The sequence below is a fragment of the Salmo trutta genome, chromosome 32 (genome assembly GCF_901001165.1).
Source record: "Salmo trutta chromosome 32, fSalTru1.1, whole genome shotgun sequence".
NCBI lineage: Eukaryota > Metazoa > Chordata > Actinopteri > Salmoniformes > Salmonidae > Salmo > Salmo trutta.
Window position 1 is genome coordinate 3,017,442 of NC_042988.1, and position 70,756 is coordinate 3,088,197.

The 70,756-nt window shown below is 43.1% G+C and overlaps 7 protein-coding genes across 7 annotated transcripts; all 7 read right to left on the bottom strand.

Moving 5' to 3' along the window:
• Window positions 1–7,001: 7,001 nt before the first annotated feature.
• On the bottom strand, window positions 7,002–10,886 carry LOC115170647 (uncharacterized). Its single transcript, XM_029726894.1, has 2 exons — window positions 10,290–10,886; window positions 7,002–7,358 (listed from the first exon to the last, which is right to left on the bottom strand). Exons 1-2 carry the CDS (start codon window positions 10,884–10,886, stop codon window positions 7,179–7,181), a joined length of 777 nt encoding a protein of 258 aa, XP_029582754.1. The 3' UTR covers window positions 7,002–7,178.
• Window positions 10,887–19,846: 8,960 nt separating this feature from the next.
• On the bottom strand, window positions 19,847–23,991 carry LOC115170587 (uncharacterized). Its single transcript, XM_029726851.1, has 2 exons — window positions 22,839–23,991; window positions 19,847–20,052 (listed from the first exon to the last, which is right to left on the bottom strand). Exons 1-2 carry the CDS (start codon window positions 23,919–23,921, stop codon window positions 19,873–19,875), a joined length of 1,263 nt encoding a protein of 420 aa, XP_029582711.1. The 5' UTR covers window positions 23,922–23,991; the 3' UTR covers window positions 19,847–19,872.
• A 7,781-nt stretch (window positions 23,992–31,772) lies between these two features.
• LOC115170648 (uncharacterized) lies at window positions 31,773–35,893 on the bottom strand. The gene is made up of 2 exons (XM_029726895.1): window positions 34,717–35,893; window positions 31,773–31,952 (listed from the first exon to the last, which is right to left on the bottom strand). The coding sequence occupies exons 1-2, from the start codon at window positions 35,797–35,799 to the stop codon at window positions 31,773–31,775; spliced, it is 1,263 nt and encodes a 420-aa protein (XP_029582755.1). The 5' UTR covers window positions 35,800–35,893.
• Window positions 35,894–38,075: 2,182 nt separating this feature from the next.
• LOC115170588 (uncharacterized) lies at window positions 38,076–42,499 on the bottom strand. The gene is made up of 2 exons (XM_029726852.1): window positions 41,323–42,499; window positions 38,076–38,490 (listed from the first exon to the last, which is right to left on the bottom strand). Exons 1-2 carry the CDS (start codon window positions 42,403–42,405, stop codon window positions 38,311–38,313), a joined length of 1,263 nt encoding a protein of 420 aa, XP_029582712.1. The 5' UTR covers window positions 42,406–42,499; the 3' UTR covers window positions 38,076–38,310.
• A 3,639-nt stretch (window positions 42,500–46,138) lies between these two features.
• Window positions 46,139–50,610, bottom strand: LOC115170589 (uncharacterized). The gene is made up of 2 exons (XM_029726853.1): window positions 49,434–50,610; window positions 46,139–46,553 (listed from the first exon to the last, which is right to left on the bottom strand). Exons 1-2 carry the CDS (start codon window positions 50,514–50,516, stop codon window positions 46,374–46,376), a joined length of 1,263 nt encoding a protein of 420 aa, XP_029582713.1. The 5' UTR covers window positions 50,517–50,610; the 3' UTR covers window positions 46,139–46,373.
• Window positions 50,611–52,790: 2,180 nt separating this feature from the next.
• Window positions 52,791–57,097, bottom strand: LOC115170590 (uncharacterized). The gene is made up of 2 exons (XM_029726854.1): window positions 56,058–57,097; window positions 52,791–53,205 (listed from the first exon to the last, which is right to left on the bottom strand). Exons 1-2 carry the CDS (start codon window positions 56,652–56,654, stop codon window positions 53,026–53,028), a joined length of 777 nt encoding a protein of 258 aa, XP_029582714.1. The 5' UTR covers window positions 56,655–57,097; the 3' UTR covers window positions 52,791–53,025.
• Window positions 57,098–66,639: 9,542 nt separating this feature from the next.
• LOC115170649 (uncharacterized) lies at window positions 66,640–70,513 on the bottom strand. The gene is made up of 2 exons (XM_029726896.1): window positions 69,180–70,513; window positions 66,640–66,819 (listed from the first exon to the last, which is right to left on the bottom strand). The coding sequence occupies exons 1-2, from the start codon at window positions 70,260–70,262 to the stop codon at window positions 66,640–66,642; spliced, it is 1,263 nt and encodes a 420-aa protein (XP_029582756.1). The 5' UTR covers window positions 70,263–70,513.
• Between the last annotated feature and the right edge of the window lie 243 nt (window positions 70,514–70,756).

The following is a 70,756-nucleotide window of genomic DNA, read 5'->3' on the forward strand; positions in this document are numbered from 1 at the left end:
AAATACAAAAGAGCGACAGACTCAGGTCCCTTGGTGCATCAGACCACGGATCGCTTCACGTAGCCAGCCAGTTCAGTGCCTTTGAGCCGGTGCTTGGTGGAGTCATAGACCCCCCGTCTAGAGCTCTTGGAGGAGAGCGTGGCACAGATCTCGCTGTGCTTCTCCAGGCGACTAGGATCAAAGCACCGGCCGCAGTGCTCACACTGCTTCAGCTTGGAGTTGGCTGCACTCATCCCAAATCGACGTTTCAACACCACCTGAATGAATGGATGTTATCAGATGGGCCAAATAATGGGCAGCTGGGCAACAAAGACAAGATATACAATATGTACAAACCAGACGAGGCTGATGGAAGGAGCTCATTGTAATGGGCTCATTGTAATAGCTGGAATAGAATAAAAGGAACGGTATCACACACATCAATCACATGGAAACCACGTTTGATTCCGATCAATTCATTTCATTCCAGCCATTACAACGATCCTATCCTCCTATAACTCCTCCCATCAGCCTCCTCTGATACAAACGCACGTGATCACCAACACTACACTAGATCAGCAGTTAGCATGGCTTTGGAATGTCAAGCTACTTTACCTGTCTGTCCTCCTTTTTCTCTTCCATGTTCAAACCCTTCTTGACTTCCTTTGGTTTGCTCACAGTGTATCTCGTGGCTGTCTGCTTTGGCTTACTTGCCACACTGCTTTGTTCTCCATTTCTCCTCACCTCTTTATTCCTTTCTTCCTCTTCTTCGTTATCTCTTATCATCTCCCATAGGTCAGAATCCACCTTCATTAGGCAAATCTCCTGGATGAACTTCTCCACCTTTTTTCTCAACCGTTCTTTTGCGTTTTTCTCCTCCAGAGTCTGAGCATCCATCTTGGCCCCACTCTTAATCAGTTTCAATTCTTGGGTGACACTGATCAGCTTGGCCTTCATATATGCCATCACCTGCTCAGCCTCTGAGTTAAAAACGTCCCATACCATCTCATCGGGGCATGGCGGTAGATCCTGTACAGTTAGGGTCTGAGTCTTGAACTGAACGTGTTTCTTCACAACCTGCCTTCTGTACTTTGAAGCAGCAGGACTAGGGCTGCCCTCTGGTCTGACTGGCTGGAAAGGCTTCTTCTTGGCATCATTGTTTGGCACAGTGACTCTGGCTATAATGGGAGGAAGTGGCATCTTGGCGACCATATTGGCTCCATGGACTGCCTTCAATGGCTTGGCACTATGGAGGTAGATGTCTTTCACCACGCAGGTTTGATCCCTCTTAGTATGGATGGGTTGCAGTGGCTTCCGGATGGGAGGAACAGTAGCCTTCCCTGACTGCTGAGATGTTGGAGCTACATGCAGTCTTTGACTCTTCCCATTGCAGATGGACCTCTTTTTCTGCAGTACTGGGATTCTGGAGGGAGGATGTGGTTTCTTTTCCACAGCCTTCAAACTGGCAAGTCGCTGCAGAGCACCCTTTCTTTCTTCAGTCAACTCCAGTACTGGGATACTGGAGGTGTTTAAACTGTTTTGTTTGAAAGTTGGAAGCTTCTCAGTGGCCTTGGGTTGAGATGTCAGGGCAGGCTGAACGCAGTTGCTTCTGGCAGCTCCAAGGTTCCCTGTTAAAGCATTATCTTCCTGTAGCGGCCGCAAAAATCTCCTCATCATCAAGGAGATTGACAGTGGCATTCTTCTAACCTCGTTCTGCAACTAAGTTTTCGTCAAGTAGCACTTTTGATATTTTATGGTGATCTACTGTGTTAACTATATCTCAGGAGGAATTTGCTAGATTGCTGAAAATAGAACACTAGTATCCAAGACAATCAGACACCGGAATGTTCAAACAGAACATTTGGAATTTATTGATCAGTTGTGACATCATAATTAAAACAATCCCTTATTTTAAGTGTTTCTAAAATTCCCTATGGGGAGAAATGAATGGTGGAAATACGGTTAGAACCATTTCCTTGTTTGACCGCTATGTTTTATGGGTATTATGACTCATACTGTGGTACTCTATTGTACTTACACAAATAACTGGAGTTGGTCAGCTTTTGACAGCTTAATCCTTTGTCTGTGCATGATCATTTGCCTCCAACTAGTCACTAGCATGAGAAATCTGCAGATTATTTTGTTTTAGTTTACTGGCCTTAGATTTTAAAAAATGTGGGTGTTAGCAGTTGTAGATGTTGCCAGTTTCTTTCATACCCCTCAATAAATAAACACTTGGGGGTTTGAGTTTTAGCACAACTTTTTCTGTTATGGTTCAGGATGGATGTCGAGAAGGGTAAGATTGAGGCATCGGCGGCTCCTACTCCATCAAGACCCAGTTCAACTCAGAGGAGCAGTGGACCAAGGCACTCAAGTTCATGTTGACCAACCTCAAGTGTGGCCTGGCGTGGGTGTCGTCTCAGTTTTACAACCGATAGAGGAGGAAGATGACGACTCACCCTGGGTGTGCCCCTTGACCCTTCTAAAACAACCATTTTGTCACAATGTGTGACTCTCAAAAGTTCTTCTTTTACAATGCTCTCCTTGCTTCCCTATGATGTTTTGAGAGGGTGGGGAGAAGACTGGAGGAAGGACTTTTGAGATTCACCACTGGTGTGAATTCCAATCCAATAAGTCTTGTTTCCTTGTTTGATTTCCATATTGACCATTTGAAAGAACAAGAAAAAACCTGTTAAATTGTACACATTCATGTCCGCCTAGACTAGTAGATGTTATGAAGGGAGCTATCTGAGACTTTTGACTTTATTCGTTCGTTTTTTTACCCACCTACCATTAGGTGCACTTCTTTGCGAGGCATGGAAAAACCTCCCTTGTCCCTTCATGCTTGCGCATAACAAAGGGATGAAAACTTGTTGACACAATATTTTACATTTATTAATTTGTAAAAACCTCTAGAAACATAATTCCACTTTCACATTATGGGGGATTGTGTGTAGGCCAGTGAAACTCAATTTTATCCATACAACAAAATGTGGAAAAAGTCAAGTGGCGTGAATACTTCCTGAAGGCACTTTGAGATTGGCTCTTCAGGCAGTCATTGGGTTGCTAGCCTTGTACGTAGCATGTAGTTAGCTCTGTATGGCTGTGTATATTTGAGTATTACCAGTTAGGCTATTCTGCTTTTCTCTGGTAAACAACACACCTATGCTCAAGCGTGAAATCAGGTTTCACAATATACTAAAATAACTTTGCTATTATTTAAGTAATGTTGGAATGTAGATTGTTATACTGCACAATTTCCAATGAATGAGATTTATCTTTGACGTAACTCCTTGCTAACAAACCACAAAGTCATACCCAAAGTTGGTGTAATGGTTTATATGCATTTCTATTAAGTCTCTCCCTCTCCATTTTGTGGGAAAGCCTCATGAAAAAATATGGACAACCATCCAAATAACAAAGCAAACTCCCAGTCCAATATCCAAGAAAATATTTAAATCTGATCAAATCAGTCAAAGTGATGATCCTAGTGAAAATGACTTCTTTCTTTCACTTAACAGTTAGACGTGTGTAAAACACAGGGGCGGAAATCCCGGGGGGGACACGACCCCCCCATCCTGGGAAAAATATGATTTGTCCCCCCCAATATATCACTGAAAAATAACTATGTAATTTAAATAATATTAATCATACACAATGAAAGCAATTGTGCTGATTATAGACACTCAATAGCGCGTTTTTAAGTTTCAAAAGATTGCGACCCCCCCACCCTTTGCCTCACAATGGTTTGATCCACTGCCAGTTCCTTAGCTTGCTAGGTAACAGAGAGGTCGTATCTACTGTCTGAAAGGCACTCAATGCACGTAACTGACGTGAGGTTAATCCAGTCAATCGAGCACACACACTAGCTGAATATGCAGAGCTAGCGCGCAAATATTAACTATTAAGCTAGCTAGTACCTATTCCATTTATGTGGCGTCGTCAAAGATGGAATCTTTGCTATCGTCAATTTATTCCAAGATCAGCATGCAGATGATGTAAGTTAGTGCTTCAAAGTCCCTGTGATAAGGTTAGCGATAAACTGAAATCCAAACTGAACAGAACTACACTCTCTTCTACCATTGTCTTAAATACACTGCTCAAAAAAATAAAGGGAACACTTAAACAACACATCCTAGTTCTGAATGAAAGAAATAATCTTATTAAAAACTTTTTTCTTTACATAGTTGAATGTGCTGACAACAAAATCACACAAAAATAATCAATGGAAATCCAATTTATCAACCCATGGAGGTCTGGATTTGGAGTCACACTCAAAATTAAAGTGGAAAACCACACTACAGGCTGATCCAACTTTGATGTAATGTCCTTAAAACAAGTCAAAATGTCCACCAACTCCTGGACAGTCTGTGGTGCAACGTGGCGTTGGTGGATGGAGCGAGACATGATGTCCCAGATGTGCTCAATTGGATTCAGGTCTGGGGAACGGGCGGGCCAGTCCATAGCATCAATGCCTTCCTCTTGCAGGAACTGCTGACAAACTCCAGCCACATGAGGTCTAGCATTGTCTTGCATTAGGAGGAACCTAGGGCCAACCGCACCAGCAAATGGTCTCACAAGGGGTCTGAGGATCTCATCTCGTTACCTAATGGCAGTCAGTCTACCTCTGGCGAGCACATGGAGGGCTGTGCGGCCCCCCAAAGAAATGCCACCCCACACCATGACTGACCCACCGCCAAACCGGTCATGCTGGAGGATGTTGCAGGCAGCAGAACGTTCTCCACGGCGTCTCCAGACTCTGTCACGTCTGTCACATGTGCTCAGTGTGAACCTGCTTCATCTGTGAAGAGCACATGGCGCCAGTGGCGAATTTGCCAATCTTGGTGTTCTCTGGCAAATGCCAAACGTCCTGCACGGTGTTGGGCTGTAAGCACAACCCCCACCTGTGGACGTCGGGCCCTCATACCACCCTCATGTAGTCTGTTTCTGACCGTTTGAGCAGACACATGCACATTTGTGACCTGCTGGAGGTCATTTTGCAGGGCTCTGGCAGTGCTCCTCCTGCTCCTCCTTGCACAAAGGCGGAGGTAGTGGTCCTGCTGCTGGGTTGTTGCCCTCCTACGGCCTCCTCCACGTCTCCTGATGTACTGGCCTGTCTCCTGGTAGCGCCTCCATGCTCTGGACGCTACGCTGACAGACACAGCAAACCTTCTTGCCACAGCTCGCATTGATATGCCATCCTGGATGAGCTGCACTACCTGAGCCACTTGTGTGGGTTGTAGACTCCGTCTCATGCTACCACTAGAGTGAAAGCACCGCCAGCATTCAAAAGTGACCAAAACATCAGCCAGGAAGCATAAGAACTGAGAAGTGGTCTGTGGTCACCACCTGCCGAACCACTCCTTTATTGGGGGTGTCTTGCTATTTGCCTATAATTTCCAACTGTTGTCTATTCCATTTGCACAACAGCGTGTGAAATTTATTGTCAATCAGTGTTGCTTCCTAAGTGGACAGTTTGATTTCACAGAAGTGTGATTGACTTGGAGTTACATTGTGTTGTTTAAGTGTTCCCTTTATTTTTTTGAGCAGTATATATTTAATGGTCTCGTTGCAAAAGCTAAATTGTCTCAAGGGAACTTTTATTTATTTATTTTATTTCACCTTTATTTAACCCGGGTAGCAAAGATTATAGCAAACACCACTGAAACTGAATTGGTGCTCGCTAGCTTTGCAAATTCAGCTATTGTTGGAAGCCAGCCAATATGAAACAAACTATTAAAATTACAAAAGGTTGCAGCATATGTTGTGTAAATGGTGAACTCATACAGCTGTCAACTCTTGTCATTTTAATCCATTTCACATTTGCTAGCTACCTTTTAGATAATTGATAGAAGCCCATATCCTACTGTAAATAACCTACACTGTGTGTGTAGCCAGCCAGCCAGCCAGCCAGCCAGGTAGAAAAATGGTTGAAAAATAAAAGACGGACATCAGAGTATTTTTCAATACACCAAAACGCATAGTAAGAACCCCAGTAGCCTAATATCTCAAAGACTAGTTGATAAAATGTTCATAAGAAAGAAATTAAATTCTAATGGAAATGTTTCACAATGATGTCATTAGGCAGAGCAGGCAACAGATGGCACACAGACAGCAGAGTTGGGGACAGATATGCAGGGACAGACTGGCAGAGACAGGGACTCTCAGGTAAGTTTGTTGAGTCTTTGTTTGGCAACATTATGAAAGGTTCTCCATTTTTTTTACTTGTAAAATAGGAACATAATTGGAAAATGCCATGGATAACCCCACTCTCAACTTAAACTGGTGACTGAACTAAGATTTGTTAAAGGCAATGGTATTGCTGTTGTGATTAGTTGTGTAGTTTTGGGTACCGGTAGTTAGGTGTACGGCAAACACCTTATTTCTTTGGTTCCTCAATATACATTTACCATATTACAATGTAGGCTATGTGTTACAGCACTCCTTTTGGTGTCCCCCTCAGGAATTGCTCTTGAGAAAATTTCATGTAATTGTCCCCTCCAAAGTTGATATCTGATTTTCGCCCCTGGTAAAACATAACAGTGTTGTATCAGCCAGGCATGGCTTCAACTTTGGTCATCTAAAATAGAAACTCCCCTTCATTTGAGCCAATCCAAAAGGGGAGGAGGGCAATTGATTCTATTATTGGGAAATATATAGAGTTCAACATATGATACAACTCAAGCAACAATTTGTAAAAAAGTATTTCTCTCAAAACATGAAATGGAATGGATATGTAGGAAAATGGTGCCGACAGATAGGGCTGCCATGCTTCTAGCTTACAAGCATTTCGCTACACCCACAATAACATCTGCTAAACACATATATGTGACAAATACAATTTGATAAGAGCTGTTTGGTTTTCCCGAAAACAGGTATGCACACACACACCCAACACACTGTGACTACAGTCTGTTTTCCTATGACCCTGTGATGCAGCCCACTGGACAGGCCAAGCAAGTTCTTTCTCTTCTTTGTGGCAGGGGTGTGTGTGTGTACATGTACGTGGGCAGCCATTGGGTCCTACAGACAAGCCATAGACTGGCACTGCCCTTTCAAGTCTTAGGAGGGGTGGGGATAGGGAGGGCACTTCAGATATTACTCCTCCATCCTTTAGTCTGTTTTTACCCCCTCCATCCTCCTTCCCCCATCCCCCTATGCAGAAGGGAGGGCGTTTGAGTAATGTGGCGTTGGGCACCTCAGTTCGAGGCACTGCTGTTGTATGCGCTGGAGGTGGAGGGCGTGGAGCCCGACGCCAACGGCCCAGGTCCGGTGGCCAGGGCCTTGCGGAAGGGGGGCATGAGGAAGGGGTCTTGGGCCAGCTGCAGCACGTCGATGCGCTCCTCCTTGCGGTAGGCCAGGTAGCGGCGGATGAAGGCCTGACGGAGAGAGAGAAAAAGGCACCGAAATGAGATGTTTATTTGTTTTTTAGGGGGTAGGTCAGCTTTAATATTACATAGAGATTGTGGCTTCCATCAGTGTAATTGTCTGCATCATTTCCAATCCCCCAATAGATAGATAGATAGATAGGTAGATACACACACACACACACACACACACACACACACACAGTACCAGTTAAGAATTTGGACACACTACTCATTCAAGGGCTTTTCTTTATTTTTACTATTTCATTGTAGAATAAAAGTTGAAGACATCAAAACTATGAAATAACACATTTGGAATCATGTAGTAACCCAAAAAGTGTTAAACAAATCAACATATATTTTAGATTTGACAAAACAGCCAACCTTTTGCCTTGATGAAACCTTTGCACACTCTTGACATTCATTTAACCGGCACATTACACATATGAACATGCCAATAATGGACCCACACAGAATGCCTTATGTAAAAGTTCTAACAATTCTAACATTTGTATAAATAAAGTTCTTCAAAAGGTATAGATAGATGGATTGATTAATTTATTGATTACGTAAGTATTCAACCTCCTGAGTCAATACATCTCAAAATCCAGTTCATATGTGCCTTGTTAAAAGTTCATTTGTGGAATGTCTTTCGTTCTTAATGTGTTTGAGCTAATCAGTTGTGCTGTGACAAGGTAGTGGTGGTATACAGAAGATAGCCCTATTTGACAAAAGACCAAGTGGGGTGGCAGGTAGCCTAGTGGTTAGAGTGTTGGGTTAGTATTGAAAGGTTGCTGGATCAAATCCCTGAGTTGACAAGATAAAACTCTCTTGTTCTGCTGCTGAATAAGGCAGTTAACTCCCTTTTTTGCTGTCATTGTAAATAACAATTTGTCCTTCACTGACTTGCCTTGTTAAATAAAGGTTAAAAATAAACAATTATGGCAAGAACAGTTCAAATAAGGAAGGAGAAATGACAGTCCATCATTACTTTTAGACATGAAAGTCAGTCATTACGGAACATTCAAAGTTTCTTCAAGTGCAGTCGCAAAATCCATCAAGCGCTATGATGAAACTGGCTCTCATGAGGATCCCCACAGGAAAGGAAGAGTTACTTCTGCTGCACAGGATAAGTTCATTAGAGTTAACTGCACCTCAGATTGCAGTCCAAATAAATGCTTCACAGAGTTCAAGTAACAGACGCGTCTTAACATCAACTGTTCAGAGGAGACTGCGTGAATCAGGACTTCATGGTCGAACTGCTGCAAAGAAACCACTACTAAAGGACACCAATAAGAAGAAGAGACTTGCTTGGGCGAAGAAACACGAGCAATGGACATTAGACCGGTGGAAATCTGTCCTTGGGTCTGATGAGTCCAAATTTGAGATTTGGTTCCAACCGCCGTGTCTTTGTGAGACGGGGAGTAGGTGAACGGATGATCTCCGTATGTGTGGTTCCCACCGTGATGCATGGATGAGGAGGTGTGATGGCTGTTACCGACAAGTAAGGTCTCGAACTAAAACGTACATGAACACACTAACCGCTGGCTACTATATGGAGACAAACAACAAACATTTTTTAATGAGCTGTGAAAAAAAGAGTGAACTATTTTCCAATGCTCATTAGACTGGCCCAAGCCAACCCCAGTAAATAAGCCATGTTGTATTTGGTACATTCCACTCTCTCTTTCTTCTTGTATGTGTAGGCTACCACTGTACTGTACAGGGGGCCTGCGCTTTTTCTGGGACAACAAGTTTGACCATGCCATGGTGGCCTTCCTGGACTGTATGCAGCAGTTCAAGGAGGAGGTGGAGAAGGGAGACATGGGATTCTGCCTGCCCTACAGGTCAGTCAACTAGTCTAGCAGACATCATCGAATTATAATTGTAATCAGCTACGGATTATGTCGAGAGACCAAGGATTAAGCTGTCAAAAGCTGACCAACTTCAGTTATGTGTAAATTTGGTAAGTTAAACCACTAAATTAATTAGTTTATCTTTCTTCATTTTTCCAATTCATACAAAAAATCACTCCTTTTCATATTCAGATTTGACAAATACGTTCCCTTGTTTCTTAATATTTCATTTATTCTACTTTCCTGCACTAGTAACACATCTGACAGAATGATTTAGCTGAGTATTTGGATTTTATTTTATTGAGGTGTTTTATACAGGTGTTTCTGTAGATTTGAGGAACTGCTGAACACTGTTGGTTTAGACGTTTCTCTATACAATACTGCCTCCTAGTAGTACTGCCTCTTATTGGAACCCTCACAGATTCCAAGGTAGAAGTCCTAATTTGGGCAGCAGGTGGTTTAGCAGTCACTGTATGTCTGTCTGTTCATTCCAAAATACAAAAGAGCGACAGACTCAGGTCCCTTGGTGCATCAGACCACGGATCGCTTCACGTAGCCAGCCAGTTCAGTGCCTTTGAGCCGGTGCTTGGTGGAGTCATAGACCCCCCGTCTAGAGCTCTTGGAGGAGAGCGTGGCACAGATCTCGCTGTGCTTCTCCAGGCGACTAGGATCAAAGCACCGGCCGCAGTGCTCACACTGCTTCAGCTTGGAGTTGGCTGCACTCATCCCAAATCGACGTTTCAACACCACCTGAATGAATGGATGTTATCAGATGGGCCAAATAATGGGCAGCTGGGCAACAAAGACAAGATATACAATATGTACAAACCAGACGAGGCTGATGGAAGGAGCTCATTGTAATGGGCTCATTGTAATAGCTGGAATAGAATAAAAGGAACGGTATCACACACATCAATCACATGGAAACCACGTTTGATTCCGATCAATTCATTTCATTCCAGCCATTACAACGATCCTATCCTCCTATAACTCCCCCCATCAGCCTCCTCTGATACAAACGCACGTGATCACCAACACTACACTAGATCAGCAGTTAGCATGGCTTTGGAATGTCAAGCTACTTTACCTGTCTGTCCTCCTTTTTCTCTTCCATGTTCAAACCCTTCTTGACTTCCTTTGGTTTGATCACAGTGTATCTCGTGGCTGTCTGCTTTGGCTTACTTGCCACACTGCTTTGTTCTCCATTTCTCCTCACCTCTTTATTCCTTTCTTCCTCTTCTTCGTTATCTCTTATCATCTCCCATAGGTCAGAATCCACCTTCATTAGGCAAATCTCCTGGATGAACTTCTCCACCTTTTTTCTCAACCGTTCTTTTGCGTTTTTCTCCTCCAGAGCCTGAGCATCCATCTTGGCCCCACTCTTAATCAGTTTCAATTCTTGGGTGACACTGATCAGCTTGGCCTTCATATATGCCATCACCTGCTCAGCCTCTGAGTTAAAGACGTCCCATACCATCTCATCGGGGCATGGTGGTAGATCCTGTACAGTTAGGGTCTGAGTCTTGAACTGAACGTGTTTCTTCACAACCTGCCTTCTGTACTTTGAAGCAGCAGGACGAGGGCTGCCCTCTGGTCTGACTGGCTGGAAAGGCTTCTTCTTGGCATCATTGTTTGGCACAGTGACTCTGGCTCTAATGGGAAGAAGTGGCATCTTGGCGACCATATTGGCTCCATGGACTGCCTTCAATGGCTTGGCACTATGGAGGTAGATGTCTTTCACCACGCAGGTTTGATCCCTCTTAGTATGGATGGGTTGCAGTGGCTTCCGGATGGGGGGAACAGTAGCCTTCCCTGACTGCTGAGATGTTGGAGCTACATGCAGTCTTTGACTCTTCCCATTGCAGATGGACCTCTTTTTCTGCAGTACTGGGATTCTGGAGGGAGGATGTGGTTTCCTTTCCACAGCCTTCAAACTGGCAAGTCGCTGCAGAGCACCCTTTCTTTCTTCAGTCAACTCCAGTACTGGGATTCTGGAGGTGTTTAAACTGTTTTGTTTGAAAGTTGGAAGCTTCTCAGTGGCCTTGGGTTGAGATGTCAGGACAGGCTGAACGCAGTTGCTTCTGGCAGCTCCAAGGTTCCCTGTTAAAGCAATATCTTCCTGTAGCGGCCGCAAGAATCTCCTCATCATCAAGGAGATTGACAGTGGCATTCTTCTAACGTCGTTCTGCAACTAAGTTTTCGTCAAGTAGCACTTTCGATATTTTATGGTGATCTACTGTGTTAACTATATCTCAGGAGGATGTTGCTAGATTGCTGAAAATAGAACACTAGTATCCAAGACAATCAGACACCGGAATGTTCAAACAGAACATTTGGAATTTATTGATCAGTTGTGACATCATAATTAAAACAATCCCTTATTTTAAGTGTTTCTAAAATTCCCTATGGGGAGAAATGAATGGTGGAAATACGGTTAGAACCATTTCCTTGTTTGACCGCTATGTTTTATGGGTATTATGACTCATACTGTGGTACTCTATTGTACTTACACAAATAACTGGAGTTGGTCAGCTTTTGACAGCTTAATCCTTTGTCTGTGCATGATCATTTGCCTCCAACTAGTCACTAGCATGAGAAATCTGCAGATTATTTCGTTTTAGTTTACTGGCCTTAGATTTTAAAAAATGTGGGTGTTAGCAGTTGTAGATGTTGCCAGTTTCTTTCATACCCCTCAAGAAATAAACACTTTGGGGTTTGAGTTTTAGCGCACCTTTTTCTGTTATGGTTCAGGATGGATGTCGAGAAGGGTAAGATTGAGGCATCGGCGGCTCCTACTCCATCAAGACCCAGTTCAACTCAGAGGAGCAGTGGACCAAGGCACTCAAGTTCATGTTGACCAACCTCAAGTGTGGCCTGGCGTGGGTGTCGTCTCAGTTTTACAACCGATAGAGGAGGAAGATGACGACTCACCCTGGGTGTGCCCCTTGACCCTTCTAAAACCACCATTTTGTCACAATGTGTGACTCTCAAAAGTTCTTCTTCTACAATGCTCTCCTTGCTTCCCTATGATGTTTTGAGAGGGTGGGGAGAAGACTGGAGGAAGGACTTTTGAGATTCACCACTGGTGTGAGTTCCAATCCAATAAGTCTTGTTTCCTTGTTTGATTTCCATATTGACCATTTGAAAGGACAAGATAAAACCTGGTAAATTGTATACATTCAAGTGCGCCTAGACTCGTAGGTGTTATGAAGGGAGCTATCTGAGACTTTTGGAGCACATTCCAGGATTGAGTCCTAATGGTAGCTAAGTGGCTTCTGGTTGTGTCTTTTCCTTCATATGCACATATCTTATGACACTGGATAGGTGAAAGCTGTTGTTTGCAATTGACTTGTTCAGTTCTTAACCTGTTGAGGATCTTATCCCGATCTTATCCCGGTATTGGGATTCATTGTCATGTGACCATGGCGGGGAATTCAAAACTGCAAGAGTAATCATTTCAAAAAATCAAATAATCAACTATTTTCCTCCATTTGAAAGATATATCTCCTAAATCTAACCACGCTGTCCGATTTTCAGAGGCATTACGGAGAATGCATAAAGTTAGGTTATGTGAGGAGAGTACATTGACAATAGCTGCGTGTAATGTTTAGCCAATTCAAAGAAGGGCATCAACAGACAGAAAACTAGCTAGAATTATGCACTTACCTTTGACAATCTGCATCAGATGACACTCATAGGACATTATGTTATACAATACATGCATTTTTAGTTCCATCAAGTTCATATTTATATCCAAAAACAGCATTTACAGTCGCGGTGAAATTCAGAATTTTTTTCGGCTCGAATGCACCCAGTGAATCCAGCATTACAAATCACGGAATTACTATTCGAAAACATTGGTAAATTATAATATTGTCATTCAAAGAATAATATATTATCATCTCGTAATTGCTACCGAAGGGCCAGATCTCAAAATAACTTTACTGGGAAATCACATTTTGTATAAACTGGGTACTATGCTAACAACAATAAGCTATATGCTAAGCTAAGCTAAGCTATACCGTTAGCATTAGCATCATCTAATATCGATAATAACATTCTAAATATCCCCTTACCTTTGATTATCTCCATCAGAAGGCGCTGCCAGAGATCCCAGGTCCAGAACAAATGTGGTTTCTTTTGACAAAGTTCATAATTTATGTCCAAATAGTTAGCGTTCAGTAGGCTCCCACAAAATGAGGTGGGCAGTGTAAAGTCACGTCGAAAAACTAAAGAAAACCTAGTAAATAATCTATTTACGTTTGTTTAAACATGTCAAACGTTGTTTAGCACTAATCTTTTGTTCCATTTTTAACGTGAAACATCAGTAAACATCAGTAATATTTTCACACAACCTATCAAGTGTCTAGAATAAACGATAATGACAAAGGCACTCTTCTCAGATTCATGCGCAGGCGCAAAAAATGAAGTGATGACGTGTCAACTTGTAAGCTTTCTAATTCGGTGTGTATTTATCACAGATGCTTCAAACAACTTTCTAAAGATCGTTGACATCTAGTGGAAGCAGTAGGAGTTGCGAACTGAATCCTTTCTCACTGTGGTATCTTTAAAACAATGACACTAAATAGTACAGTCACAAAATTCTCTTTTTTTTTTATCTATTTTTCACAGGTTTTTGCCTGCAATATGAGTTTTGTTATACTTACAGACACCATTCAAACTGTTTTAGAAAATTCAGAGTGTTTTCTATCCGAATGTGTTAATAATATGCATATCCTAGCTTCTGAGTTGGTGTAGGAGGCAGTTAAAAATGGGCACATATTTCTTTCAAAATTCTCAATACTGCCCCCGTGGCCCGTAGAGGTTAAAGATCAGTACACATGAAGGGAAGGAGAGAAGGACACGTGGAACTACTGAGATGCAGCACTGGAATGGGTTCTTATGTATCACATGCTTCTTACTTTGCTCCAGAAGCAAAACTGGAGAGTCACAAATCTGCCTATTTTTCTTCAAGTGGTTTGTGTCTTTGTGGTTAAACTCCACTCTAGCCACAGATGTAAGTATAAATGTATAAATTTATGTAGAAATGTACATTTATTATGTTTTAATAGTTTTTCTTTTACTGTGCTGACAAGATAAAGATGGTTTAATTTCACCATGCATTGGAACAGCATTAGAATGTTTGCCTTGTCTGTTCTGTCTCCCCACTCGCAGGGCGCACCAAGTGTCTACCGAAAGCTTTGGCATCGGGATTATGCTGTGCTTTTGTTCATTGGCAAATTCAACATGGCAATCCTTTTACTACAAGTGACTTCTTGGTGTAGATTTAAATGTAGACAAGGAGGCTTGTGGCAGTATTTAATGTCCATATCACTGTATGATTTGGTTTTTCAAGTCCATTACACATATGAACATGCCAATAATGGACCCACACAGAACGCCTTATGTAAAAGGATATTTCCAATTCTAACATTTGTATAAAAAAAGTTATTCAAAATGTATAGATAGATGGATTGATTGATTTATTGATTACGTAAGTATTCAACCTCCTGAGTCAATACATGTTAAAATCACCTTTGGCAGCGATTACAGCTGAGAGTCTTTCTGGGTAAGTCTCTAAATGCTTTTCACACCAGGATTGCATGTTAGTCTTCAAGCTCTGTCAAGTTGGTTGTTGATCGTTGCTACAAAGCCATTTAAGTCTTGCCATAGAATTTCAAGCCGATTTAAGTCAAAACTAACTAGGGCGCTATGTAACATTCAATGTCGTCTTGGTAAGCAACTCCAGTGTATATTTGCCCTTGTATTTTAGGTTATTGTCCTGCTAAAAGTTGAATATCTCCCAGTGTCTGTAAAGCAGACTGAACCAGGTTTTCCTCTAGGATTTTGCCTGTGCTTAGCGCTATTCAGTTTATTTTCATCATAAACATCCTTGACGATGACAGGCATGTAGCCATCACCATGCTTGAAAATTTGAAGAGTGGTACTCAGTTATTTGCTGTTGGATTTGCTCCAAATATAACGCTTTGTATTCAGGACATGAAGTCAATGTCATTGCCACATATTTTGCAGTATTACTTGTACCTTATTGCAAACAGGATGCATGTTTTAGAATATTTTTATTCTTTACAAACTTCCTTTTCACTATGTCATTTAGGTTAGTATTGTGGAGTAACTATGATGTACAGTAGTTGATCCATCTTCAGTTTTCTATCATTTCCGTTAAACTGTTTTAAAGTCACCATTGGCCTCGATGAAATCCCTGAGCGGTTTCCTTCCACTCCGGCAACTGAGTTAGGAAGGACGCCTATATCTTTGCACTGACTGGGTATATTGATAGACCATCCAAAGTGTAATTATCAACTTCACCATGCTCAAAGGGATATTCAATGTGTGTTAGTTTTTTTTACCTACCTACCAATAGGTGCACTTCTTTGCAAGGCATGGAAAAACCTCCCTGGTCCTTCCTGCTTGCGCATAACAAAGGGATTGAAAACTTACTGACACAATACTTTTAATTTATTAGTTTGTAAAAACCTCTAGAAACATAATTCCACTTTCACATTATGGGGGACTGTTTGTCGGCCAGTGAAACTCAATTTAATCCATTCAACAAAATGTGGAAAAAGTCAAGTGGCGTGAATACTTCCTGAAGGCACTTTGAGATTGGCTCTTCAGGCAGTCATTGGGTTGATTGCCTTGTACTTAGCACGTAGTTAGCTCTGTATGGCTGTGTATATTTTAGTTTTACCCGTTAGGCTATTCTGCTTTTCTCTGGTAAACAACACACCTATGCTCAAGCGTGAAATCAGGTTTCACAATATACTAAAATAACTTTGCTATTATTTAAGTAATGTTGGAATGTAGATTGTTCAAATAACAAAGCAAACTCCCAGTCCAATATCCAAGAAAATATTTAAATCTGATCAAATCAGTCAAAAGTGATGATCCTAGTGAAAATGACTTCTTTCTTTCACTTAACAGTTAGACGTGTGTAAAACACAGAGACGGAAATCCCGGGAGGGACACGACCCCCCCCATCCTGGGAAAAATATGATTTGTCCCCCCCAATATATCACTGAAACATAACTATGTAATTTAAATAATATTAATCATACACAATGAAAGCAATTGTGCTGATTATAGACACTCAATAGCGCGTTTTTAAGTTTCAAAAGATTGCGACCCCCCCACCCTTTGCCTCACAATGGTTTGATCCACTGCCAGTTCCTTAGCTTGCTAGGTAACAGAGAGGTCGTATCTACTGTCTGAAAGGCACTCAATGCACGTAACTGACGTGAGGTTAATCCAGTCAATCGAACACACACACTAGCTGAATATGCAGAGCTAGCGCAAATATTAACTATTAAGCTAGCTAGTACCTATTCCATTTATGTGGCGTCGTCAAAGATGGAATCTTTGCTATCGTCAATTTATTCCAAGATCAGCATGCAGATGATGTAAGTTAGTGCTTCAAAGTCCCTGTGATAAGGTTAGCGATAAACTGAAATCCAAACTGAACAGAACTACACTCTCTTCTACCATTGTCTTAAATACACTGCTCAAAAAAATAAAGGGAACACTTAAACAACACATCCTAGATCTGAATGAAAGAAATAATCATATTAAAAACTTTTTTCTTTATATAGTTGAATTTGTTGACAACAAAATCACACAAAAATAATCAATGGAAATCCAATTTATCAACCCATGGAGGTCTGGATTTGGAGTCACACTCAAAATTAAAGTGGAAAACCACACTACAGGCTGATCCAACTTTGATGTAATGTCCTTAAAACAAGTCAAAATGAGGCTCAGTAGTGTGTGTGGCCTCCACGTGCCTGAATGACCTCCCTACAACGCCTGGGCATGCTCCTGATGAGGTGGCGGATGGTCTCCTGAGGGATCTCCTCCCAGACATGGACTAAAGCATCCACCAACTCCTGGGCAGTCTGTGGTGCAACGTGGCGTTGGTGGATGGAGCGAGACATGATGTCCCAGATGTGCTCAATTGGATTCAGGTCTGGGGAACGGGCGGGCCAGTCCATAGCATCAATGCCTTCCTCTTGCAGGAACTGCTGACACACTCCAGCCACATGAGGTCTAGCATTGTCTTGCATTAGGAGGAACCTAGGGCCAACCGCACCAGCAAATGGTCTCACAAGGGGTCTGAGGATCTCATCTCGTTACCTAATGGCAGTCAGGCTACCTCTGGCGAGCACATGGAGGGCTGTGCGGCCCCCCAAAGAAATGCCACCCCACACCATGACTGACCCACCGCCAAACCGGTCATGCTGGAGGATGTTGCAGGCAGCAGAACGTTCTCCACGGCGTCTCCAGACTCTGTCACGTCTGTCACATGTGCTCAGTGTGAACCTGCTTCATCTGTGAAGAGCACATGGCGCCAGTGGCGAATTTGCCAATCTTGGTGTTCTCTGGCAAATGCCAAACGTCCTGCACGGTTTTGAGCAGACACATGCACATTTGTGACCTGCTGGAGGTCATTTTGCAGGGCTCTGGCAGTGCTCCTCCTGCTCCTCCTTGCACAAAGGCGGAGGTAGTGGTCCTGCTGCTGGGTTGTTGCCCTCCTACGGCCTCCTCCACGTCTCCTGATGTACTGGCCTGTCTCCTGGTAGCGCCTCCATGCTCTGGACGCTACGCTGACAGACACAGCAAACCTTCTTGCCACAGCTCGCATTGATATGCCATCCTGGATGAGCTGCACTACCTGAGCCACTTGTGTGGGTTGTAGACTCCATCTCATGCTACCACTAGAGTGAAAGCACCGCCAGCATTCAAAAGTGACCGAAGCATCAGCCAGGAAGCATAAGAACTGAGAAGTGGTCTGTGGTCACCACCTGCCGAACCACTCCTTTATTGGGGGTGTCTTGCTAATTGCCTATAATTTCCAACTGTTGTCTATTCCATTTGCACAACAGCATGTGAAATTTATTGTCAATCAGTGTTGCTTCCTAAGTGGACAGTTTGATTTCACAGAAGTGTGATTGACTTGGAGTTACATTGTGTTGTTTAAGTGTTCCCTTTATTTTTTTGAGCAGTATATATTTAATGGTCTCGTTGCAAAAGCTAAATTGTCACAAGGGAACTTTTATTTATTTATTTTATTTCACCTTTATTTAACCCGGGTAGCAAAGATTATAGCAAACACCACTGAAACTGAATTGGTGCTCGCTAGCTTTGCAAATTCAGCTATTGTTGGAAGCCAGCCAATATGAAACAAACTATTAAAATTACAAAAGGTTGCAGCATATGTTGTGTAAATGGTGAACTCATACAGCTGTCAACTCTTGTCATTTTAATCCATTTCACATTTGCTAGCTACCTTTTAGATAATTGATAGAAGCCCATATCCTACTGTAAATAACCTACACTGTGTGTGTAGCCAGCCAGCCAGCCAGCCAGCCAGGTAGAAAAATGGTTGAAAAATAAAAGACGGACATCAGAGTATTTTTCAATACACCAAAACGCATAGTAAGAACCCCAGTAGCCTAATATCTCAAAGACTAGTTGATAAAATGTTCATAAGAAAGAAATGAAATTCTAATGGAAATGTTTCACAATGATGTCATTAGGCAGAGCAGGCAACAGATGGCACACAGACAGCAGAGTTGGGGACAGATATGCAGGGACAGACTGGCAGAGACAGGGGCTCTCAGGTAAGTTTGTTGAGTCTTTGTTTGGCAACATTATGAAAGGTTCTCCATTTTTTTTACTTGTAAAATAGGAACATAATTGGCAAATGCCATGGATAACCCCACTCTCAACTTAAACTGGTGACTGAACTAAGATTTGTTAAAGGCAATGGTATTGCTGTTGTGATTAGTTGTGTAGTTTTGGGTACCGGTAGTTAGGTGTACGGCAAACACCTTATTTCTTTGGTTCCTCAATATACATTTACCATATTACAATGTAGGCTATGTGTTACAGCACTCCTTTTGGTGTCCCCCTCAGGAATTGCTCTTGAGAAAATTTCATGTAATTGTCCCCTCCAAAGTTGATATCAGATTTTCGCCCCTGGTAAAACATAACAGTGTTGTATCAGCCAGGCATGGCTTCAACTTTGGTCATCTAAAATAGAAACTCCCCTTCATTTGAGCCAATCCAAAAGGGGAGGAGGGCAATTGATTCTATTATTGGGAAATATATAGAGTTCAACATATGATACAACTCAAGCAACAATTTGTAAAAAAGTATTTCTCTCAAAACATGAAATGGAATGGATATGTAGGAAAATGGTGCCGACAGATAGGGCTGCCATGCTTCTAGCTTACAAGCATTTTCGCTACACCCACAATAACATCTGCTAAACACATATATGTGACAAATACAATTTGATAAGAGCTGTTTGGTTTTCCCGAAAACAGGTATGCACACACACACCCAACACACTGTGACTACAGTCTGTTTTCCTATGACCCTGTGATGCAGCCCACTGGACAGGCCAAGCAAGTTATTTCTCTTCTTTGTGGCAGGGGTGTGTGTGTGTACATGTACGTGGGCAGCCATTGGGTCCTACAGACAAGCCATAGACTGGCACTGCCCTTTCAAGTCTTAGGAGGGGTGGGGATAGGGAGGGCACTTCAGATATTACTCCTCCATCCTTTAGTCTGTTTTTACCCCCTCCATCCTCCTTCCCCCATCCCCCTATCCAGAAGGGAGGGCATTTGACTAATGTGGCGTTGGGCACCTCAGTTCGAGGCACTGCTGTTGTATGCGCTGGAGGTGGAGGGCGTGGAGCCCGACGCCAACGGCCCAGGTCCGGTGGCCAGGGCCTTGCGGAAGGGGGGCATGAGGAAGGGGTCTTGGGCCAGCTGCAGCACGTCGATGCGCTCCTCCTTGCGGTAGGCCAGGTAGCGGCGGATGAAGGCCTGACGGAGAGAGAGAAAAAGGCACCGAAATGAGATCTTTATTTGTTTTTAAGGGGGTAGGTCAGCTTTAATATTAAATAGAGATTGTGGCTTCCATCAGTGTAATTGTCTGCATCATTTCCAATCCCCCAATACATAGATAGATAGGTAGATACACACACACACACACACACACACACACACACACACACAGTACCAGTTAAGAATTTGGACACACTACTCATTCAAGGGCTTTTCTTTATTTTTACTATTTCATTGTAGAATAATAGTGAAGACATCAAAACTATGAAATAACACATTTGGAATCATGTAGTAACCCAAAAAGTGTTAAACAAATCAACATATATTTTAGATTTGACAAAACAGCCAACCTTTTGCCTTGATGAAACCTTTGCACACTCTTGACATTCATTTAACCGGCTTCATGAGGTATTCAACGGGAATGCATTTAATTAACAGGTGTGCCTTGTTAAAAGTTCATCTGTGGAATGTCTTTCCTTCTTAATGTGTTTGAGCCAATCAGTTGTGCTGTGACAAGGTAGTGGTGGTATACAGAAGACAGCCCTATTTGACAGAAGACCAAGTGGGGTGGCAGATAGCCTAGTGGTTAGAGCATTGGGCTAGTATTGAAAGGTTGCTGGATCAAATACCTGAGCTGACAAGATAAAACCCTCTTGTTCTGCCGCTGAATAAGGCAGTTAACTCCCTTTTTTGCGGTCATTGTAAATAACAATTTGTCCTTCACTGACTTGCCTTGTTAAATAAAGGTTAAAAATAAACAATTATGGCAAGAACAGTTCAAATAAGGTATGAGAAATGACAGTCCATCATTACTTTTTGACATGAAAGTCAGTCATTACGGAACATTCAAAGTTTCTTCAAGTGCAGTCGCAAAATCCATCAAGCGCTATGATGAAACTGGCTCTCATGAGGATCCCCACAGGAAAGGAAGAGTTACTTCTGCTGCACAGGATAAGTTCATTAGAGTTAACTGCACCTCAGATTGCAGCCCAAATAAATGCTTCACAAAGTTCAAGTAACAGACGCGTCTTAACATCAACTGTTCAGAGGAGACTGCGTGAATCAGGACTTCATTGTCAAATTGCTGCAAAGAAACCACTACCAAAGGACACCAATAAGAAGAAGAGACTTGCTTGGGCCAAGAAACACGAGCAATGGACATTAGATCGGTGGAAATCTGTCCTTGGGTCTGATGAGTCCAAATTTGAGATTTATTTCCAACCGCCGTGTCTTTGTGAGACGGGGAGTAGGTGAACGGATGATCTCCGCATGTGTGGTTCCCACCGTGAAGCATGGATGAGGAGGTGTGATGGCTGTTACCGACAAGTGAGGTCTCGAACTAAAACGTACATGAACACACTTACCGCTGGCTACTATATGGAGACAAACAACAAACATTTTTTAATGAGCTGTGAAAAAAAGAGTGAACTATTTTCCAATGCTCATTAGACTGGCCCAAGCCAACCCCAGTAAATAAGCCATGTTGTATATGGTACATTCCACTCTCTCTTTCTTCTTGTATGTGTAGGCTACCACTGTACTGTACAGGGGGCCTGCGCTTTTTCTGGGACAACATGTTTGACCATGCCATGGTGGCCTTCCTGGACTGTGTGCAGCAGTTCAAGGAGGAGGTGGAGAAGGGAGACACGGGATTCTGCCTGCCCTACAGGTCAGTCAACTAGTCTAGCAGACATCATCTAATTATAATTGTAATCAGCTATGGATTATGTCGAGAGACCAAGGATTAAGCTGTCAAAAGCTGACCAACTTCAGTTATGTGTAAATTTGGTAAGTTAAACAACTAAATTAATTAGTTTATCTTTCTTCATTTTTCCAATTCATTAAAAAAATCACTACTTTTCATATTCAGATTTGACAAATACGTTCCCCTGTTTCTAAATATTTCATTTATTCTACTTTCCTGCACTAGTAACACATCTGACAGAATGATTTAGATGAGTATTTGGATTTTATTTTATTGAGGTGTTTTATACAGGTGTTTCTGTAGATTTGAGGAACTGCTGAACACTGTTGGTTTAGACATTTCTGTATACAATACTGCCTCCTAGTAGTACTGCCTCTTATTGGAACCCTCACAGATTCCAAGGTAGAAGTCCTAATTTGGGCAGCAGGTGGTTTAGCAGTCACTGTATGTCTGTTTGTTCAATCCAAAATACAAAAGAGCGACAGACTCAGGTCCTTTGGTGCATCAGACCACGGATCGCTTCACGTAGCCAGCCAGTTCAGTGCCTTTGAGCCGGTGCTTGGTGGAGTCATAGACCCCCCGTCTAGAGCTCTTGGAGGAGAGCTTGGCACAGATCTCGCTGTGCTTCTCCAGGCGACTAGGATCAAAGCACCGGCCGCAGTGCTCACACTGCTTCAGCTTGGAGTTGGCTGCACTCATCCCAAATCGACGTTTCAACACCACCTGAATGAATGGATGTTATCAGATGGGCCAAATAATGGGCAGCTGGGCAAAAATGACAAGATATACAATATGTACAAACCAGATGAGGCCGATGGAAGGAGCTCATTGTAATGGGCTCATTGTAATAGCTGGAATAGAATAAAAGGAACGGTATCACACACATCAATCACATGGAAACCACGTTTGATTCCGATCAATTCATTTCATTCCAGCCATTACAACGATCCTATCCTCCTATAACTCCTCCCATCAGCCTCCTCTGATACAAACGCACGTGATCACCAACACTACACTAGATCAGCAGTTAGCATGGCTTTGGAATGTCAAGCTTCTTTACCTGTCTGTCCTCCTTTTTCTCTTCCATGTTCAAACCCTTCTTGACTTCCTTTGGTTTGATCACAGTGTATCTCGTGGCTGTCTGCTTTGGCTTACTTGCCACACTGCTTTGTTCTCCATTTCTCCTCACCTCTTTATTCCTTTCTTCCTCTTCTTCGTTATCTCTTATCATCTCCCATAGGTCAGAATCCACCTTCATTAGGCAAATCTCCTGGATGAACTTCTCCACCTTTTTTCTCAACCGTTCTTTTGCGTTTTTCTCCTCCAGAGCCTGAACATCCATCTTGGCCCCACTCTTAATCAGTTTCAATTCTTGGGTGACACTGATCAGCTTGGCCTTCATATATGCCATCACCTGCTCAGCCTCTGAGTTAAAGACGTCCCATACCATCTCGTCGGGGCATGGCGGTAGATCCTGTACAGTTAGGGTCTGAGTCTTGAACTGAACGTGTTTCTTCACAACCTGCCTTCTGTACTTTGAAGCAGCAGGACGAGGGCTGCCCTCTGGTCTGACTGGCTGGAAAGGCTTCTTCTTGGCATCATTGTTTGGCACAGTGACTCTGGCTCTAATGGGAGGAAGTGGCATCTTGGCGACCATATTGGCTCCATGGACTGCCTTCAATGGCTTGGCACTATGGAGGTAGATGTCTTTCACCACGCAGGTTTGATCCCTCTTAGTATGGATGGGTTGCAGTGGCTTCCGGATGGGAGGAACAGTAGCCTTCCCTGACTGCTGAGATGTTGGAGCTACATGCAGTCTTTGACTCTTCCCATTGCAGATGGACCTCTTTTTCTGCAGTACTGGGATTCTGGAGGGAGGATGTGGTTTCTTTTCCACAGCCTTCAAACTGGCAAGTCGCTGCAGAGCACCCTTTCTTTCTTCAGTCAACTCCAGTACTGGGATACTGGAGGTGTTTAAACTGTTTTGTTTGAAAGTTGGAAGCTTCTCAGTGGCCTTGGGTTGAGATGTCAGGGCAGGCTGAACGCAGTTGCTTCTGGCAGCTCCAAGGTTCCCTGTTAAAGCATTATCTTCCTGTAGCGGCCGCAAGAATCTCCTCATCATCAAGGAGATTGACAGTGGCATTCTTCTAACCTCGTTCTGCAACTAAGTTTTCGTCAAGTAGCACTTTTGATATTTTATGGTGATCTACTGTGTTAACTATATCTCAGGAGGAATTTGCTAGATTGCTGAAAATAGAACACTAGTATCCAAGACAATCAGACACCGGAATGTTCAAACAGAACATTTGGAATTTATTGATCAGTTGTGACATCATAATTAAAACAATCCCTTATTTTAAGTGTTTCTAAAATTCCCTATGGGGAGAAATGAATGGTGGAAAGACGGTTAGAACCATTTCCTTGTTTGACCTCTATGTTTTATGGATATTATGACTCATACTGTGGTACTCTATTGTACTTACACAAATAACTGGAGTTGGTCAGCTTTTGACAGCTTAATCCTTTGTCTGTGCATGATCATTTGCCTCCAACTAGTCACTAGCATGAGAAATCTGCAGATTATTTCGTTTTAGTTTACTGGCCTTAGATTTTAAAAAATGTGGGTGTTAGCAGTTGTAGATGTTGCCAGTTTCTTTCATACCCCTCAAGAAATAAACACTTGGGGGTTTAAGTTTTAGCACAACTTTTTCTGTTATGGTTCAGGATGGATGTCGAGAAGGGCAAGATTGAGGCATCGGTGGCTCCTACTCCATCAAGACCCAGTTCAACTCAGAGGAGCAGTGGACCAAGGCACTCAAGTTCATGTTGACCAACCTCAAGTGTGGCCTGGCGTGGGTGTCGTCTCAGTTTTACAACCGATAGAAGAGGAAGATGACGACTCACCCTGGGTGTGCCCCTTGACCCTTCTAAAACAACCGTTTTGTCACAATGTGTGACTCTCAAAAGTTCTTCTTTTACAATGCTCTCCTTGCTTCCCTATGATGTTTTGAGAGGGTGGGGAGAAGACTGGAGGAAGGACTTTTGAGATTCACCACTGGTGTGAATTCCAATCCAATAAGTCTTGTTTCCTTGTTTGATTTCCATATTGACCATTTGAAAGGACAAGATAAAACCTGTTAAATTGTACACATTCATGTCCGCCTAGACTCGTAGATGTTATGAAGGGAGCTATCTGAGACTTTTGGAGCACATTCAAGGATTGAGTCCTAATGGTAGGTAGGTAAAAAAAACTAACAGACATTGAATATCCCTTTGAGCATGGTGAAGTTGATAATTACACTTTTGATGGTGTATCAATATACCCAGTCAGTACAAAGATATAGGCATCCTTCCTAACTCAGTTGCCGGAGAGGAAGGAAACCGCTCAGGGATTTCACAGAGGCCAATAGTGACTTTAAAACAGTTTAACGGAAATGATAGAAAACTGAAGATGGATCAACTACTGTACATCATAGTTACTCCACAATACTAACCTAAATGACATAGTGAAAAGGAAGTTTATAAAGAATAAAAATTTTCTAAAACATGCATCCTGTTTGCAATAAGGTACAAGTAATACTGCAAAATTTGTGGCAATGACATTGACTTCATGTCCTGAATACAAAGTGTTATATTTGGAGCAAATCCAACAACAAATAACTGAGTACCACTCTTCAAATTTTCAAGCATGGTGATGGCTACATGCCTGTCATCGTCAAGGATGTTTATGATGAAAATAAACTGAATAGCGCTAAGCACAGGCAAAATCCTAGAGGAAAACCTGGTTCAGTCTGCTTTACAGACACTGGGAGATATTCAACTTTTAGCAGGACAATAACCTAAAATACAAGGCCAAATATACACTGGAGTTGCTTACCGAGACGACATTGAATGTTCCAGAGCGCCCTAGTTAGTTTTGACTTAACTTCTATGTGCTAGGTGGGACGGTAGCGTCCCACCTGCGGGACACAGCCAGTGAAATATCAGGGCGGCAAATTGAAAATCAACAAAATGTCATAATTCAACTTTCTCAAACAAACAACTATTTTACACCATTTTAAAGATACACGTCTCCTTGATGTAACCACCTTGTCCAATTTCAAAAAGGCTTTACAGCGAATGCAAAACATTAGATTATGTTAGGAGAGTACATAGACAAAAATAATCACGCAGCCATTTTCCAAGCAAGGACATGTGTCAATAAAACCCAAAACACAGCGAAATGAAGCACTCACCTTTAACGATCTTCATCAGATGACACTCCTAGGACATTATGTTACACAATACATGTATGTGTTGTTCGATAAAGTTGATATTAATATACAAAAACAGCATTTTACATTGGCGCGTGACGTTCTGAAAATATTTTGCCTCCAATACTTCCGGTGAATCAGCACAACAATTTAGAAAAATACTCATCCTAAACATGGATAAAATATTAAACTGTTATTCAAAGAATTATTTATGATCATCTCCTTTATGCAACCGCTGTGACAGATTTCAAAAAAGCGAGTACTGCGCTCAGAAAAATACACCAGGCAATACAGATACCTGCCATTTTGGAGTCATCTAAAATCATAAATAGCATTAGAAATGTTCACTTACCTTTGATGATCTTCATCAGAAGGCACTTCCAAGAATCCCAGGTCCACAATAAATGTTGTTTTGTTCGATAAAGTCCATTATTTATGTCCAAATAACTCCTTGTTGTTTCGTTCAGTAAGATACTCCAAAAGTAGGAAGCGTGCCAAAAATGTCACGACAAAAAGTTAAATTTACGTTCGTTGAAACATGTCAAACGTTGTAAAACATCAATCTTTAGGGCCTTTTTAACTTAGAACTTCAATAATATTTCAACCGGATGATTGCAGTGTCTTGAAAACCGTTTTGGAACACAGCTACCTCCTGACGTGAACGCGTGTAATTGTGGCCTGTCATTCTCTCGGTCATCAGACTCAAGGAGGTCTTGTTCGCTCTCTATTGACTGCAAAAGCCTGAAACACGTTCTAAAGACTGTTGACATCTAGTGGAAGCCTTAGGAAGTGCAAATTGAACCATAAGTCACTGTATACTGAATAGGCCCAGTCTTGAAAAACTACAATCCACTTCCTGGTTGGATTTTTTCTCAGGTTTTTGCCTGCCATATGAGTTATGTTATACTCACAGACACCATTCAAACAGTTTTAGAAACATCAGAGTGTTTTCTATCCAAATCTACTAATAATATGCATATTCTAGTTTCTGAGCCAGAGTAGTAACCTGTTTAAATTGGGTACGTTTTTCATCCAGCCGTGAAAATACTGCCCCCAAGCCCAGACAGGTTAAGAACTGAACAAGTCAATTGCAAACAACAGCTTTCACCTATCCAGTGTCATAAGATATGTGCATATGAAGGAAAAGACACAACCAGAAGCCACTTAGCTACCAATAGGTGCACTTCTTTGCAAGGCATGGAAAAACCTCCCTGGTCCCTTCATGCTTGCGATTAACAAAGGGATTGAAAACTTACTGACACAATACTTTTAATTTATTCGTTTTTAAAAACCTCTAGAAACATAATTCCACTTTCACATTATGGGGGACTGTGTGTAGGCCAGTGAAACTCAATTTAATCCATTCAACAAAATGTGGAAAAAGTCAAGTGGCGTGAATACTTCCTGAAGGCACTTTGAGATTGGCTCTTCAGGCAGTCATTGGGTTGCTAGCCTTGTACGTAGCACGTAGTTAGCTCTGTATGGCTGTGTATATTTGAGTATTACCAGTTAGGCTATTCTGCTTTTCTCTGGTAAACAACACACCTATGCTCAAGCATGAAATCAGGTTTCACAATATACTAAAATAACTTTGCTATTATTTAAGTAATGTTGGAATGTAGATTGTTATACTGCACAATTTCCAATGAATGAGATTTATCTTTGACGTAACTCCTTGCTAACAAACCACAAAGTCATACCCAAAGTTGGTGTAATGGTTTATATGCATTTCTATTAAGTCTCTCCCTCTCCATTTTGGGGGAAAGCCTCATGAAAAAATATGGACAACCATCCAAATAACAAAGCAAACTCCCAGTCCAATATCCAAGAAAATATTTAAATCTGATCAAATCAGTCAAAAGTGATGATCCTAGTGAAAATGACTTCTTTCTTTCACTTAACAGTTAGACGTTTGTAAAACACAGGGGCGGAAATCCCGGGGGGGACACGACCCCTCCATCCTGGGAAAAATATGATTTGTCCCCCCCAATATATCACTGAAACATAACTATGTAATTTAAATAATATTAATCATACACAATGAAAGCAATTGTGCTGATTATAGACACTCAATAGCGCGTTTTTAAGTTTCAAAAGATTGCGACCCCCCCCACCCTTTGCCTCACAATGGTTTGATCCACTGCCAGTTCCTTAGCTTGCTAGGTAACAGAGAGGTCGTATCTACTGTCTGAAAGGCACTCAATGCACGTAACTGACGTGAGGTTAATCCAGTCAATCGAGCACACACACTAGCTGAATATGCAGAGCTAGCGCGCAAATATTAACTATTAAGCTAGCTAGTACCTATTCCATTTATGTGGCGTCATCAAAGATGGAATCTTTGCTATCGTCAATTTATTCCAAGATCAGCATGCAGATGATGTAAGTTAGTGCTTCAAAGTCCCTGTGATAAGGTTAGCGATAAACTGAAATCCAAACTGAACAGAACTACACTCTCTTCTACCATTGTCTTAAATACACTGCTCAAAAAAATAAAGGGAACACTTAAACAACACATCCTAGATCTGAATGAAAGAAATAATCTTATTAAAAACTTTTTTCTTTACATAGTTGAATGTGCTGACAACAAAATCACACAAAAATAATCAATGGAAATCTAATTTATCAACCCATGGAGGTCTGGATTTGGAGTCACACTCAAAATTAAAGTGGAAAACCACACTACAGGCTGATCCAACTTTGATGTAATGTCCTTAAAACAAGTCAAAATGAGGCTCAGTAGTGTGTGTGGCCTCCACGTGCCTGAATGACCTCCCTACAACGCCTGGGCATGCTCCTGATGAGGTGGCGGATGGTCTCCTGAGGGATCTCCTCCCAGAACTGGACTAAAGCATCCACCAACTCCTGGACAGTCTGTGGTGCAACGTGGCGTTGGTGGATGGAGCGAGACATGATGTCCCAGATGTGCTCAATTGGATTCAGGTCTGGGGAACGGGCGGGCCAGTCCATAGCATCAATGCCTTCCTCTTGCAGGAACTGCTGACACACTCCAGCCACATGAGGTCTAGCATTGTCTTGCATTAGGAGGAACCTAGGGCCAACCGCACCAGCAAATGGTCTCACAAGGGGTCTGAGGATCTCATCTCGTTACCTAATGGCAGTCAGGCTACCTCTGGCGAGCACATGGAGGGCTGTGCGGCCCCCCAAAGAAATGCCACCCCACACCATGACTGACCCACCGCCAAACCGGTCATGCTGGAGGATGTTGCAGGCAGCAGAACGTTCTCCACGGCGTCTCCAGACTCTGTCACGTCTGTCACATGTGCTCAGTGTGAAGCTGCTTCATCTGTGAAGAGCACATGGCGCCAGTGGCGAATTTGCCAATCTTGGTGTTCTCTGGTAAATGCCAAACGTCCTGCACGGTGTTGGGCTGTAAGCACAACCCCCACCTGTGGACGTCGGTCCCTCATACCACCCTCATGTAGTCTGTTTCTGACCGTTTGAGCAGACACATGCACATTTGTGGCCTGCTGGAGGTCATTTTGCAGGGCTCTGGCAGTGCTCCTCCTGCTCCTCCTTGCACAAAGGCGGAGGTAGCGGTCCTGCTGCTGGATTGTTGCCCTCCTACGGCCTCCTCCACGTCTCCTGATGTACTGGCCTGTCTCCTGGTAGCGCCTCCATGCTCTGGACGCTACGCTGACAGACACAGCAAACCTTCTTGCCACAGCTCGCATTGATATGCCATCCTGGATGAGCTGCACTACCTGAGCCACTTGTGTGGGTTGTAGACTCCGTCTCATGCTACCACTAGAGTGAAAGCACCGCCAGCATTCAAAAGTGACCAAAACATCAGCCAGGAAGCATAAGAACTGTGGTCACCACCTGCCGAACATCTCCTTTATTGGGGGTGTCTTGCTAATTACCTATAATTTCCAACTGTTGTCTATTCCATTTGTACAACAGCATGTGAAATTTATTGTCAATCAGTGTTGCTTCCTAAGTGGACAGTTTGATTTCACAGAAGTGTGATTGACTTGGAGTTACATTGTGTTGTTTAAGTGTTCCCTTTATTTTTTTGAGCAGTATATATTTAATGGTCTCGTTGCAAAAGCTAAATTGTCACAAGGGAACTTTTATTTATTTATTTTATTTCACCTTTATTTAACCCGGGTAGCAAAGATTATAGCAAACACCACTGAAACTGAATTGGTGCTCGCTAGCTTTGCAAATTCAGCTATTGTTGGAAGCCAGCCAATATGAAACAAACTATTAAAATTACAAAAGGTTGCAGCATATGTTGTGTAAATGGTGAACTCATACAGCTGTCAACTCTTGTCATTTTAATCCGTTTCACATTTGCTAGCTACCTTTTAGATCGAAGCCCAAATAGAATGATTGAAGATGATAGAAGCCCATATCCTACTGTAAATAACCTACACTGTGTGTGTAGCCAGCCAGCCAGCCAGCCAGGTAGAAAAATGGTTGAAAAATAAAAGACGGACTTCAGAGCATTTTTCAATACACCAAAACGCATAGTAAGAACCCTAGTAGCCTAATATCTCAAAGACTAGTTGATAAAATGTTCATAAGAAAGAAATGAAATTCTAATGGAAATGTTTCACAATGATGTCATTAGGCAGAGCAGGCAACAGATGGCACACAGACAGCAGAGTTGGGGACAGATATGCAGGGACAGACTGGCAGAGACAGGGACTCTCAGGTAAGTTTGTTGAGTCTTTGTTTGGCAACATTATGAAAGGTTCTCAATTTTTTTTACTTGTAAAATAGGAACATAATTGGCAAATGCCATGGATAACCCCACTCTCAACTTAAACTGGTGACTGAACTAAGATTTGTTAAAGGCAATGGTATTGCTGTTGTGATTAGTTGTGTAGTTTTGGGTACCGGTAGTTAGGTGTACGGCAAACACCTTATTTCTTTGGTTCCTCAATATACATTTACCATATTACAATGTAGGCTATGTGTTACAGCACTCCTTTTGGTGTCCCCCTCAGGAATTGCTCTTGAGAAAATTTCATGTAATTGTCCCCTCCAAAGTTGATATCAGATTTTCGCCCCTGGTAAAACATAACAGTGTTGTATCAGCCAGGCATGGCTTCAACTTTGGTCATCTAAAATAGAAACTCCCCTTCATTTGAGCCAATCCAAAAGGGGGGGAGGGCAATTGATTCTATTATTGGTAAATATATAGAGTTCAACTTATGATACAACTCAAGCAAGAATTTGTAAAAAAGTATTTCTCTCAAAACATGAAATGGAATAGATATGTAGGAAAATGGTGCCGACAGATAGGGCTGCCATGCTTCTAGCTTACAAGCATTTCGCTACACCCACAATAACATCTGCTAAACACATATATGTGACAAATACAATTTGATAAGTAAGAGCTGTTTGGTTTTCCCGAAAACAGGTATGCACACACACACCCAACACACTGTGACTTCAGTCTGTTTTCCTATGACCCTGTGATGCAGCCCACTGGACAGGCCAAGCAAGTTCTTTCTCTTCTTTGTGGCAGGGGTGTGTGTGTGTACATGTACGTGGGCAGCCATTGGGTCCTACAGACAAGCCATAGACTGGCACTGCCCCTTCATGTCTTAGGAGGGGTGGGGATAGGGAGGGCACTTCAGATATTACTCCTCCATCCTTTAGTCTGTTTTTACCCCCTCCATCCTCCTTCCCCCATCCCCCTATCCAGAACGGAGGGCGTTTGAGTAATGTGGCCCCCAAAGGGGCCCTTTGGGGTGGCGTTGGGCACCTCAGTTTGAGGCACTGCTGTTGTATGCGCTGGAGGTGGAGGGCATGGAGCCCGACGCCAACGGCCCAGGTCCGGTGGCCAGGGCCTTGCGGAAGGGGGGCATGAGGAAGGGGTCTTGGGCCAGCTGCAGCACGTCGATGCGCTCCTCCTTGCGGTAGGCCAGGTAGCGGCGGATGAAGGCCTGACAGAGAGAGAGAAAAAGGCACCGAAATGAGAGGTTTATTTGTTTTTTAGGGGGTAGGTCAGCTTTAATATTACATAGAGATTGTGGCTTCCATCAATTTAATTGTCTGCATCATTTCCAATCCCCCAATAGATAGATAGATAGGTAGACACACACACACACACACAGTACCAGTTAAGAATTTGGACACACTACTCATTCAAGGGCTTTTCTTTATTTTTACTATTTCATTGTAGAATAATAGTGAAGACATCAAAACTATGAAATAAGACATTTGGAATCATGTAGTAACCCAAAAAGTGTTAAACAAATCAACATATATTTTAGATTTGACACAACAGCCAACCTTTTGCCTAGATGAAACCTTTGCACACTCTTGACATTCATTTAACCGGCTTCATGAGGTATTCAACGGGAATGCATTTAATTAACAGGTGTGCCTTGTTAAAAGTTCATTTGTGGAATGTCTTTCCTTCTTTATGTGTTTGAGCCAATCAGTTGTGCTGTGACAAGGTAGTGGTGGTATACAGAAGACAGTCCTATTTGACAAAAGACCAAGTGGGGTGGCGGGTAGCCTAGTGGTTAGAGCGTTGGGCTAGTATTGCAAGGTTGCTGGATCAAATCCCTGAGCTGACAAGATAAAACTCTCTTGTTCTGCCGCTGAATAAGGCAGTTAACTCCCTTTTTTGCTGTCATTGTAAATAACAATTTGTCCTTCACTGACTTGCCTTGTTAAATAAAGGTTAAAAATAAACAATTATGGCAAGAACAGTTCAAATAAGGAAGGAGAAATGACAGTCCATCATTACTTTTAGACATGAAAATCAGTAATTACGGAACATTCAAAGTTTCTTCAAGTGCAGTCGCAAAAACCATCAAGCGCTATGATGAAACTGGCTCTCATGAGGATCCCCACAGGAAAGGAAGAGTTACTTCTGCTGCACAGGATAAGTTCATTAGAGTTAACTGCACCTCAGATTGTAGCCCAAATAAATGCTTCACAGAGTTCAAGTAACAGACGCGTCTTAACATCAACTGTTCAGAGGAGACTGCGTGAATCAGGACTTCATTGTCAAATTGCTGCAAAGAAACCACTACTAAAGGACACCAATAAGAAGAAGAGACTTGCTTGGGCCAAGAAACACGAGCAATGGACATTAGACAGGTGGAAATCTGTCCTTGGGTCTGATGAGTTCAAATTTGAGATTTGGTTCCAACCTCCGTGTCTTTGTGAGACGCGGAGTAGGTGAACGGATGATCTCCGCATGTGTGGTTCCCACCGTGAAGCATGGATGAGGAGGTGTGATGGCTGTTACCGACAAGTGAGGTCTCGAACTAAAACGTACATGAACACACTTACCGCTGGCTACTATATGGAGACAAACAACAAACATTTTTTAATGAGCTGTGAAAAAAAGAGTGAACTATTTTCCAATGCTCATTAGACTGGCCCAAGCCAACCCCAGTAAATAAGCCATGTTGTATATGGTACATTCCACTCTCTCTTTCTTCTTGTATGTGTAGGCTACCACTGTACTGTACAGGGGGCCTGCGCTTTTTCTGGGACAACAAGTTTGACCATGCCATGGTGGCCTTCCTGGACTGTGTGCAGCAGTTCAAGGAGGAGGTGGAGAAGGGAGAAATGGGATTCTCCCTGCCCTACAGGTCAGTCAACTAGTCTAGCAGACATCATCTAATTATAATTGTAATCAGCTATGGATTATGTCGAGAGACCAAGGATTAAGCTGTCAAAAGCTGACCAACTTCAGTTATGTGTAAATTTGGTAAGTTAAACAACTAAATTAATTAGTTTATCTTTCTTCATTTTTCCAATTCATACAAAAAATCACTCCTTTTCATATTCAGATTTGACAAATATGTTCCCTTGTTTCTTAATATTTAATTTATTCTACTTTCCTGCACTAGTAACACATCTGACAGAATGATTTAGCTGAGTATTTGGTTTTTATTTTATTGAGGTGTTTTATACAGGTGTTTCTGTAGATTTGAGGAACTGCTGAACACTGTTGGTTTAGACGTTTCTGTATACAATACTGCCTCCTAGTAGTACTGCCTCTTATTGGAACCCTCACAGATTCCAAGGTAGAAGTCCTAATTTGGGCAGCAGGTGGTTTAGCAGTCACTGTATGTCTGTCTGTTCATTCCAAAATACAAAAGAGCGACAGACTCAGGTCCCTTGGTGCATCAGACCACGGATCGCTTCACGTAGCCAGCCAGTTCAGTGCCTTTGAGCCGGTGCTTGGTGGAGTCATAGACCCCCCGTCTAGAGCTCTTGGAGGAGAGCTTGGCACAGATCTCGCTGTGCTTCTCCAGGCGACTAGGATCAAAGCACCGGCCGCAGTGCTCACACTGCTTCAGCTTGGAGTTGGCTGCACTCATCCCACATCGACGTTTCAACACCACCTGAATGAATGGATGTTATCAGATGGGCCAAATAATGGGCAGCTGGGCAACAAAGACAAGATATACAATATGTACAAACCAGATGAGGCTGATGGAAGGAGCTCATTGTAATGGGCTCATTGTAATAGCTGGAATAGAATAAAAGGAACGGTATCACACACATCAATCACATGGAAACCACGTTTGATTCCGATCAATTCATTTCATTCCAGCCATTACAACGATCCTATCCTCCTATAACTCCCCCCATCAGCCTCCTCTGATACAAACGCACGTGATCACCAACACTACACTAGATCAGCAGTTAGCATGGCTTTGGAATGTCAAGCTACTTTACCTGTCTGTCCTCCTTTTTCTCTTCCATGTTCAAACCCTTCTTGACTTCCTTTGGTTTGATCACAGTGTATCTCGTGGCTGTCTGCTTTGGCTTACTTGCCACACTGCTTTGTTCTCCATTTCTCCTCACCTCTTTATTCCTTTCTTCCTCTTCTTCGTTATCTCTTATCATCTCCCATAGGTCAGAATCCACCTTCATTAGGCAAATCTCCTGGATGAACTTCTCCACCTTTTTTCTCAACCGTTCTTTAGCGTTTTTCTCCTCCAGAGCCTGAGCATCCATCTTGGCCCCACTTTTAATCAGTTTCAATTCTTGGGTGACACTGATCAGCTTGGCCTTCATATATGCCATCACCTGCTCAGCCTCTGAGTTAAAGACGTCCCATACCATCTCGTCGGGGCATGGCGGTAGATCCTGTACAGTTAGGGTCTGAGTCTTGAACTGAACGTGTTTCTTCACAACCTGCCTTCTGTACTTTGAAGCAGCAGGACGAGGGCTGCCCTCTGGTCTGACTGGCTGGAAAGGCTTCTTCTTGGCATCATTGTTTGGCACAGTGACTCTGGCTCTAATGGGAGGAAGTGGCATCTTGGCGACCATATTGGCTCCATGGACTGCCTTCAATGGCTTGGCACTATGGAGGTAGATGTCTTTCACCACGCAGGTTTGATCCCTCTTAGTATGGATGGGTTGCAGTGGCTTCCGGATGGGAGGAACAGTAGCCTTCCCTGACTGCTGAGATGTTGGAGCTACATGCAGTCTTTGACTCTTCCCATTGCAGATGGACCTCTTTTTCTGCAGTACTGGGATTCTGGAGGGAGGATGTGGTTTCCTTTCCACAGCCTTCAAACTGGCAAGTCGCTGCAGAGCACCCTTTCTTTCTTCAGTCAACTCCAGTACTGGGATACTGGAGGTGTTTAAACTGTTTTGTTTGAAAGTTGGAAGCTTCTCAGTGGCCTTGGGTTGAGATGTCAGGGCAGGCTGAACGCAGTTGCTTCTGGCAGCTCCAAGGTTCCCTGTTAAAGCATTATCTTCCTGTAGCGGCCGCAAGAATCTCCTCATCATGAAGGAGATTGACAGTGGCATTCTTCTAACCTCGTTCTGCAACTAAGTTTTCGTCAAGTAGCACTTTTGATATTTTATGGTGATCTACTGTGTTAACTATATCTCAGGACGAATTTGCTAGATTGCTGAAAATAGAACACTAGTATCCAAGACAATCAGACACCGGAATGTTCAAACAGAACATTTGGAAATTATTGATCAGTTGTGACATCATAATTAAAACAATCCCTTATTTTAAGTGTTTCTAAAATTCCCTATGGGGAGAAATGAATGGTGGAAATACGGTTAGAACCATTTCCTTGTTTGACCGCTATGTTTTATGGGTATTATGACTCATACTGTGGTACTCTATTGTACTTACACAAATAACTGGAGTTGGTCAGCTTTTGACAGCTTAATCCTTTGTCTGTGCATGATCATTTGCCTCCAACTAGTCACTAGCATGAGAAATCTGCAGATTATTTTGTTTTAGTTTACTGGCCTTAGATTTTAAAAAATGTGGGTGTTAGCAGTTGTAGATGTTGCCAGTTTCTTTCATACCCCTCAATAAATAAACACTTGGGGGTTTGAGTTTTAGCACAACTTTTTCTGTTATGGTTCAGGATGGATGTCGAGAAGGGTAAGATTGAGGCATCGGCGGCTCCTACTCCATCAAGACCCAGTTCAACTCAGAGGAGCAGTGGACCAAGGCACTCAAGTTCATGTTGACCAACCTCAAGTGTGGCCTGGCGTGGGTGTCGCCTCAGTTTTACAACCGATAGAGGAGGAAGATGACGACTCACCCTGGGTGTGCCCCTTGACCCTTCTAAAACAACCATTTTGTCACAATGTGTGACTCTCAAAAGTTCTTATTTTACAATGCTCTCCTTGCTTCCCTATGATGTTTTGAGAGGGTGGGGAGAAGACTGGAGGAAGGACTTTTGAGATTCACCACTGGTGTGAATTCCAATCCAATAAGTCTTGTTTCCTTGTTTGATTTCCATATTGACCATTTGAAAGAACAAGAAAAAACCTGTTAAATTGTACACATTCATGTCCGCCTAGACTCGTAGATGTTATGAAGGGAGCTATCTGAGACTTTTGACTTTATTCGTTCGTTTTTTTACCCACCTACCATTAGGTGCACTTCTTTACGAGGCATGGAAAAACCTCCCTTGTCCCTTCATGCTTGCGCATAACAAAGGGATTGAAAACTTATTGACACAATACTTTAAATGTATTAATTTGTAAAAACCTCTAGAAACATAATTCCACTTTCACATTATGGGGGATTGTGTGTAGGCCAGTGAAACTCAATTTTATCCATACAACAAAATGTGGAAAAAGTCAAGTGGCGTGAATACTTTCTGAAGGCACTTCGAGATTGGCTCTTCAGGCAGTCATTGGGTTGCTAGCCTTGTACGTAGCACGTAGTTAGCTCTGTATGGCTGTGTATATTTGAGTTTTACCCGTTAGGCTATTGTGCTTTCCTCTGGTAAACAACACACCTATGCTCAAGCGTGAAATCAGGTTTCACAATATACTAAAATAACTTTATTATTTAAGTAATGTTGGAATGTAGATTGTTATACTGCACAATTTCCAATGAATGAGAATTATCTTTGACGTAACTCCTTGCTAACAAACCACAAAGTCATACCAAAAGTCGGTGTAATGGTTTATATGCATTTCTATTAAGTCTCTCTCTCTCCATTTTGGGGGAAAGCCTCATGGAAAAATATGGACAACCATCCAAATAACAAAGCAAACTCCCAGTCCAATATCCAAGAAAATATTTAAATCTGATCAAATCTGTCAAAAGTGATGATCCTAGTGAAAAGTACTTCTTTCTTTCACTTGACAGTTAGACGTGTGTAAAACGTAACAGTGTTGTATCAGCCAGGCATGCCTTCAACTTCGGTCATCTAAAATAGAAACTCCCCCATCATTTGAGCCGTTCAAAAAGTGTGTGGGGGGGGGGGGGCAATTGATTCTATTATTGGGAAATATATAGAGTTTAACTTATGATACAACTCAAGCAACAATTTACAAAAAAGTATTTCTCTCAAAACATCAAATGGAATGGATATGTATGAAAATGGTGCCGACAGATAGGGCTGCCATGCTTCTAGCTTACAAGCATTTCGCTACACCCGCAATAACATCTGCTAAACACATATATGTGACAAATACAATTTGATAAGAGCTGTTTGGTTTTCCCGAAAACAGGTATGCACACACACACCCAACACACTGTGACTTCAGTCTGTTTTCCTATGACCCTGTGATGCAGCCCACTGGACAGGCCAATCAAGTTCTTTCTCTTCTTTGTGGCAGGGGTGTGTGTGTGTACATGTACGTGGGCAGCCATTGGGTCCTACAGACAAGCCATAGACTGGCACTGCCCCTTCATGTCTTAGGAGGGGTGGGGATAGGGAGGGCACTTCAGTTATTACTCCTCCATCCTTTAGTCTGTTTTTTCCCCCTCCATCCTCCTTCCCCCATCCCCCTATCCAGAAGGGAGGGCATTTGAGTAATGTGGCGTTGGGCACCTCAGTTCGAGGCACTGCTGTTGTATGCGCTGGAGGTGGAGGGCGTGGAGCCCAACGCCAACGGCCCAGGTCCGGTGGCCAGGGCCTTGCGGAAGGGGGGCATGAGGAAGGGGTCTTGGGCCAGCTGCAGCACGTCGATGCGCTCCTCCTTGCGGTAGGCCAGGTAGCGGCGGATGAAGGCCTGACGGAGAGAGAGAAAAAGGCACCGAAGTGAGATGTTTATTTGTTTTTTAGGGGGTAGATCAGCTTTAATATACATAGAGATTGTGGCATCCATCAATGTAATTGTCTGCATCATTTCCAATCCCCCAATAGATAGATAGATAGATAGATAGGTAGATACACACACACACACACACACACACACACACACACACACACACACACACACACACACACACACACACACACACACACAATACCAGTTAAGAATTTGGACACACTACTCATTCAAGGGCTTTACTTTATTTTTACTATTTTCATTGTAGAATAATAGTGAAGACATCAAAACTATGGAATAACACATTTGGAATCATGTAGTAACCCAAAAAGTGTTAAACAAATCAACATATATTTTAGATTCGACAAAACAGCCAAGCTTTTGCCTTGATGACATCTTTGCACACTCTTGACATTCATTTAACCAGCTTCATGAGGTATTCACCTGGAATGTATTTAATTAACAGGTGTGCCTTGTTAAAAGTTCATTTGTGGAATGTCTTTCGTTCTTAATGTGTTTGAGCTAATCAGCTGTGCTGTGACAAGGTAGTGGTGGTATACAGAAGACAGCCCTATTTGACAAAAGACCAAGTGGGATGGCAGGTAGCCTAGTGGTTAGAGTGTTGGGCTAGTATTGAAAGGTTTCTGGATCAAATCCCTGAGCTGACAAGATAAAAATATCTCGTTCTGCAGCTGAATAAGGCAGTTAACTCCCTGTTTGGCTGTCATTGTAAATAACAATTTGTCCTTAACTGACTTGCCTTGTTAAATAAAGGTTAAAAATAAACAATTATGGCAAGAACAGTTCAAATAAGGAAGGAGAAATGACAGTCCATCATTACTTTTAGACATGAAAGTCAGTCATTACGGAACATTCAAAGTTTCTTCAAGTGCAGTCGCAAAATCCATCAAGCGCTATGATGAAACTGGCTCTCATGAGGATCCCCACAGGAAAGGAAGAGTTACTTCTGCTGCACAGGAGAAGTTCATTAGAGTTAACTGCACCTCAGATTGCAGTCCAAATAAATGCTTCACAGAGTTCAAGTAACAGATGCGTCTTAACATCAACTGTTCAGAGGAGACTGCGTGAATCAGGACTTCATGGTCGAACTGCTGCAAAGAAACCACTACTAAAGGACACCAATAAGAAGAAGAGACTTGCTTGGGCCAAGAAACACGAGCAATGGACATTAGACCGGTGGAAATCTGTCCTTGGGTCTGATGAGTCCAAATTTGAGATTTGGTTCCAACCGCCGTGTCTTTGTGAGACGCGGAGTAGGTGAACGGATGATCTCCGCATGTGTGGTTCCCACCGTGATGCATGGATGAGGAGGTGTGATGGCTGTTACCGACAAGTAAGGTCTCGAACTAAAACGTACATGAACACACTAACCGCTGGCTACTATATGGAGACAAACAACAAACATTTTTTAATGAGCTGTGAAAAAAAGAGTGAACTATTTTCCAATGCTCATTAGACTGGCCCAAGCCAACCCCAGTAAATAAGCCATGTTGTATATGGTACATTCCACTCTCTCTTTCTTCTTGTATGTGTAGGCTACCACTGTACTGTACAGGGGGCCTGCGCTTTTTCTGGGACAACATGTTTGACCATGCCATGGTGGCCTTCCTGGACTGTGTGCAGCAGTTCAAGGAGGAGGTGGAGAAGGGAGACACGGGTATCTCCCTGCCCTACAGGTCAGTCAACTAGTCTAGCAGACATCATCTAATTATAATTGTAATCAGCTACGGATTATGTCGAGAGACCAAGGATTAAGCTGTCAAAAGCTGACCAACTTCAGTTATGTGTAAATTTGGTAAGTTAAACCACTAAATTAATTAGTTTATCTTTCTTCATTTTTCCAATTCATACAAAAAATCACTCCTTTTCATATTCAGATTTGACAAATATGTTCCCTTGTTTCTTAATATTTCATTTATTCTACTTTCCTGCACTAGTAACACATCTGACAGAATGATTTAGCTGAGTATTTGGATTTTATTTTATTGAGGTGTTTTATACAGGTGTTTCTGTAGATTTGAGGAACTGCTGAACACTGTTGGTTTAGACGTTTCTGTATACAATACTGCCTCCTAGTAGTACTGCCTCTTATTGGAACCCTCACAGATTCCAAGGTAGAAGTCCTAATTTGGGCAGCAGGTGGTTTAGCAGTCACTGTATGTCTGTCTGTTCATTCCAAAATACAAAAGAGCAACAGACTCAGGTCCCTTGGTGCATCAGACCACGGATCGCTTCACGTAGCCAGCCAGTTCAGTGCCTTTGAGCCGGTGCTTGGTGGAGTCATAGACCCCCCGTCTAGAGCTCTTGGAGGAGAGCTTGGCACAGATCTCGCTGTGCTTCTCCAGGCGACTAGGATCAAAGCACCGGCCGCAGTGCTCACACTGCTTCAGCTTGGAGTTGGCTGCACTCATCCCACATCGACGTTTCAACACCACCTGAATGAATGGATGTTATCAGATGGGCCAAATAATGGGCAGCTGGGCAACAAAGACAAGATATACAATATGTACAAACCAGATGAGGCTGATGGAAGGAGCTCATTGTAATGGGCTCATTGTAATAGCTGGAATAGAATAAAAGGAACGGTATCACACACATCAATCACATGGAAACCACGTTTGATTCCGATCAATTCATTTCATTCCAGCCATTACAACGATCCTATCCTCCTATAACTCCCCCCATCAGCCTCCTCTGATACAAACGCACGTGATCACCAACACTACACTAGATCAGCAGTTAGCATGGCTTTGGAATGTCAAGCTACTTTACCTGTCTGTCCTCCTTTTTCTCTTCCATGTTCAAACCCTTCTTGACTTCCTTTGGTTTGATCACAGTGTATCTCGTGGCTGTCTGCTTTGGCTTACTTGCCACACTGCTTTGTTCTCCATTTCTCCTCACCTCTTTATTCCTTTCTTCCTCTTCTTCGTTATCTCTTATCATCTCCCATAGGTCAGAATCCACCTTCATTAGGCAAATCTCCTGGATGAACTTCTCCACCTTTTTTCTCAACCGTTCTTTAGCGTTTTTCTCCTCCAGAGCCTGAGCATCCATCTTGGCCCCACTTTTAATCAGTTTCAATTCTTGGGTGACACTGATCAGCTTGGCCTTCATATATGCCATCACCTGCTCAGCCTCTGAGTTAAAGACGTCCCATACCATCTCGTCGGGGCATGGCGGTAGATCCTGTACAGTTAGGGTCTGAGTCTTGAACTGAACGTGTTTCTTCACAACCTGCCTTCTGTACTTTGAAGCAGCAGGACGAGGGCTGCCCTCTGGTCTGACTGGCTGGAAAGGCTTCTTCTTGGCATCATTGTTTGGCACAGTGACTCTGGCTCTAATGGGAGGAAGTGGCATCTTGGCGACCATATTGGCTCCATGGACTGCCTTCAATGGCTTGGCACTATGGAGGTAGATGTCTTTCACCACGCAGGTTTGATCCCTCTTAGTATGGATGGGTTGCAGTGGCTTCCGGATGGGAGGAACAGTAGCCTTCCCTGACTGCTGAGATGTTGGAGCTACATGCAGTCTTTGACTCTTCCCATTGCAGATGGACCTCTTTTTCTGCAGTACTGGGATTCTGGAGGGAGGATGTGGTTTCCTTTCCACAGCCTTCAAACTGGCAAGTCGCTGCAGAGCACCCTTTCTTTCTTCAGTCAACTCCAGTACTGGGATACTGGAGGTGTTTAAACTGTTTTGTTTGAAAGTTGGAAGCTTCTCAGTGGCCTTGGGTTGAGATGTCAGGGCAGGCTGAACGCAGTTGCTTCTGGCAGCTCCAAGGTTCCCTGTTAAAGCATTATCTTCCTGTAGCGGCCGCAAGAATCTCCTCATCATGAAGGAGATTGACAGTGGCATTCTTCTAACCTCGTTCTGCAACTAAGTTTTCGTCAAGTAGCACTTTTGATATTTTATGGTGATCTACTGTGTTAACTATATCTCAGGACGAATTTGCTAGATTGCTGAAAATAGAACACTAGTATCCAAGACAATCAGACACCGGAATGTTCAAACAGAACATTTGGAAATTATTGATCAGTTGTGACATCATAATTAAAACAATCCCTTATTTTAAGTGTTTCTAAAATTCCCTATGGGGAGAAATGAATGGTGGAAATACGGTTAGAACCATTTCCTTGTTTGACCGCTATGTTTTATGGGTATTATGACTCATACTGTGGTACTCTATTGTACTTACACAAATAACTGGAGTTGGTCAGCTTTTGACAGCTTAATCCTTTGTCTGTGCATGATCATTTGCCTCCAACTAGTCACTAGCATGAGAAATCTGCAGATTATTTTGTTTTAGTTTACTGGCCTTAGATTTTAAAAAATGTGGGTGTTAGCAGTTGTAGATGTTGCCAGTTTCTTTCATACCCCTCAATAAATAAACACTTGGGGGTTTGAGTTTTAGCACAACTTTTTCTGTTATGGTTCAGGATGGATGTCGAGAAGGGTAAGATTGAGGCATCGGCGGCTCCTACTCCATCAAGACCCAGTTCAACTCAGAGGAGCAGTGGACCAAGGCACTCAAGTTCATGTTGACCAACCTCAAGTGTGGCCTGGCGTGGGTGTCGTCTCAGTTTTACAACCGATAGAGGAGGAAGATGACGACTCACCCTGGGTGTGCCCCTTGACCCTTCTAAAACAACCATTTTGTCACAATGTGTGACTCTCAAAAGTTCTTATTTTACAATGCTCTCCTTGCTTCCCTATGATGTTTTGAGAGGGTGGGGAGAAGACTGGAGGAAGGACTTTTGAGATTCACCACTGGTGTGAATTCCAATCCAATAAGTCTTGTTTCCTTGTTTGATTTCCATATTGACCATTTGAAAGAACAAGAAAAAACCTGTTAAATTGTACACATTCATGTCCGCCTAGACTCGTAGATGTTATGAAGGGAGCTATCTGAGACTTTTGACTTTATTTGTTCGTTTTTTTACCCACCTACCATTAGGTGCACTTCTTTACGAGGCATGGAAAAACCTCCCTTGTCCCTTCATGCTTGCGCATAACAAAGGGATTGAAAACTTAATGACACAATACTTTAAATGTATTAATTTGTAAAAACCTCTAGAAACATAATTCCACTTTCACATTATGGGGGATTGTGTGTAGGCCAGTGAAACTCAATTTTATCCATACAACAAAATGTGGAAAAAGTCAAGTGGCGTGAATACTTTCTGAAGGCACTTCGAGATTGGCTCTTCAGGCAGTCATTGGGTTGCTAGCCTTGTACGTAGCACGTAGTTAGCTCTGTATGGCTGTGTATATTTGAGTTTTACCCGTTAGGCAATTGTGCTTTCCTCTGGTAAACAACACACCTATGCTCAAGCGTGAAATCAGGTTTCACAATATACTAAAATAACTTTATTATTTAAGTAATGTTGGAATGTAGATTGTTATACTGCACAATTTCCAATGAATGAGAATTATCTTTGACGTAACTCCTTGCTAACAAACCACAAAGTCATACCAAAAGTCGGTGTAATGGTTTATATGCATTTCTATTAAGTCTCTCTCTCTCCATTTTGGGGGAAAGCCTCATGGAAAAATATGGACAACCATCCAAATAACAAAGCAAACTCCCAGTCCAATATCCAAGAAAATATTTAACCTGTTGAGGATCTTATCCCGATCTTATCCCGGTATTGGGATTCATTGTCATGTGACCATGGCGGGGAATTCAAAACTGCAAGAGTAATCATTTCAAAAAATCAAATAATCAACTATTTTCCTCCATTTGAAAGATATATCTCCTAAATCTAACCACGCTGTCCGATTTTCAGAGGCATTACGGAGAATGCATAAAGTTAGGTTATGTGAGGAGAGTACATTGACAATAGCTGCGTGTAATGTTTAGCCAATTCAAAGAAGGGCATCAACAGACAGAAAACTAGCTAGAATTATGCACTTACCTTTGACAATCTGCATCAGATGACACTCATAGGACATTATGTTATACAATACATGCATTTTTAGTTCCATCAAGTTCATATTTATATCCAAAAACAGCATTTACAGTCGCGGTGAAATTCAGAATTTTTTTCGGCTCGAATGCACCCAGTGAATCCAGCATTACAAATCACGGAATTACTATTCGAAAACATTGGTAAATTATAATATTGTCATTCAAAGAATAATATATTATCATCTCGTAATTGCTACCGAATGGCCAGATCTCAAAATAACTTTACTGGGAAATCACATTTTGCATAAACTGGGTACTATGCTAACAACAATAAGCTATATGCTAAGCTAAGCTATACCGTTAGCATTAGCATCATCTAATATCGATAATAACATTCTAAATATCCCCTTACCTTTGATTATCTCCATCAGAAGGCGCTGCCAGAGATCCCAGGTCCAGAACAAATGTGGTTTCTTTTGACAAAGTTCATAATTTATGTCCAAATAGTTAGCGTTCAGTAGGCTCCCACAAAATGAGGTGGGCAGTGTAAAGTCACGTCGAAAAGCTAAAGAAAACCTAGTAAATAATCTATTTACGTTTGTTTAAACATGTCAAACGTTGTTTAGCACTAATCTTTTGTTCCATTTTTAACGTGAAACATCAGTAAACATCAGTAATATTTTCACACAACCTATCAAGTGTCTAGAATAAACGATAATGACAAAGGCACTCTTCTCAGATTCATGCGCAGGCGCAAAAAATGAAGTGATGACGTGTCAACTTGTAAGCTTTCTAATTCGGTCTGTATTCATGACAGATGCTTCCAACAACTTTCTAAAGATCGTTGACATCTAGTGGAAGCAGTAGGAGTTGCGAACTGAATCCTTTCTCACTGTGGTATCTTTAAAACAATGACACTAAATAGTACAGTCACAAAATTCTCATTTTTTTTAATCTATTTTTCACAGGTTTTTGCCTGCAATATGAGTTTTGTTATACTTACAGACACCATTCAAACTGTTTTAGAAAATTCAGAGTGTTTTCTATCCGAATGTGTTAATAATATGCATATCCTAGCTTCTGAGTTGGTGTAGGAGGCAGTTAAAAATGGGCACATATTTCTTTCAAAATTCTCAATACTGCCCCCGTGGCCCGTAGAGGTTAAATCTGATCAAATCTGTCAAAAGTGATGATCCTAGTGAAAAGTACTTCTTTCTTTCACTTGACAGTTAGACGTGTGTAAAACGTAACAGTGTTGTATCAGCCAGGCATGCCTTCAACTTCGGTCATCTAAAATAGAAACTCCCCCATCATTTGAGCCGTTCAAAAAGTGTGTGGGGGGGGGGCAATTGATTCTATTATTGGGAAATATATAGAGTTTAACTTATGATACAACTCAAGCAACAATTTACAAAAAAGTATTTCTCTCAAAACATCAAATGGAATGGATATGTATGAAAATGGTGCCGACAGATAGGGCTGCCATGCTTCTAGCTTACAAGCATTTCGCTACACCCGCAATAACATCTGCTAAACACATATATGTGACAAATACAATTTGATAAGAGCTGTTTGGTTTTCCCGAAAACAGGTATGCACACACACACCCAACACACTGTGACTTCAGTCTGTTTTCCTATGACCCTGTGATGCAGCCCACTGGACAGGCCAATCAAGTTCTTTCTCTTCTTTGTGGCAGGGGTGTGTGTGTGTACATGTACGTGGGCAGCCATTGGGTCCTACAGACAAGCCATAGACTGGCACTGCCCCTTCATGTCTTAGGAGGGGTGGGGATAGGGAGGGCACTTCAGTTATTACTCCTCCATCCTTTAGTCTGTTTTTTCCCCCTCCATCCTCCTTCCCCCATCCCCCTATCCAGAAGGGAGGGCATTTGAGTAATGTGGCGTTGGGCACCTCAGTTCGAGGCACTGCTGTTGTATGCGCTGGAGGTGGAGGGCGTGGAGCCCAACGCCAACGGCCCAGGTCCGGTGGCCAGGGCCTTGCGGAAGGGGGGCATGAGGAAGGGGTCTTGGGCCAGCTGCAGCACGTCGATGCGCTCCTCCTTGCGGTAGGCCAGGTAGCGGCGGATGAAGGCCTGACGGAGAGAGAGAAAAAGGCACCGAAGTGAGATGTTTATTTGTTTTTTAGGGGGTAGATCAGCTTTAATATACATAGAGATTGTGGCTTCCATCAATGTAATTGTCTGCATCATTTCCAATCCCCCAATAGATAGATAGATAGATAGATAGGTAGATACACACACACACACACACACACACACACACACACACACACACACACACACACACACACACACACACACACACACACACACACACACACACACACACACACACACACACACACACACACACACACAGTACCAGTTAAGAATTTGGACACACTACTCATTCAAGGGCTTTACTTTATTTTTACTATTTTCATTGTAGAATAATAGTGAAGACATCAAAACTATGGAATAACACATTTGGAATCATGTAGTAACCCAAAAAGTGTTAAACAAATCAACATATATTTTAGATTCGACAAAACAGCCAAGCTTTTGCCTTGATGACATCTTTGCACACTCTTGACATTCATTTAACCAGCTTCATGAGGTATTCACCTGGAATGTATTTAATTAACAGGTGTGCCTTGTTAAAAGTTCATTTGTGGAATGTCTTTCGTTCTTAATGTGTTTGAGCTAATCAGCTGTGCTGTGACAAGGTAGTGGTGGTATACAGAAGACAGCCCTATTTGACAAAAGACCAAGTGGGATGGCAGGTAGCCTAGTGGTTAGAGTGTTGGGCTAGTATTGAAAGGTTTCTGGATCAAATCCCTGAGCTGACAAGATAAAAATATCTCGTTCTGCAGCTGAATAAGGCAGTTAACTCCCTGTTTGGCTGTCATTGTAAATAACAATTTGTCCTTAACTGACTTGCCTTGTTAAATAAAGGTTAAAAATAAACAATTATGGCAAGAACAGTTCAAATAAGGAAGGAGAAATGACAGTCCATCATTACTTTTAGACATGAAAGTCAGTCATTACGGAACATTCAAAGTTTCTTCAAGTGCAGTCGCAAAATCCATCAAGCGCTATGATGAAACTGGCTCTCATGAGGATCCCCACAGGAAAGGAAGAGTTACTTCTGCTGCACAGGAGAAGTTCATTAGAGTTAACTGCACCTCAGATTGCAGTCCAAATAAATGCTTCACAGAGTTCAAGTAACAGATGCGTCTTAACATCAACTGTTCAGAGGAGACTGCGTGAATCAGGACTTCATGGTCGAACTGCTGCAAAGAAACCACTACTAAAGGACACCAATAAGAAGAAGAGACTTGCTTGGGCCAAGAAACACGAGCAATGGACATTAGACCGGTGGAAATCTGTCCTTGGGTCTGATGAGTCCAAATTTGAGATTTGGTTCCAACCGCCGTGTCTTTGTGAGACGCGGAGTAGGTGAACGGATGATCTCCGCATGTGTGGTTCCCACCGTGATGCATGGATGAGGAGGTGTGATGGCTGTTACCGACAAGTAAGGTCTCGAACTAAAACGTACATGAACACACTAACCGCTGGCTACTATATGGAGACAAACAACAAACATTTTTTAATGAGCTGTGAAAAAAAGAGTGAACTATTTTCCAATGCTCATTAGACTGGCCCAAGCCAACCCCAGTAAATAAGCCATGTTGTATATGGTACATTCCACTCTCTCTTTCTTCTTGTATGTGTAGGCTACCACTGTACTGTACAGGGGGCCTGCGCTTTTTCTGGGACAACATGTTTGACCATGCCATGGTGGCCTTCCTGGACTGTGTGCAGCAGTTCAAGGAGGAGGTGGAGAAGGGAGACACGGGTATCTCCCTGCCCTACAGGTCAGTCAACTAGTCTAGCAGACATCATCTAATTATAATTGTAATCAGCTACGGATTATGTCGAGAGACCAAGGATTAAGCTGTCAAAAGCTGACCAACTTCAGTTATGTGTAAATTTGGTAAGTTAAACCACTAAATTAATTAGTTTATCTTTCTTCATTTTTCCAATTCATACAAAAAATCACTCCTTTTCATATTCAGATTTGACAAATATGTTCCCTTGTTTCTTAATATTTCATTTATTCTACTTTCCTGCACTAGTAACACATCTGACAGAATGATTTAGCTGAGTATTTGGATTTTATTTTATTAAGGTGTTTTATACAGGTGTTTCTGTAGATTTGAGGAACTGCTGAACACTGTTGGTTTAGACGTTTCTGTATACAATACTGCCTCCTAGTAGTACTGCCTCTTATTGGAACCCTCACAGATTCCAAGGTAGAAGTCCTAATTTGGGCAGCAGGTGGTTTAGCAGTCACTGTATGTCTGTCTGTTCATTCCAAAATACAAAAGAGCAACAGACTCAGGTCCCTTGGTGCATCAGACCACGGATCGCTTCACGTAGCCAGCCAGTTCAGTGCCTTTGAGCCGGTGCTTGGTGGAGTCATAGACCCCCCGTCTAGAGCTCTTGGAGGAGAGCTTGGCACAGATCTCGCTGTGCTTCTCCAGGCGACTAGGATCAAAGCACCGGCCGCAGTGCTCACACTGCTTCAGCTTGGAGTTGGCTGCACTCATCCCACATCGACGTTTCAACACCACCTGAATGAATGGATGTTATCAGATGGGCCAAATAATGGGCAGCTGGGCAACAAAGACAAGATATACAATATGTACAAACCAGATGAGGCTGATGGAAGGAGCTCATTGTAATGGGCTCATTGTAATAGCTGGAATAGAATAAAAGGAACGGTATCACACACATCAATCACATGGAAACCACGTTTGATTCCGATCAATTCATTTCATTCCAGCCATTACAACGATCCTATCCTCCTATAACTCCCCCCATCAGCCTCCTCTGATACAAACGCACGTGATCACCAACACTACACTAGATCAGCAGTTAGCATGGCTTTGGAATGTCAAGCTACTTTACCTGTCTGTCCTCCTTTTTCTCTTCCATGTTCAAACCCTTCTTGACTTCCTTTGGTTTGATCACAGTGTATCTCGTGGCTGTCTGCTTTGGCTTACTTGCCACACTGCTTTGTTCTCCATTTCTCCTCACCTCTTTATTCCTTTCTTCCTCTTCTTCGTTATCTCTTATCATCTCCCATAGGTCAGAATCCACCTTCATTAGGCAAATCTCCTGGATGAACTTCTCCACCTTTTTTCTCAACCGTTCTTTAGCGTTTTTCTCCTCCAGAGCCTGAGCATCCATCTTGGCCCCACTTTTAATCAGTTTCAATTCTTGGGTGACACTGATCAGCTTGGCCTTCATATATGCCATCACCTGCTCAGCCTCTGAGTTAAAGACGTCCCATACCATCTCGTCGGGGCATGGCGGTAGATCCTGTACAGTTAGGGTCTGAGTCTTGAACTGAACGTGTTTCTTCACAACCTGCCTTCTGTACTTTGAAGCAGCAGGACGAGGGCTGCCCTCTGGTCTGACTGGCTGGAAAGGCTTCTTCTTGGCATCATTGTTTGGCACAGTGACTCTGGCTCTAATGGGAGGAAGTGGCATCTTGGCGACCATATTGGCTCCATGGACTGCCTTCAATGGCTTGGCACTATGGAGGTAGATGTCTTTCACCACGCAGGTTTGATCCCTCTTAGTATGGATGGGTTGCAGTGGCTTCCGGATGGGAGGAACAGTAGCCTTCCCTGACTGCTGAGATGTTGGAGCTACATGCAGTCTTTGACTCTTCCCATTGCAGATGGACCTCTTTTTCTGCAGTACTGGGATTCTGGAGGGAGGATGTGGTTTCCTTTCCACAGCCTTCAAACTGGCAAGTCGCTGCAGAGCACCCTTTCTTTCTTCAGTCAACTCCAGTACTGGGATACTGGAGGTGTTTAAACTGTTTTGTTTGAAAGTTGGAAGCTTCTCAGTGGCCTTGGGTTGAGATGTCAGGGCAGGCTGAACGCAGTTGCTTCTGGCAGCTCCAAGGTTCCCTGTTAAAGCATTATCTTCCTGTAGCGGCCGCAAGAATCTCCTCATCATGAAGGAGATTGACAGTGGCATTCTTCTAACCTCGTTCTGCAACTAAGTTTTCGTCAAGTAGCACTTTTGATATTTTATGGTGATCTACTGTGTTAACTATATCTCAGGACGAATTTGCTAGATTGCTGAAAATAGAACACTAGTATCCAAGACAATCAGACACCGGAATGTTCAAACAGAACATTTGGAAATTATTGATCAGTTGTGACATCATAATTAAAACAATCCCTTATTTTAAGTGTTTCTAAAATTCCCTATGGGGAGAAATGAATGGTGGAAATACGGTTAGAACCATTTCCTTGTTTGACCGCTATGTTTTATGGGTATTATGACTCATACTGTGGTACTCTATTGTACTTACACAAATAACTGGAGTTGGTCAGCTTTTGACAGCTTAATCCTTTGTCTGTGCATGATCATTTGCCTCCAACTAGTCACTAGCATGAGAAATCTGCAGATTATTTTGTTTTAGTTTACTGGCCTTAGATTTTAAAAAATGTGGGTGTTAGCAGTTGTAGATGTTGCCAGTTTCTTTCATACCCCTCAATAAATAAACACTTGGGGGTTTGAGTTTTAGCACAACTTTTTCTGTTATGGTTCAGGATGGATGTCGAGAAGGGTAAGATTGAGGCATCGGCGGCTCCTACTCCATCAAGACCCAGTTCAACTCAGAGGAGCAGTGGACCAAGGCACTCAAGTTCATGTTGACCAACCTCAAGTGTGGCCTGGCGTGGGTGTCGTCTCAGTTTTACAACCGATAGAGGAGGAAGATGACGACTCACCCTGGGTGTGCCCCTTGACCCTTCTAAAACAACCATTTTGTCACAATGTGTGACTCTCAAAAGTTCTTCTTTTACAATGCTCTCCTTGCTTCCCTATGATGTTTTGAGAGGGTGGGGAGAAGACTGGAGGAAGGACTTTTGAGATTCACCACTGGTGTGAATTCCAATCCAATAAGTCTTGTTTCCTTGTTTGATTTCCATATTGACCATTTGAAAGAACAAGAAAAAACCTGTTAAATTGTACACATTCATGTCCGCCTAGACTCGTAGATGTTATGAAGGGAGCTATCTGAGACTTTTGACTTTATTCGTTCGTTTTTTTACCCACCTACCATTAGGTGCACTTCTTTACGAGGCATGGAAAAACCTCCCTTGTCCCTTCATGCTTGCGCATAACAAAGGGATTGAAAACTTATTGACACAATACTTTAAATGTATTAATTTGTAAAAACCTCTAGAAACATAATTCCACTTTCACATTATGGGGGATTGTGTGTAGGCCAGTGAAACTCAATTTTATCCATACAACAAAATGTGGAAAAAGTCAAGTGGCGTGAATACTTTCTGAAGGCACTTCGAGATTGGCTCTTCAGGCAGTCATTGGGTTGCTAGCCTTGTACGTAGCACGTAGTTAGCTCTGTATGGCTGTGTATATTTGAGTTTTACCCGTTAGGCAATTGTGCTTTCCTCTGGTAAACAACACACCTATGCTAAAGCGTGAAATCAGGTTTCACAATATACTAAAATAACTTTATTATTTAAGTAATGTTGGAATGTAGATTGTTATACTGCACAATTTCCAATGAATGAGAATTATCTTTGACGTAACTCCTTGCTAACAAACCACAAAGTCATACCAAAAGTCGGTGTAATGGTTTATATGCATTTCTATTAAGTCTCTCTCTCTCCATTTTGGGGGAAAGCCTCATGGAAAAATATGGACAACCATCCAAATAACAAAGCAAACTCCCAGTCCAATATCCAAGAAAATATTTAAATCTGATCAAATCTGTCAAAAGTGATGATCCTAGTGAAAAGTACTTCTTTCTTTCAATTGACAGTTAGACGTGTGTAAAACGTAACAGTGTTGTATCAGCCAGGCATGCCTTCAACTTCGGTCATCTAAAATAGAAACTCCCCCATCATTTGAGCCGTTCAAAAAGTGTGTGGGGGGGGGGGCAATTGATTCTATTATTGGGAAATATATAGAGTTTAACTTATGATACAACTCAAGCAACAATTTACAAAAAAGTATTTCTCTCAAAACATCAAATGGAATGGATATGTATGAAAATGGTGCCGACAGATAGGGCTGCCATGCTTCTAGCTTACAAGCATTTCGCTACACCCGCAATAACATCTGCTAAACACATATATGTGACAAATACAATTTGATAAGAGCTGTTTGGTTTTCCCGAAAACAGGTATGCACACACACACCCAACACACTGTGACTTCAGTCTGTTTTCCTATGACCCTGTGATGCAGCCCACTGGACAGGCCAATCAAGTTCTTTCTCTTCTTTGTGGCAGGGGTGTGTGTGTGTACATGTACGTGGGCAGCCATTGGGTCCTACAGACAAGCCATAGACTGGCACTGCCCCTTCATGTCTTAGGAGGGGTGGGGATAGGGAGGGCACTTCAGTTATTACTCCTCCATCCTTTAGTCTGTTTTTTCCCCCTCCATCCTCCTTCCCCCATCCCCCTATCCAGAAGGGAGGGCATTTGAGTAATGTGGCGTTGGGCACCTCAGTTCGAGGCACTGCTGTTGTATGCGCTGGAGGTGGAGGGCGTGGAGCCCAACGCCAACGGCCCAGGTCCGGTGGCCAGGGCCTTGCGGAAGGGGGGCATGAGGAAGGGGTCTTGGGCCAGCTGCAGCACGTCGATGCGCTCCTCCTTGCGGTAGGCCAGGTAGCGGCGGATGAAGGCCTGACGGAGAGAGAGAAAAAGGCACCGAAGTGAGATGTTTATTTGTTTTTTAGGGGGTAGATCAGCTTTAATATACATAGAGATTGTGGCTTCCATCAATGTAATTGTCTGCATCATTTCCAATCCCCCAATAGATAGATAGATAGATAGATAGGTAGATACACACACACACACACACACACACACACACACACACACACACACACACACACACACACACACACACACACACACACACACACACACACACACACACAGTACCAGTTAAGAATTTGGACACACTACTCATTCAAGGGCTTTACTTTATTTTTACTATTTTCATTGTAGAATAATAGTGAAGACATCAAAACTATGGAATAACACATTTGGAATCATGTAGTAACCCAAAAAGTGTTAAACAAATCAACATATATTTTAGATTCGACAAAACAGCCAAGCTTTTGCCTTGATGACATCTTTGCACACTCTTGACATTCATTTAACCAGCTTCATGAGGTATTCACCTGGAATGTATTTAATTAACAGGTGTGCCTTGTTAAAAGTTCATTTGTGGAATGTCTTTCGTTCTTAATGTGTTTGAGCTAATCAGCTGTGCTGTGACAAGGTAGTGGTGGTATACAGAAGACAGCCCTATTTGACAAAAGACCAAGTGGGATGGCAGGTAGCCTAGTGGTTAGAGTGTTGGGCTAGTATTGAAAGGTTTCTGGATCAAATCCCTGAGCTGACAAGATAAAAATATCTCGTTCTGCAGCTGAATAAGGCAGTTAACTCCCTGTTTGGCTGTCATTGTAAATAACAATTTGTCCTTAACTGACTTGCCTTGTTAAATAAAGGTTAAAAATAAACAATTATGGCAAGAACAGTTCAAATAAGGAAGGAGAAATGACAGTCCATCATTACTTTTAGACATGAAAGTCAGTCATTACGGAACATTCAAAGTTTCTTCAAGTGCAGTCGCAAAATCCATCAAGCGCTATGATGAAACTGGCTCTCATGAGGATCCCCACAGGAAAGGAAGAGTTACTTCTGCTGCACAGGAGAAGTTCATTAGAGTTAACTGCACCTCAGATTGCAGTCCAAATAAATGCTTCACAGAGTTCAAGTAACAGATGCGTCTTAACATCAACTGTTCAGAGGAGACTGCGTGAATCAGGACTTCATGGTCGAACTGCTGCAAAGAAACCACTACTAAAGGACACCAATAAGAAGAAGAGACTTGCTTGGGCCAAGAAACACGAGCAATGGACATTAGACCGGTGGAAATCTGTCCTTGGGTCTGATGAGTCCAAATTTGAGATTTGGTTCCAACCGCCGTGTCTTTGTGAGACGCGGAGTAGGTGAACGGATGATCTCCGCATGTGTGGTTCCCACCGTGATGCATGGATGAGGAGGTGTGATGGCTGTTACCGACAAGTAAGGTCTCGAACTAAAACGTACATGAACACACTAACCGCTGGCTACTATATGGAGACAAACAACAAACATTTTTTAATGAGCTGTGAAAAAAAGAGTGAACTATTTTCCAATGCTCATTAGACTGGCCCAAGCCAACCCCAGTAAATAAGCCATGTTGTATATGGTACATTCCACTCTCTCTTTCTTCTTGTATGTGTAGGCTACCACTGTACTGTACAGGGGGCCTGCGCTTTTTCTGGGACAACATGTTTGACCATGCCATGGTGGCCTTCCTGGACTGTGTGCAGCAGTTCAAGGAGGAGGTGGAGAAGGGAGACACGGGTATCTCCCTGCCCTACAGGTCAGTCAACTAGTCTAGCAGACATCATCTAATTATAATTGTAATCAGCTACGGATTATGTCGAGAGACCAAGGATTAAGCTGTCAAAAGCTGACCAACTTCAGTTATGTGTAAATTTGGTAAGTTAAACCACTAAATTAATTAGTTTATCTTTCTTCATTTTTCCAATTCATACAAAAAATCACTCCTTTTCATATTCAGATTTGACAAATATGTTCCCTTGTTTCTTAATATTTCATTTATTCTACTTTCCTGCACTAGTAACACATCTGACAGAATGATTTAGCTGAGTATTTGGATTTTATTTTATTGAGGTGTTTTATACAGGTGTTTCTGTAGATTTGAGGAACTGCTGAACACTGTTGGTTTAGACGTTTCTGTATACAATACTGCCTCCTAGTAGTACTGCCTCTTATTGGAACCCTCACAGATTCCAAGGTAGAAGTCCTAATTTGGGCAGCAGGTGGTTTAGCAGTCACTGTATGTCTGTCTGTTCATTCCAAAATACAAAAGAGCAACAGACTCAGGTCCCTTGGTGCATCAGACCACGGATCGCTTCACGTAGCCAGCCAGTTCAGTGCCTTTGAGCCGGTGCTTGGTGGAGTCATAGACCCCCCGTCTAGAGCTCTTGGAGGAGAGCTTGGCACAGATCTCGCTGTGCTTCTCCAGGCGACTAGGATCAAAGCACCGGCCGCAGTGCTCACACTGCTTCAGCTTGGAGTTGGCTGCACTCATCCCACATCGACGTTTCAACACCACCTGAATGAATGGATGTTATCAGATGGGCCAAATAATGGGCAGCTGGGCAACAAAGACAAGATATACAATATGTACAAACCAGATGAGGCTGATGGAAGGAGCTCATTGTAATGGGCTCATTGTAATAGCTGGAATAGAATAAAAGGAACGGTATCACACACATCAATCACATGGAAACCACGTTTGATTCCGATCAATTCATTTCATTCCAGCCATTACAACGATCCTATCCTCCTATAACTCCCCCCATCAGCCTCCTCTGATACAAACGCACGTGATCACCAACACTACACTAGATCAGCAGTTAGCATGGCTTTGGAATGTCACGCTACTTTACCTGTCTGTCCTCCTTTTTCTCTTCCATGTTCAAACCCTTCTTGACTTCCTTTGGTTTGATCACAGTGTATCTCGTGGCTGTCTGCTTTGGCTTACTTGCCACACTGCTTTGTTCTCCATTTCTCCTCACCTCTTTATTCCTTTCTTCCTCTTCTTCGTTATCTCTTATCATCTCCCATAGGTCAGAATCCACCTTCATTAGGCAAATCTCCTGGATGAACTTCTCCACCTTTTTTCTCAACCGTTCTTTAGCGTTTTTCTCCTCCAGAGTCTGAACATCCATCTTGGCCCCACTCTTAATCAGTTTCAATTCTTGGGTGACACTGATCAGCTTGGCCTTCATATATGCCATCACCTGCTCAGCCTCTGAGTTAAAGACGTCCCATACCATCTCATCGGGGCATGGTGGTAGATCCTGTACAGTTAGGGTCTGAGTCTTGAACTGAACGTGTTTCTTCACAACCTGCCTTCTGTACTTTGAAGCAGCAGGACGAGGGCTGCCCTCTGGTCTGACTGGCTGGAAAGGCTTCTTCTTGGCATCATTGTTTGGCACAGTGACTCTGGCTCTAATGGGAGGAAGTGGCATCTTGGCGACCATATTGGCTCCATGGACTGCCTTCAATGGCTTGGCACTATGGAGGTAGATGTCTTTCACCACGCAGGTTTGATCCCTCTTAGTATGGATGGGTTGCAGTGGCTTCCGGATGGGAGGAACAGTAGCCTTCCCTGACTGCTGAGATGTTGGAGCTACATGCAGTCTTTGACTCTTCCCATTGCAGATGGACCTCTTTTTCTGCAGTACTGGGATTCTGGAGGGAGGATGTGGTTTCCTTTCCACAGCCTTCAAACTGGCAAGTCGCTGCAGAGCACCCTTTCTTTCTTCAGTCAACTCCAGTACTGGGATTCTGGAGGTGTTTAAACTGTTTTGTTTGAAAGTTGGAAGCTTCTCAGTGGCCTTGGGTTGAGATGTCAGGGCAGGCTGAACGCAGTTGCTTCTGGCAGCTCCAAGGTTCCCTGTTAAAGCATTATCTTCCTGTAGCGGCCGCAAGAATCTCCTCATCATCAAGGAGATTGACAGTGGCATTCTTCTAACGTCGTTCTGCAACTAAGTTTTCGTCAAGTAGCACTTTCGATATTTTATGGTGATCTACTGTGTTAACTATATCTCAGGAGGATGTTGCTAGATTGCTGAAAATAGAACACTAGTATCCAAGACAATCAGACACCGGAATGTTCAAACAGAACATTTGGAATTTATTGATCAGTTGTGACATCATAATTAAAACAATCCCTTATTTTAAGTGTTTCTAAAATTCCCTATGGGGAGAAATGAATGGTGGAAATACGGTTAGAACCCTTTCCTTGTTTGACCGCTATGTTTTATGGGTATTATGACTCATACTGTGGTACTCTATTGTACTTACACAAATAACTGGAGTTGGTCAGCTTTTGACAGCTTAATCCTTTGTCTGTGCATTATCATTTGCCTCCAACTAGTCACTAGCATGAGAAATCTGCAGATTATTTCGTTTTAGTTTACTGGCCTTAGATTTAAAAAAATGTGGGTGTTAGCAGTTGTAGATGTTGCCAGTTTCTTTCATACCCCTCAAGAAATAAACACTTTGGGGTTTGAGTTTTAGCGCACCTTTTTCTGTTATGGTTCAGGATGGATGTCGAGAAGGGTAAGATTGAGGCATCGGCGGCTCCTACTCCATCAAGACCCAGTTCAACTCAGAGGAGCAGTGGACCAAGGCACTCAAGTTCATGTTGACCAACCTCAAGTGTGGCCTGGCGTGGGTGTCGTCTCAGTTTTACAACCGATAGAGGAAGAAGATGACGACTCACCCTGGGTGTGCCCCTTGACCCTTCTAAAACCACCATTTTGTCACAATGTGTGACTCTCAAAAGTTCTTCTTCTACAATGCTCTCCTTGCTTCCCTATGATGTTTTGAGGGGGTGGGGAGAAGACTGGAGGAAGGACTTTTGAGATTCACCACTGGTGTGAGTTCCAATCCAATAAGTCTTGTTTCCTTGTTTGATTTCCATATTGACCATTTGAAAGGACAAGATAAAACCTGGTAAATTGTATACATTCAAGTGCGCCTAGACTCGTAGGTGTTATGAAGGGAGCTATCTGAGACTTTTGGAGCACATTCCAGGATTGTGTCCTAATGGTAGCTAAGTGGCTTCTGGTTGTGTCTTTTCCTTCATATGCACATATCTTATGACACTGGATAGGTGAAAGCTGTTGTTTGCAATTGACTTGTTCAGTTCTTAAAGATCAGTACACATGAAGGGAAGGAGAGAAGGACACGTGGAACTACTGAGATGCAGCACTGGAATGGGTTCTTATGTATCACATGCTTCTTACTTTGCTCCAGAAGCAAAACTGGCGAGTCACAAATCTGCCTATTTTTCTTCAAGTGGTTTGTGTCTTTGTGGTTAAACTCCACTCTAGCCACAGATGTACGTATAAATGTATACATTTATGTAGAAATGTACATTTATTATGTTTTAATAGTTTTTCTTTTACTGTGCTGACAAGATAAAGATGGTTTAATTTCACCATGCATTGGAACAGCATTAGAATGTTTGCCTTGTCTGTTCTGTCTCCCCACTCGCAGGGCGCACCAAGTGTCTACCGAAAGCTTTGGCATCGGGATTATGCTGTGCTTTTGTTCATTGGCAAATTCAACAAGGCAATCCTTTTACTACAAGTGACTTCTTGGTGTAGATTTAAATGTAGACAAGGAGGCTTGTGGCAGTATTTAATGTCCATATCACTGTATGATTTGGTTTTTCAAGTTCATTACACATATGAACATGCCAATAATGGACCCACACAGAACGCCTTATGTAAAAGGATATTTCCAATTATAACATTTGTATAAAAAAAGTTATTCAAAATGTATAGATAGATGGATTGATTGATTTATTGATTACGTAAGTATTCAACCTCCTGAGTCAATACATGTTAAAATCACCTTTTGCAGCGATTACAGCTGAGAGTCTTTCTGGGTAAGTCTCTAAATGCTTTTCACACCAGGATTGCATGTTAGTCTTCAAGCTCTGTCAAGTTGGTTGTTGATCATTGCTACAAAGCCATTTAAGTCTTGCCATAGAATTTCAAGCCGATTTAAGTCAAAACTAACTAGGGCGCTCTGTAACATTCAATGTCGTCTTGGTAAGCAACTCCAGTGTATATTTGCCCTTGTATTTTAGGTTATTGTCCTGCTAAAAGTTAAATATCTCCCAGTGTCTGTAAAGCAGACTGAACCAGGTTTTCCTCTAGGATTTTGCCTGTGCTTAGCGCTATTCAGTTTATTTTCATCATAAATATCCTTGACGATGACAGGCATGTAGCCATCACCATGCTTGAAAATTTGAAGAGTGGTCCTCAGTTATTTGCTGTTGGATTTGCTCCAAATATAACGCTTTGTATTCAGGACATGAAGTCAATGTCATTGCCACAAATGTTGCAGTATTACTTGTACCTTATTGCAAACAGGATGCATGTTTTAGAATATTTTTATTCTTTACAAACTTCCTTTTCACTATGTCATTTAGGTTAGTATTGTGGAGTAACTATGATGTACAGTAGTTGATCCATCTTCAGTTTTCTATCATTTCCGTTAAACTGTTTTAAAGTCACCATTGGCCTCGGTGAAATCCCTGAGCGGTTTCCTTCCTCTCCGGCAACTGAGTTAGGAAGGACGCCTATATCTTTGTACTGACTGGGTATATTGATAGACCATCCAAAGTGTAATTATCAACTTCACCATGCTCAATGGGATATTCAATGTCTGTTAGTTTTTTTTACCTACCTACCAATAGGTGCACTTCTTTGCAAGGCATGGAAAAACCTCCCTGGTCCCTTCATGCTTGCGATTAACAAAGGGATTGAAAACTTACTGACACAATACTTTTAATTTATTCGTTTGTAAAAACCTCTAGAAACATAATTCCACTTTCACATTATGGGGGACTGTGTGTAGGCCAGTGAAACCCAATTTAATCCATTCAACAAAATGTGGAAAAAGTCAAGTGGCGTGAATACTTCCTGAAGGCACTTTGAGATTGGCTCTTCAGGCAGTCATTGGGTTGCTAGCCTTGTACGTAGCACGTAGTTAGCTCTGTATGGCTGTGTATATTTGAGTATTACCAGTTAGGCTATTCTGCTTTTCTCTGGTAAACAACACACCTATGCTCAAGCGTGAAATCAGGTTTCACAATATACTAAAATAACTTTGCTATTATTTAAGTAATGTTGGAATGTAGATTGTTATACTGCACAATTTCCAATGAATGAGATTTATCTTTGACGTAACTCCTTGCTAACAAACCACAAAGTCATACCCAAAGTTGGTGTAATGGTTTATATGCATTTCTATTAAGTCTCTCCCTCTCCATTTTGTGGGAAAGCCTCATGAAAAAATATGGACAACCATCCTGTAACGTTTGTCGTCGGGAGACGAGGAAGCGGACCAAAACGCAGCTGGGAGCGAATACATGTTTATTTAACACACTAGAATTAAACATGTACACAAACTCAAGTAAGAACTGCCAATACGTTACGTGCTCAAATAAGGAGACAACAACCCACAAACATCGTGGGGGAAAAGGAACTTAAATGTGATTCCCAATCAGACTTCACAAGCGACAGCTGTCTGATTGGGAAATCACCCCCGAGCCCAACATAGAAATAAAACACAAAGAAAGGCTATAACCAAAACATAGAAAATAAAGCATAGAAATGCCACACCCTGACCAAAATAGCAGAGTTCACCTGGTCAGGGCGTGACAGTACCCCCCCTCCAACGGTGCGTACTCCCGGCGCACCAAACTAAAGTCTATTAGGGGGGGGACCCGGGTGGGCGCCTCACCCTCGGTGGAGGCTCTGGCCCCGGGCGTGTTTCTCCCCCTGCCTCCACCCTAGCCCTACCCCTCTGGCCCGGACTGGACCACTGTGGAGCGGCATGCTCAGGCTCCGGAGCGGAGCCGTCGACCGGAACATGATTGGGCACCGGTGGACCAGACATGGGCCGTGCCGGACTGTGGACACGCACCGTGGGCTTGGTGCGGGGAACAGGGACGGGCCGGACAGGACTGTGGACACGCACCGTGGGCTTGGTGCGGGGAACAGGGATGGGCCGGACAGGACTGGGGACACGCACCACTAACCTGGTGCGGGGAGCAGGGACGGGCCGGACAGGACTGGGGACACGCACCACTAACCTGGTGCGGGGAGCAGGGACGGGCCGGACCGGACTGGGGACACGCACCACTGACTTGGTGCGGGGAGCAGGGACGGGCCGGACCGGACTGGGGACACGCACCACTGACTTGATGCGGGGAGCAGGGACGGGCCGGACAGGACTGGGGACACGCACCACTAACCTGGTGCGGGGAGCAGGGACGGGCCGGACAGGACTGGGGACACGCACCACTAACCTGGTGCGGGGAGCAGGGACGGGCCGGACAGGACTGGGGACACGCACCACTAACCTGGTGCGGGGAGCAGGGACGGGCCAGACAGGACTGTGAACACGTACTGGTGACCTGAAGCGTGGAGCCGGTTTAGCCACTCGTCCTGGCTGGATGCCCATCCTAGCACGGCATGTGCTGGGCATGTCCACCGGACGCACTGGGCTGTGCGGGCGCACTGGCGACACAGCGCGCAACTCTGCATACCATGGCTTGGTGCGGGGAGCAGGGACGGGCCGGACAGGACTGGGGACACGCACCGTGGGCTTGGTGCGGGGAACAGGAACGGGCCAGACAGGACTGTGAACACGCACTGGTGACCTGAAGCGTGGAGCCGGTTTAGCCACTCGTCCTGGCTGGATGCCCATCCTAGCACGGCATGTGCTGGGCATGTCCACCGGACGCACCGGGCTGTGCGGGCGCACTGGCGACACAGCGCGCAACTCAGCATACCATGGCTCCTCCTCCAGATCTTCCCTCTGCAGGTCCTCAATCAAACGCCTCATCTCCTTCTCTTCCTCCGCCGTCATCCCCCACGAGAGCAGTGGTCTGGGCTCTTCCTCTGCCCTTCCGGACCACCCCATTAGCCCCCCCCAAAAATTTTCTTGGGGCTGTTTTCCGGGCCTCCTCGACCGCCGCCTGCGACTCCGTCTACCGGCTGGCTTTTCCTCCTCGACCTGGGAGTCCGTCCGCCAGGGTCCTCTCCCCGACATGATCTCCTCCCAGGTCCAGAACTCCTTCCCCTCGCGAGCCCATCTCTCGCGCTCCTTTTCCTCCCGCTGCTTGGTCCTGGTTCGGTGGGTTGTTCTGTAACGTTTGTCGTCGGGAGACGAGGAAGCGGACCAAAACGCAGCTGGGAGCGAATACATGTTTATTTAACACACTAGAATTAAACATGTACACAAAATCAAGGAAAAACTGCCAATACGTTACGTGCTCAAATAAGGAGACAACAACCCACAAACATCGTGGGGGAAAAGGAACTTAAATGTGATTCCCAATCAGACTTCACAAGCGACAGCTGTCTGATTGGGAAATCACCCCGAGCCCAACATAGAAATAAAACACAAAGGCTATAACCAAAACATAGAAAATAAAGCATAGAAATGCCACACCCTGACCAAAATAGCAGAGTTCACCTGGTCAGGGCGTGACACATCCAAATAACAAAGCAAACTCCCAGTCCAATATCCAAGAAAATATTTAAATCTGATCAAATCAGTCAAAGTGATGATCCTAGTGAAAATGACTTCTTTCTTTCACTTAACAGTTAGACGTGTGTAAAACACAGGGGCGGAAATCCCGGGGGGGACACGACCCCCCCATCCTGGGAAAAATATGATTTGTCCCCCCCAATATATCACTGAAACATAACTATGTAATTTAAATAATATTAATCATACACAATGAAAGCAATTGTGCTGATTATAGACACTCAATAGCGCGTTTTTAAGTTTCAAAAGATTGCGACCCCCCCACCCTTTGCCTCACAATGGTTTGATCCACTGCCAGTTCCTTAGCTTGCTAGGTAACAGAGAGGTCGTATCTACTGTCTGAAAGGCACTCAATGCACGTAACTGACGTGAGGTTAATCCAGTCAATCGAGCACACACACTAGCTGAATATGCAGAGCTAGCGCGCAAATATTAACTATTAAGCTAGCTAGTACCTATTCCATTTATGTGGCGTCGTCAAAGATGGAATCTTTGCTATCGTCAATTTATTCCAAGATCAGCATGCAGATGATGTAAGTTAGTGCTTCAAAGTCCCTGTGATAAGGTTAGCGATAAACTGAAATCCAAACTGAACAGAACTACACTCTCTTCTACCATTGTCTTAAATACACTGCTCAAAAAAATTAAGGGAACACTTAAACAACACATCCTAGATCTGAATGAAAGAAATAATCTTATTAAAAACTTTTTTCTTTACATAGTTGAATGTGCTGACAACAAAATCACACAAAAATAATCAATGGAAATCTAATTTATCAACCCATGGAGGTCTGGATTTGGAGTCACACTCAAAATTAAAGTGGAAAACCACACTACAGGCTGATCCAACTTTGATGTAATGTCCTTAAAACAAGTCAAAATGAGGCTCAGTAGTGTGTGTGGCCTCCACGTGCCTGAATGACCTCCCTACAACGCCTGGGCATGCTCCTGATGAGGTGGCGGATGGTCTCCTGAGGGATCTCCTCCCAGAACTGGACTAAAGCATCCACCAACTCCTGGACAGTCTGTGGTGCAACGTGGCGTTGGTGGATGGAGCGAGACATGATGTCCCAGATGTGCTCAATTGGATTCAGGTCTGGGGAACGGGCGGGCCAGTCCATAGCATCAATGCCTTCCTCTTGCAGGAACTGCTGACACACTCCAGCCACATGAGGTCTAGCATTGTCTTGCATTAGGAGGAACCTAGGGCCAACCGCACCAGCAAATGGTCTCACAAGGGGTCTGAGGATCTCATCTCGTTACCTAATGGCAGTCAGGCTACCTCTGGCGAGCACATGGAGGGCTGTGCGGCCCCCCAAAGAAATGCCACCCCACACCATGACTGACCCACCGCCAAACCGGTCATGCTGGAGGATGTTGCAGGCAGCAGAACGTTCTCCACGGCGTCTCCAGACTCTGTCACGTCTGTCACATGTGCTCAGTGTGAACCTGCTTCATCTGTGAAGAGCACATGGCGCCAGTGGCGAATTTGCCAATCTTGGCGTTCTCTGGCAAATGCCAAACGTCCTGCACGGTTTTGGGCTGTAAGCACAACCCCCACCTGTGGACGTCGGTCCCTCATACCACCCTCATGGAGTCTGTTTCTGACCGTTTGAGCAGACACATGCACATTTGTGGCCTGCTGGAGGTCATTTTGCAGGGCTGGCAGTGCTCCTCCTGCTCCTCCTTGCACAAAGGCGGAGGTAGCGGTCCTGCTGCTGGGTTGTTGCCCTCCTACGGCCTCCTCCACGTCTCCTGATGTACTGGCCTGTCTCCTGGTAGCGCCTCCACGCTCTGGACGCTACGCTGACAGACACAGCAAACCTTCTTGCCACAGCTCGCATTGATATGCCATCCTGGATGAGCTGCACTACCTGAGCCACTTGTGTGGGTTGTAGACTCCGTCTCATGCTACCACTAGAGTGAAAGCACCGCCAGCATTCAAAAGTGACCAAAACATCAGCCAGGAAGCATAACAACTGAGAAGTGGTCTGTGGTCACCACCTGCCGAACCACTCCTTTATTGGGGGTGTCTTGCTAATTACCTATAATTTCCAACTGTTGTCTATTCCATTTGTACAACAGCATGTGAAATTTATTGTCAATCAGTGTTGCTTCCTAAGTGGACAGTTTGATTTCACAGAAGTGTGATTGACTTGGAGTTACATTGTGTTGTTTAAGTGTTCCCTTTATTTTTTTGAGCAGTATATATTTAATGGTCTCGTTGCAAAAGCTAAATTGTCACAAGGGAACTTTTATTTATTTATTTTATTTCACCTTTATTTAACCCGGGTAGCAAAGATTATAGCAAACACCACTGAAACTGAATTGGTGCTCGCTAGCTTTGCAAATTCAGCTATTGTTGGAAGCCAGCCAATATGAAACAAACTATTAAAATGACAAAAGGTTGCAGCATATGTTGTGTAAATGGTGAACTCATACAGCTGTCAACTCTTGTCATTTTAATCCGTTTCACATTTGCTAGCTACCTTTTAGATCGAAGCCCAAATAGAATGATTGAAGATGATAGAAGCCCATATCCTACTGTAAATAACCTACACTGTGTGTGTAGCCAGCCAGCCAGCCAGCCAGCCAGGTAGAAAAATGGTTGAAAAATAAAAGACGGACATCAGAGTATTTTTCAATACACCAAAACGCATAGTAAGAACCCTAGTAGCCTAATATCTCAAAGACTAGTAGATAAAATGTTCATAAGAAAGAAATGAAATTCTAATGGAAATGTTTCACAATGATGTCATTAGGCAGAGCAGGCAACAGATGGCACACAGACAGCAGAGTTGGGGACAGATATGCAGGGACAGACTGGCAGAGACAGGGACTCTCAGGTTGGCAACATTATGAAAGGTTCTCCATTTTTTTTACTTGTAAAATAGGAACATAATTGGAAAATGCCATGGATAACCCCACTCTCAACTTAAACTGGTGACTGAACTAAGATTTGTTAAAGGCAATGGTATTGCTGTTGTGATTAGTTGTGTAGTTTTGGGTACCGGTAGTTAGGTGTACGGCAAACACCTTATTTCTTTGGTTCCTCAATATACATTTACCATATTACAATGTAGGCTATGTGTTACAGCACTCCTTTTGGTGTCCCCCTCAGGAATTGCTCTTGAGAAAATGTCATGTAATTGTCCCCTCCAAAGTTGATATCAGATTTTCGCCCCTGGTAAAACATAACAGTGTTGTATCAGCCAGGCATGGCTTCAACTTTGGTCATCTAAAATAGAAACTCCCCTTCATTTGAGCCAATCCAAAAGGGGGGAGGGCAATTGATTCTATTATTGGTAAATATATAGAGTTCAACTTATGATACAACTCAAGCAAGAATTTGTAAAAAAGTATTTCTCTCAAAACATGAAATGGAATAGATATGTAGGAAAATGGTGCCGACAGATAGGGCTGCCATGCTTCTAGCTTACAAGCATTTCGCTACACCCACAATAACATCTGCTAAACACATATATGTGACAAATACAATTTGATAAGTAAGAGCTGTTTGGTTTTCCCGAAAACAGGTATGCACACACACACCCAACACACTGTGACTTCAGTCTGTTTTCCTATGACCCTGTGATGCAGCCCACTGGACAGGCCAAGCAAGTTCTTTCTCTTCTTTGTGGCAGGGGTGTGTGTGTGTACATGTACGTGGGCAGCCATTGGGTCCTACAGACAAGCCATAGACTGGCACTGCCCCTTCATGTCTTAGGAGGGGTGGGGATAGGGAGGGCACTTCAGATATTACTCCTCCATCCTTTAGTCTGTTTTTACCCCCTCCATCCTCCTTCCCCCATCCCCCTATCCAGAAGGGAGGGCGTTTGAGTAATGTGGCCCCCAAAGGGGCCCTTTGGGGTGGCGTTGGGCACCTCAGTTTGAGGCACTGCTGTTGTATGCGCTGGAGGTGGAGGGCATGGAGCCCGACGCCAACGTCCCATGTTCGGTGGCCAGGGCCTTGCGGAAGGGGGGCATGAGGAAGGGGTCTTGGGCCAGCTGCAGCACGTCGATGCGCTCCTCCTTGCGGTAGGCCAGGTAGCGGCGGATGAAGGCCTGACAGAGAGAGAGAAAAAGGCACCGAAATGAGATGTTTATTTGTTTTTTAGGGGGTAGGTCAGCTTTAATATTACATAGAGATTGTGGCTTCCATCAATTTAATTGTCTGCATCATTTCCAATCCCCCAATAGATAGATAGATAGGTAGACACACACACACACACAGTACCAGTTAAGAATTTGGACACACTACTCATTCAAGGGCTTTTCTTTATTTTTACTATTTCATTGTAGAATAATAGTGAAGACATCAAAACTATGAAATAAGACATTTGGAATCATGTAGTAACCCAAAAAGTGTTAAACAAATCAACATATATTTTAGATTTGACAAAACAGCCAACCTTTTGCCTAGATGAAACCTTTGCACACTCTTGACATTCATTTAACCGGCTTCATGAGGTATTCAACGGGAATGCATTTAATTAACAGGTGTGCCTTGTTAAAAGTTCATTTGTGGAATGTCTTTCCTTCTTTATGTGTTTGAGCCAATCAGTTGTGCTGTGACAAGGTAGTGGTGGTATACAGAAGACAGTCCTATTTGACAAAAGACCAAGTGGGGTGGCACCTCAGATTGTAGCCCAAATAAATGCTTCACAGAGTTCAAGTAACAGACGCGTCTTAACATCAACTGTTCAGAGGAGACTGCGTGAATTAGGACTTCATTGTCAAATTGCTGCAAAGAAACCACTACTAAAGGACACCAATAAGAAGAAGAGACTTGCTTGGGCCAAGAAACACGAGCAATGGACATTAGACAGGTGGAAATCTGTCCTTGGGTCTGATGAGTTCAAATTTGAGATTTGGTTCCAACCTCCGTGTCTTTGTGAGACGCGGAGTAGGTGAACGGATGATCTCCGCATGTGTGGTTCCCACCGTGAAGCATGGATGAGGAGGTGTGATGGCTGTTACCGACAAGTGAGGTCTCGAACTAAAACGTACATGAACACACTTACCGCTGGCTACTATATGGAGACAAACAACAAACATTTGTTAATGAGCTGTGAAAAAAAGAGTGAACTATTTTCCAATGCTCATTAGACTGGCCCAAGCCAACCCCAGTAAATAAGCCATGTTGTATATGGTACATTCCACTCTCTCTTTCTTCTTGTATGTGTAGGCTACCACTGTACTGTACAGGGGGCCTGCGCTTTTTCTGGGACAACATGTTTGACCATGCCATGGTGGCCTTCCTGGACTGTGTGCAGCAGTTCAAGGAGGAGGTGGAGAAGGGAGACACGGGATTCTGCCTGCCCTACAGGTCAGTCAACTAGTCTAGCAGACATCATCGAATTATAATTGTAATCAGCTACGGATTATGTCGAGAGACCAAGGATTAAGCTGTCAAAAGCTGACCAACTTCAGTTATGTGTAAATTTGGTAAGTTAAACCACTAAATTAATTAGTTTATCTTTCTTCATTTTTCCAATTCATACAAAAAATCACTCCTTTTCATATTCAGATTTGACAAATATGTTCCCTTGTTTCTTAATATTTCATTTATTCTACTTTCCTGCACTAGTAACACATCTGACAGAATGATTTAGCTGAGTATTTGGATTTTATTTTATTGAGGTGTTTTATACAGGTGTTTCTGTAGATTTGAGGAACTGCTGAACACTGTTGGTTTAGACGTTTCTGTATACAATACTGCCTCCTAGTAGTACTGCCTCTTATTGGAACCCTCACAGATTCCAAGGTAGAAGTCCTAATTTGGGCAGCAGGTGGTTTAGCAGTCACTGTATGTCTGTCTGTTCATTCCAAAATACAAAAGAGCAACAGACTCAGGTCCCTTGGTGCATCAGACCACGGATCGCTTCACGTAGCCAGCCAGTTCAGTGCCTTTGAGCCGGTGCTTGGTGGAGTCATAGACCCCCCGTCTAGAGCTCTTGGAGGAGAGCTTGGCACAGATCTCGCTGTGCTTCTCCAGGCGACTAGGATCAAAGCACCGGCCGCAGTGCTCACACTGCTTCAGCTTGGAGTTGGCTGCACTCATCCCACATCGACGTTTCAACACCACCTGAATGAATGGATGTTATCAGATGGGCCAAATAATGGGCAGCTGGGCAACAAAGACAAGATATACAATATGTACAAACCAGATGAGGCTGATGGAAGGAGCTCATTGTAATGGGCTCATTGTAATAGCTGGAATAGAATAAAAGGAACGGTATCACACACATCAATCACATGGAAACCACGTTTGATTCCGATCAATTCATTTCATTCCAGCCATTACAACGATCCTATCCTCCTATAACTCCCCCCATCAGCCTCCTCTGATACAAACGCACGTGATCACCAACACTACACTAGATCAGCAGTTAGCATGGCTTTGGAATGTCAAGCCACTTTACCTGTCTGTCCTCCTTTTTCTCTTCCATGTTCAAACCCTTCTTGACTTCCTTTGGTTTGATCACAGTGTATCTCGTGGCTGTCTGCTTTGGCTTACTTGCCACACTGCTTTGTTCTCCATTTCTCCTCACCTCTTTATTCCTTTCTTCCTCTTCTTCGTTATCTCTTATCATCTCCCATAGGTCAGAATCCACCTTCATTAGGCAAATCTCCTGGATGAACTTCTCCACCTTTTTTCTCAACCGTTCTTTAGCGTTTTTCTCCTCCAGAGCCTGAGCATCCATCTTGGCCCCACTTTTAATCAGTTTCAATTCTTGGGTGACACTGATCAGCTTGGCCTTCATATATGCCATCACCTGCTCAGCCTCTGAGTTAAAGACGTCCCATACCATCTCGTCGGGGCATGGCGGTAGATCCTGTACAGTTAGGGTCTGAGTCTTGAACTGAACGTGTTTCTTCACAACCTGCCTTCTGTACTTTGAAGCAGCAGGACGAGGGCTGCCCTCTGGTCTGACTGGCTGGAAAGGCTTCTTCTTGGCATCATTGTTTGGCACAGTGACTCTGGCTCTAATGGGAGGAAGTGGCATCTTGGCGACCATATTGGCTCCATGGACTGCCTTCAATGGCTTGGCACTATGGAGGTAGATGTCTTTCACCACGCAGGTTTGATCCCTCTTAGTATGGATGGGTTGCAGTGGCTTCCGGATGGGAGGAACAGTAGCCTTCCCTGACTGCTGAGATGTTGGAGCTACATGCAGTCTTTGACTCTTCCCATTGCAGATGGACCTCTTTTTCTGCAGTACTGGGATTCTGGAGGGAGGATGTGGTTTCCTTTCCACAGCCTTCAAACTGGCAAGTCGCTGCAGAGCACCCTTTCTTTCTTCAGTCAACTCCAGTACTGGGATACTGGAGGTGTTTAAACTGTTTTGTTTGAAAGTTGGAAGCTTCTCAGTGGCCTTGGGTTGAGATGTCAGGGCAGGCTGAACGCAGTTGCTTCTGGCAGCTCCAAGGTTCCCTGTTAAAGCATTATCTTCCTGTAGCGGCCGCAAGAATCTCCTCATCATGAAGGAGATTGACAGTGGCATTCTTCTAACCTCGTTCTGCAACTAAGTTTTCGTCAAGTAGCACTTTTGATATTTTATGGTGATCTACTGTGTTAACTATATCTCAGGACGAATTTGCTAGATTGCTGAAAATAGAACACTAGTATCCAAGACAATCAGACACCGGAATGTTCAAACAGAACATTTGGAATTTATTGATCAGTTGTGACATCATAATTAAAACAATCCCTTATTTTAAGTGTTTCTAAAATTCCCTATGGGGAGAAATGAATGGTGGAAATACGGTTAGAACCATTTCCTTGTTTGACCGCTATGTTTTATGGGTATTATGACTCATACTGTGGTACTCTATTGTACTTACACAAATAACTGGAGTTGGTCAGCTTTTGACAGCTTAATCCTTTGTCTGTGCATGATCATTTGCCTCCAACTAGTCACTAGCATGAGAAATCTGCAGATTATTTTGTTTTAGTTTACTGGCCTTAGATTTTAAAAAATGTGGGTGTTAGCAGTTG

Excerpts from the sequence above, each read along its gene's own strand:
- LOC115170647 (XM_029726894.1), bottom strand. The coding sequence starts at position 10,886 with ATGGTCGCCAAGATGCCACTTCTTCCCATTAGAGCCAGAGTCACTGTG. Across the intron at positions 7,359-10,289 it reads AGAAAAAGGAGGACAGACAG|GCCTTCATCCGCCGCTACCT; the intron begins GTAAAGTAGCTT and ends TCTCTCCGTCAG.
- LOC115170587 (XM_029726851.1), bottom strand. The coding sequence starts at position 23,921 with ATGCCACTGTCAATCTCCTTGATGATGAGGAGATTCTTGCGGCCGCTA. Across the intron at positions 20,053-22,838 it reads AGAAAAAGGAGGACAGACAG|GCCTTCATCCGCCGCTACCT; the intron begins GTAAAGAAGCTT and ends TCTCTCCGTCAG.
- LOC115170648 (XM_029726895.1), bottom strand. The coding sequence starts at position 35,799 with ATGCCACTGTCAATCTCCTTCATGATGAGGAGATTCTTGCGGCCGCTA. Across the intron at positions 31,953-34,716 it reads AGAAAAAGGAGGACAGACAG|GCCTTCATCCGCCGCTACCT; the intron begins GTAAAGTAGCTT and ends TCTCTCTGTCAG.
- LOC115170588 (XM_029726852.1), bottom strand. The coding sequence starts at position 42,405 with ATGCCACTGTCAATCTCCTTCATGATGAGGAGATTCTTGCGGCCGCTA. Across the intron at positions 38,491-41,322 it reads AGAAAAAGGAGGACAGACAG|GCCTTCATCCGCCGCTACCT; the intron begins GTAAAGTAGCTT and ends TCTCTCCGTCAG.
- LOC115170589 (XM_029726853.1), bottom strand. The coding sequence starts at position 50,516 with ATGCCACTGTCAATCTCCTTCATGATGAGGAGATTCTTGCGGCCGCTA. Across the intron at positions 46,554-49,433 it reads AGAAAAAGGAGGACAGACAG|GCCTTCATCCGCCGCTACCT; the intron begins GTAAAGTAGCTT and ends TCTCTCCGTCAG.
- LOC115170590 (XM_029726854.1), bottom strand. The coding sequence starts at position 56,654 with ATGGTCGCCAAGATGCCACTTCCTCCCATTAGAGCCAGAGTCACTGTG. Across the intron at positions 53,206-56,057 it reads AGAAAAAGGAGGACAGACAG|GCCTTCATCCGCCGCTACCT; the intron begins GTAAAGTAGCGT and ends TCTCTCCGTCAG.
- LOC115170649 (XM_029726896.1), bottom strand. The coding sequence starts at position 70,262 with ATGCCACTGTCAATCTCCTTCATGATGAGGAGATTCTTGCGGCCGCTA. Across the intron at positions 66,820-69,179 it reads AGAAAAAGGAGGACAGACAG|GCCTTCATCCGCCGCTACCT; the intron begins GTAAAGTGGCTT and ends TCTCTCTGTCAG.